Below are 72,089 nucleotides of genomic sequence, written 5' to 3' on the forward strand. Positions count from 1 at the left end.
TTTGGGCTTCTTGTCGCGGACGTTGGAGGTAGCGTTTGTTCACCAACGTTCCCTCCAACATTATCTTGGTCATGCGTATGCGTGACCCACGCGTATGCGTGAAAGGTCAATTTTGCCATTTCACGCGTGCGCGCGGCTCACGCTTACGCGTGGATTCAACAATTTTCCACTTTCCCACGTACGCGTCATTGACGCGTACGCGTTGCCCAAAAATATTTTAGCTCCAGAATTGAAAATTATCGCAACTGTTGGAGGTAACATTGGTTCAACAACATTCCCTCCAATGTTGGCACCGAAATTTTACATATAGTGTTGCCAGCAAGCCTTGGAACGTCACTTTGTCCTCTTGTCAACGTTGCCAATTTCATGCCCATTATAGACTATTATGTATGATTGGAAAGCTCTGAATGTCAGCTTTCTAACCCAAATAAAATTATCTCAATTGAACATCTGCAACTCAAGTTACGCTCCTTTGAAGGGGACAAGATCGCTAGCGTTGGTGTGCAATGTTTGAGGCAATGTTGGCACACCAACGTTGACACCAACCTTGGTAAAAACGCCAGATTCGGAAGCTCAAACGTATTGTCTACCCCATACTATTATATATTGTTGGAAACCCCTGAATGTCTACTTTTCAATGCCGTTGGAAGTGCATCATTTGGACTCTACAACTCAAGCTATACTCCATGGAAGGTGAAGAGGTCAGCTGGCCTCACTACAAGTTGATACTATGTTCATCTTTGCACTTTCAGGACAAGTTATCTCCCTCAAATTTAGTGTCCACCATGCAGTGCCATATATGCTTGGAAAGCTCTGAATTCCTACTTTTCAATGCATTTGGAATCATCTCATTTGAAACTTTATAGCTCAAGTTATTTCTGTTTGAAGAAGGCACAGTCAGGCTGTCAAGAGCAACGTTTGAGGCAATGTTGGTGGGCCAACTTTGGCCACCAACGTTGCTTGCTCTGCTTCTTCTCTGCCCTTCCTTTGCTTCTTCTTACCCATCATCAACCAAATAAAATTCATCAAAGTATTGTCATAATCACAAGATTTTGCACCATTCATATCATCAACTAAATCTTGCAAAAAATCTTATGAAAATACATAAAATTAACAATGTTTGATTGAATCAAGACAAGCATGAATTTCTCATCCAAACACTTACTTATTGCCTAATAAATGCATGAAAACTAAGTAAAAACTAATGAAAAAGACTTTTGAAACTAGCCTAAGATGACTTGTCATCAGTCACGCTTAAAATTCATTAAGTTATACATGTAATTATTTTATTATAAAGCAATAACGCAGTAGGCAATTAGTTTAAGAAGACTAATGAATAGTAGTTGTACAGTTATCTTAGTATCTCTTGGCACGTTGTGTGACTTTGGGGATCCTGTCGCCTAAGGTTCTACTACCTTATATTAAGAAGGCTGGCTTCAGACATGTAGTAGAGCTAATGGATTTCATCTTCGACAATATCCTTCCCTCTTCATTTGTGGAGCAGTGGAGACCAGAGACCCATACTTTTCACATTTTGTGGGGCGAGGACTCCATCACACTCTAAGATGTAGCATACCATATTGGGTTGTGCACAGATGGTGACTTGATAGGTGGCTGCACTAGAGATTTTTAATAGTTTCATGGGCACGTCACGTGACAGTGGGTTGTAAATTTGCTTGGTGATAGGCCTCTTCCCCAACCCGAGGACAAGAAGTAGAATTTTGGATTGAAGATGACTTGGCTCAGGAACAGGGTGTCCCACATTCTAGCAGGAGCTGATGCAACTACTTTCTGTCAGTATGCTAGATGTTATTTACTTATGTTGATCGGGAGATACTTATTTACAAGCAAGTCACGCAACCTTGTTCCCTTCTGATGGCTATCGTTGCTGGCAGACTTGATAGTTGTAGATGTTTGTCGTGGGCTCTGCGCTGTTGTCGCGCACTTATCATTCATTGTGCAGTACTACCAGGCATGATATGACAGACATTGCTGGGTACGTGCTATTGGTCATGTCATGGATTTACCATAGGTTTCTGACTTTCTGTCCTGCCGGATTCAATACTCTGAGATTTTCACTTTCTTCGAGGTAATTATTTAGTATTTTTGTTTTTGTTGTAATAATATGAATGTGCAATAATAAAAAGCTATAATGGTTTTTTGATGATTAGGTTGGCGGGACATGGACAGCAGACTCGGGACAACCATTATGACAGAGGCCTTAGATTGCGGCGCAGGCTGGATGCGCTCAGGTTTGACAAGATACGACGTCAGGTATCTTCCTATGTTATACACAAATTATCTTTCTAGTTCTAAATATAGTGTTATGCATGTTTTCAGTTTTGGTGGACACCATACGATGATCCCCAGCTATAGCAGATGACACCTGACTGGATTAGGAGCACCGAAGAGATTCGTACATGAAGATCTGCAGTTCTATTATTGTGTTTTGATTTTGTTGAGTTTCATCACATGGATAAGGTAAAGAGACAGCTCGATGATCAGCAACATCAGCCGAAGGACCTGGTCAATGTGGATGAGTTCTTGTTCAGGACGACCCGGGGTGACAACATGTGGTGGCCTAAACGACACCGTCCGTGGTATTATTTGTGGAGTGAGCATGGCCAATAGCACAGGACGGTTACCATTGAAGGTGATCTAAATCCTCGACCCATATAGGACTACTGGTTGTGGTGGTAGGGAGCGTGCAATAGGAGCTAGATATCGATTCAGAATTTCACAAGTTTTCAAACTCAAGTATGTCACACGTATTGTCTAAACCAACAACCAACTCTCAATCAAAGTTTAGAAAAATGTCACAAAAGTCAAAATTAATAACCGGTAGTAGAATCCTGATTCGTTCTCCCTAGGAATTGCAATCGAGTGCTCAATTATTGGCTATGAGAGATTGAGAGTTTGATGGCAACAAACAAGAAGTTAAATGACAAGAAATTAAAGAAAGCAAACAAGAAATTTAAATGCTAAAAGACACTCATGGCAAGAATTTAAGGTCAAGGCTTCCAAACTAAGTCATTGACCACAAATATGACAATTACCTAGAATTAATCCTACTTCGTCATCTCCTACATTAGGAGAAATTCAAGTAGGCGTAATTGATCTTAATCCATAGGTCTTACTTGTCAATAGAAGCAAGAACAACCAACAACCCTAAATCACCAATCAATATTGGATATCAAAGACTCTCGTGTCACTAACTACAACATGATAATTACAAAGAGCGAACCCAATTAGTCAACATCTAAATGGTGAGGTAAGTCAATTGGGCTTAATTAATCTCAATTTATAGGTCTTACTCATTAATAGAAACAAGATTAATTAAAATTTCTAAATTATCAATTAACTTAGACATTAACGACATCAAGGTCACCTAAATCCTCAAGTCCAAGCCAAGAGTGTAAGATTCAACTCTAAAACTAAGAAAGACATTTTAACAAACACTTGAAAGACATAAAAGAAAAATATGGTAATTTACAATAATTAATAAAAACTATAACTAACTAAAGTAAGAAATCAATAACAATAATTCAAATAAGCAACAATAAACATGAAAAATATCAATTGCCTTAAAGAAAATTGGAAATTAAACAAGAGAGTTCATATACCAAAATTGACAAAATAAAGGAACTAACAAGTAAAATTAGACAAATTAGGATGCTAGAGCATGAAAATATAAAAAAAAACTAAACTAAAACAATGATCAAAACCTAAAACCAAGAAGAAATTAAACTAAGGAACTTTAAATTCTAGAGAGAAGTTGGAGCTTCTCTATCTAGAATTCTACCCTAAAACATGATAAAACCTAAACTAACCCTATTCTAACACTACTTTCTTGATCCTCCCTTGGTCCATGCTTCAAATGCTTCAGAAATGAGTTGGATTGGGCCCAAAATTGGCCTGAAATCGTGACCTGTGTGTTTACTTAAATAAATCACATGCCACCAATCATGCGTACGCATCTACCATGAATACGCGCAACTTGAGATTCATGCGTACGCATAAGGCATGCGTACGCACAACTTGAGATCCATGCGTACGCATAAGGCATGCGTATGCATGGCCATGAAGTTCTCCAATCTTCACTTCTTCATAATTCTCCACTTTTCCATGCTTTTTTCTCCACTCCTTCAAGCCATCCTTGCCTTATTAGACCTGAGATCAATCAACAAACACATCAAGGCATTGAATAGAAGAAAAGTGAGCTAAATTTAGCAATTTAAGGGCTTAAAAAGCATATTTTTATCACTAAGCACAATTAGGAGACATTCACAAAACTATGCTATTTCAGTGAATAAATGCAAGAGTAGTTGATAAATTCCATTCTTTTTAACCTAAAATTCATCGTAAAATATAAATTTATCAACATCCCCACACTTAAATAATAGCATGTCCTCATGCTAAATATCAAGAAAGACAAGATCAAGGGATATTCAATCATTTATTGAGAGTAAACTATCTATCCATATCTATCTAACTATATACTATATCTACTTGTTCAAAACAATTTAATTTCCAAGAAAACATATAAAATAAGGGTTTAAAATAATATAACAATCAATGCAATCCCATGAATCAATTTGAGCTCTAAAAAAATGTAATAACTTGCAAGATAAGGGATAATAACAAGTGAAAACATAGAATTGAGTAATCGAACCCCTCACCGGATGTGTATACTTTTTAATCTCTCAAGTGTTTATGGTTAATTCACTCAATTCTCTTCTAATCTTGCTTTTCAAAATTTATTTTTCATCTAACAATTAACAATTATTCAATACATTGCATACAAGTATCATGAGGACTTTTCAAGGATTGTAATGGGGTTACGGTCAAGGTAGGATTGTATTTGGTCAAGTGGACTAGAATTTGAATCTTTGATTAACTTAAACTCCCACCTAACATATATAACAACCTATTCAATTCTAATGCAAAACCTAGCTACCCATTATTTACTTTTTCATACACTCATGCACTTCCTTTCAATTTTTCATCACATATGCATTTATTTCTCAAACATCACTTTGGGGTATTACTTGTTCCCTTTTTATTTTTCTTTTCTTTTTTTTTCTTTTTTTTTTGGAGATAAAATATATATAAAGATATCAATGCAAATGGTTTAAGCATTTAATACATGAGTATGTATCCAATTCTCAAAATTTCAACAAAAATACAAAATACCCTTTTTTGTCTCTACTAATATTTCCAAATTTTTCCACACTTAGATAATGCACACTCTCACTAGCCTAAGCTAATCAAAGATCTAGATGAAGGAAATTTATTTTTTCACTTAGGGATAGTGATGTGCTGAAATTATGAACAAAAAGGGTTAAAAAACCTCAAAATTGGTTAACAATCATAGATAAAAGGGTAAGGCTAAATGGGTAAGTGAGCTAAATTGAAATAAAGGCTTCAATCATATAAATGCATTCATACACTAAATATTGGACATAAAGAATTAAACAAATCACAGATTATAATTATAGAAAGAGAATAACACATACAAGAATGAAATAGTAGTTAATATGATGCTACCACAAATAAAAGCTCAAATCTCACTTGATTATGTGTTCTAACTCTAATTTTTATTCCAAAGTATTTTTCAAGCAAGTTCAATGAAAAATAAAATTTCTCTCTCTCTCTCTCTCTATATATATATTGGATGAAAATCAAAATTCTTAAGTTCACTTCCTATTCTCAAAAGGATTCAAATCATTACATGCATATAGGATGATAAACTAGGTTCAATTATCTATATTATCCAATCACAGCTAATTAAATACAATTAAAATTATGTATATACACACCAAAATCAAGAAAATGCAATAACTAAAATAAACTAGAATATGTAGCAAAGATATATACAAACAAAATAATAAAGTGTAAAAGCTAAAAAAGTACTCAAAATAACAAAAAAAAGTTGAACGTGTTTAAAATAGGAAAGATTACACCCAAAATTTTGCTTACTCGGTCGGATGAACTTCCCACACTTAAAATCCTACACGGTCCTCCGTGCAACAAAATAAGGCTAGAGCTCACTCGTCTCTACCTTCAACTGGTGGGTCCTGATCCTCCTCGTTATGCTCGGAGGGGCTATCCAACTCCTCAATCATTGGGTCCCAATCGTGGTTCTGCACCTTAATGTTCTCATAGTATCGCTTGCTCCAAGCGTGCTATCTCCTCAAATAGTCGGTAGACCAAATGATATATCAGCTGTGATGATGATGGAGGGGCTGCAGGGGCTGGTTGTGACTGTTGCTGCTCAGGTGTTGTGACTGCTGATAAAGTACCTGCCTCAGTGGTAGCTATCCTACTGCGTCCTCAACGTCTGGTGGATGGCGAAGACTTGTATTAGTCACCGTGTGGAATAATCCTCTTGCTGCCAATGACTGTCGGTCTCTTGTCTGTATCCTCCCAAACAACCTTAGCTCTAAGACCTAGCTGGGTAATCAGGCATGGGAACGCTAGGTTGCTGACGTGATGAGTCTGACCTATGTACTTTCTGATGAGCTTTGGAAGGTACAACTGCTTACCCTCCAAGACACACAAGATCAACACGGCCATATCCACAATGATCTCTGTCTCATGTGTACCAGGCATCACATAATTAGACAGAATATGATGCCACAGCTGGGCCTCGATCGTCAGATACTTGATTGCTATGGCTTTTGGGCTTGGCTTCTGTGGACCATATATCCAGTGGCTATCGAGGTGAGAATATGGGATATCACGCACAAAACTGCGTCCCAGTCAAAATCCAGAGTGTGCCTGTCCTTTTTCGCCTTTTCATATGAATCTTTCCCAGGAGGTTTAGGCGAAAAGTGAAGGATCTCTTCTATCACTTCCTCAGTAACCAGAATATGCTTATCGCAGAGCAAAACTGCGATAAGGGCCACCGTGCAATAATTTGCGTAGAACTCATGGACCCAGGGTGCATTCACTCCTACCAGTTCCCGATCTAAGAATATCCATCCTTGCTGATTGATTCGATCCTCAATAAGCTTTTGCAGTTCAGCGGGGATCTGGAGCTTCCTTTCAACATGGAGGCTCTTCCTCTGAAAATTCGGGAACTTTAGTTCTGAGTAGAGATTTGAGAACTTGGACAGATCATTGGGAAGTGTTCTCCGATTAGCTCTGTCTCTCTCACTGATCTGTCTCTCATATTGAGGCTCATCTGCTGTTCCAGTGGTTTGTTGAGTTCTCTTCCTCTTACCCAGCCTTATGGTCTTTGCTTTACCCTTTCCTTTCTATCTGTCATCCTGAAAAAGAGCAAAGGAAACAGGTATATGAAATACATTCTAAAGGCATACAAAGTAGAATTATATAAGCAAGCAAGCATAAGATAAAAACTAAGGTCAATAAATAAATAAATGGATGTGAAGTGAAAGGAGAAAACAAAATTGATTGAAGTGGAATTGAAATTACAAAGCAAAATCAAATAGAAATCACATTCCAAGCAATAAAATAATCAAAGTTAGTCACATTGCCTATTTAACCCAAAAGAAATAAGAAAACATTGTTACTATGCACTTAGAAAAAAAAAAGAAAAGTTAGTTGTCATGTGCATAGCAAGCATGTTCATTAACTTCGAAATGTTATCAAAAAGTTTTCAAAATAGACATGCTCACATTCAATTTCACAAACATTACATTATGTCGAAAATGACTGATTCAAGTTATGTGTAGTGCACATATTCAGCAAATAATGTTTAATACATCACTATGACATAAGCATAAGCAATTGATGAAGACTCAAGTAAAAGCAACTTTAAAACAAAGCCTAGTCAATTATCAAGGCTTTTGAATACTAATATTGCAAAAGTTGTTAAGAAAAAGTGTGGTTCATGCCTAATGTACCTCAAAACGGTTTAAGAATAAAAAGAATGAGTTGAATGAGGTTACATAGAGTAATTGTAACTATTTTGCAATACTAGGCAAACAACCTCAAGTATGTAAAAAGACCCAAATTTTTTTGTCACTTTTAGAAGTTTAAAACATGGACCTCAATGTAAATAAGTGAATTAGAAGGAAAACACACATTGAGATCAAAAGAAGTCTACCAAAAATTTGTTCAAACAAAAATTTTGAGGCATTGTTACAACATATGGTATGCAAGATTATATCAACACAGAATTTCGTCAATGAGACCTTGTATTACCAATTCACAACAAGCATCTTATTGAAACATAAACATTAGCAAATCTCAACGCACAGCAACAAACAATAAATCAATTGAACTTAACACAATTCGAACAGTTACACAAAAATTTAAGCAGTAAATCGGTTATACAGTAAAACAATTTACTCAGTCAACAATCATCCATATGACTTCAACACATTCCCGCAATTAAGTCACAAGAAATCAGATAGACGTATTCCACTGAATAAAGCAGTAAATTCAGAATAACAACAAGAAGATAATGAACACATCATCATTTGATCAATCATAAAGTAATCCAAACTAAACACATTCAGCAAAAATTAACCAAACCTTAAATCCACTACATACTAAGTTCATCCTACCTAACAACCTATAAGCCACAAAAAGCATATTATCTAACTAATTCTAATTAATCAAAATTAAACTAATTAAACTAAAATCAACTAACAAAAATTTAAAAGGAAATGGTAAAAACTTGCAAATGCAAAAAACTGAACAAAAGAACGGGAAAAAAGAAAGTTGGTTGGTAGAACAGCGGTGGTGGGTGGCCACTGAAGAAGACACGCCAACGACAGTTGATGCGCTGGAGGAAGAAACAGGGGGCTGCCACAGAGAAATGGAGAAGGGAAGGGCAGTGGCATTAAAGGAAAAGATGGGTGAGTTGACAGTGGCAAAGTGTTTGTTGGTTGGTGCTGGTTGATGGAAATGAGGGTGGTCAACAATGAAGGTTGATAATAGAGGTTGGGGGTTGGGGAAGACGAAAAAGGAGAAAGGGTGAAATGTTGTGAGTTGTGCGAATTAGGGATTCGCACAAAAGGGAAAAAATTGAAATTCGTACGTAATCTTGAGTGATGCATACGCGTGAATGGTTGTGCAAAAGGTGTTTGTGCGTATGCATGGTGTACGCACAAAATCATGTTGGCTTTGTTAGGACATCGTGCGTATGCATCCCCTATGCATACGCATGATTTGGGATTTTTTTTTTGGTGTGTGCGTGTGCATGGTACTCGCATAAATCGGGTTTGGTTCTGTTTTGGTATCTACGTACGCATGCTATACGCATGATGCTCGCACAATTAGCTTTTTGTTCTATAAAGGCATCATGTGTACGTATGCTTTTGCAAAACCTTGTTGGTTGTGCGTTACGTGAGGCATGCGTACACACGAATGGTGCTCTGGTTTTCAAAATTTTTCCACTAAAATTGAGCCTTTCAAACACCCAACAAGCTACCAAAACAACAACAAACATTATTAAGCAACCTAATCTATCAAGCAATCCTAATAAAACTATCTACAAAGGAGATCTAAATTACTTACTAATATATACAAAAGTGAAAATAAAAATATGTTGCTATGGTGGGGTGTTTCCCACCTAGTACTTTTAGTTAAAGTCCTTAAGTTTGACATTTTGGTGAGCTCTTTGTTATGGTGGTTTGTGCTTGAATTTATCTTGAAACTTCCACAAATTCTTGGACTTCCAATGATCTCCAGAATTTTTAGTTAAGTGCACCAAGCTTTGATGAAGTTGTGAACAAGGTAGGAGATCCCAAAAATGATGATCACTTTGTATGCCAGGATCCCAAACCTTGTTTTTACACCCTTCTTCTAGTTGATTCTCATGATTTCAGCTGGGTGTCATTACTTCTGAATTCACATTTAAGTACCAAATCATCCTCCGAGATCTATTCAATTTCGTATTGCACTATCCTTGGGACTCAAACATTGAGCTTTTAACCTTAGTGAGCCATGATTTACATTTCTAACCACTAACCATCTCTCTCTTACTTGTCAATCCACAAAGAGCTCTAAGTCGACCATCCATTTCAAACAAACCATATTCAAGTGGACAATAAAACTAAAGGATATGAGTTTTACCTACTCAATGATGTGATAGATGGTGGTGACTTAGTAAGAAAGGCTCTAAACAGCTTTGACATCTCCACTCCCTTTTGTTTTTCTTGAATGACTTCCACCTGTAGACAAGGTTCTTTAATTTTCACTTCTTGTTTGCCAACTTCTTCCATATCATCTTCATTGCTCAAAATATGTCTTGGAGGTTGTGCACGTTCCTCCTTAATATCAATTTCACATCTGATGGAAGAAGGCTCAACAAGATCACCAATGTCACTAGTTGGGGTAGAAGTGTCTTCAATCTTGAAATCCACCTCATGCTTAACTCCTCCTAACTCTTCAACCACTTTCTCTAATTTATCAATCTCGACTTCCCCCACTTGTTGCAAGTCATGCTTCAACTCCTCTTCTTTCTCTTGAGGTTCCAAGTTCTCTTCTATTTTACATCGTTCAATTAAAGTTAATTCTTCACATTCATCTATAGAAGTGCTTGGATTATTACAAAAGCGTGTTGAGATCAATCGGGTTAAAGCTTTGGCTAAGGTAGCCATGGCAGCGTTTTGACACTTGATTGATTCTTGCTTTTCCTTTCTTGCCTCTCTTTGTTCTTGAAGAAAAGAGCAAAGAGTATTATGCATCAACTCCTCTTCTTTCATTTGGGGCTCTAAGCTTTCCTTCATCTCGCAATCTTTAGCTGAAGTCAATTCCTCACAGTTATCCATAGAAATGCTTTAGTTATGGCATGAATTTTGTGAGTCTAAATGGGCTCTGATTTTGGCCATGGAAACCACGAGAGCGTTGTGCCTCCTTTGGAATTCTTCTTGCTCTTTGAGAAAACTTGGTGTTGAAAAGCTTCTTCCATAGAGGGTTGAGGTAGAAAAGAGGGCTCATTGCGTGGGAGAAAGTCTTCAGATGCGGGAGGTGGTTCAAAAGAATGAGAGTATTGATGTGGTGACTCTTTATAGAGGTAGTAACTCTTTATAGAGGTAGTAACTCTTTATAGAATGATAAAAACTTTATAGAGGTAGTAACTCTTTATAATATCCAACTCAAAAGCATTGATGAGCGGATAATTTATACGCTTTTTGGCATTGTTTTTAGTATGTTTTTAGTATGTTTTACTTAGTTTTTATTATATTTTTATTATTTTTTAGTTAAAATTCACTTTTCTGGACTTTATTATGAGTTTGTGTGTTTTTCTGTGATTTCAGGTATTTTTTGGCTGAAATTGAGGGACCTGAGCAAAAATCTGATTCAGAGGCTGAAAAGGACTGCATATGCTGTTGGATTCTGACCTCCCTGCACTCAAAGTGGATTTTCTAGAGCTACAGAAGCCTAATTGGTGCGCTCTCAACGGCGTTGGAAAGTAGACATCCTGGACTTTCCAGCAATGTATAATAGTCCATACTTTGCCCGAGATTTGATGGCCCAAACTGGCGTTTCAAATCAGCTCAAAACTGCCCGACGTTAAACGCCGGAACTGGCACAAGAATGGGAGTTAAACGCCCAAACTGGCATAAAAGCTGGCGTTTAACTTCAAGAAAAGTCTCTACACATGAAAGCTTCAATGCTCAGCCCAAGCACACACCAAGTGGGCCTGGAAGTGGATTTTTATGTCATTTGCTCATTTCTGTAAACCCTAAGCTACTAGTTCTCTACATATAGGACCTTTTACTATTGTATTCTCATCTTTTGATCATTTTCGATCTTAGGATCATCGGGGTAGCTATCTTTGATCAGTTTTATGCTATCTTAGATCATTGGGAGGCTGGCCTCACGGCCATGCCTAGACCTTGTTCTTATGTATTTTCAACGGTGGAGTTTCTACACACCATAGATTAAGGTGTGGAGCTCTGCTATACCTCGAGTATTAATGCAATTACTATTGTTCTTCTATTCAATTCAGCTTGTTCTTATTCCAAGATATTCATTCGTACCCAAAAACTTGATGAATGTGATGATTATGTGACGCTCATCATCATTCTCACTTATGAACGCGTGCCTGACAACCACTCCCGTTCTACAAGCAAACAAGGTTTGAATGTTTATCTCTTGGATCCCTTAATCGGAATCTTCGTGGTATAAGCTAGAATTGATGGTGGCATCCAAGAGAATCCGGAAGGTCTAAACCTTGTCTGTGGTATTCTGAGTAGGATTCAATGATTGAATGACTGTGACGAGCTTCAAACTCCTGAGGGCTGGGCGTTAGTGATAGACGCAAAAGAATCAATGGATTCTATTCCAACCTGATTGAGAATCGACAGATGATTAACCGTGCCGTGACAGGGTGCGTTGAATATTTTCACTAAGAGGACGGAATTGTAGCCACTGACAACGGTGATGCCCAACATACAGCTTGCCATGGAAAGGAGTAAGAAGGATTGGATGAAGACAGTAGGAAAGCAGAGAGACGGAAGGGACAAAGCATCTCCATTCGCTTATCTGAAGTTCTCACCAATGAATTACATAAGTATCTCTATCTTTACTTCATGCTTTATTCGTATATCACCCATAACCATTTGAATCTGCCTGACTAAGATTTACAAGGTGACCATAGCTTGCTTCATACCAATAATCTCCGTGGGATCGACCCTTACTCGCGTAAGGTTTATTACTTGGACGACCCAATGCACTTGCTGGTTAGTTGTGCGAAGTTGTGATAAAGAGTTGAGATTGCGATTGAGCGTACCATGTTGATGGCGCCATTGATGATCACAATTTCGTGCACCAAGCATAAAACTAGGAATCCTAAAACCTAGAGATAGGAGAGAGCCTCTCTCTAGAAAACTACATCTAAAACCTAAAATTATAAATAATGATCATTGTGTGATGTCTTAATGATTCCTCCACTCTGCAGCCTCTAATCTGTGTTTTTTGGGCCAAAAACTGGGTCAAAAATAGCTCAGAAATCGATGGGGGCGAATTCTGATACGTACAGGTCACTGAACTTTCTACAGAACGACGCGTGCGCGTCATTTAGCTGTACGGCCACTATGGCGAATTATATATCATTTTGAAACCCCGGATGTTAGCTTTCCAACGCAACTAAAACCGCCTCATTTCGACCTCTGCAGCTCAGTTATGATCAATTGAATGCGAAGAGGTCAGGGTTGACAGCATTAGCAGTTCCTTCAATTTCTTGTATTCCTTCCACTTTTGCATGCTTCCTTTCCATCCTCTAAGCCATTCCTGCCCTATAAACCCTGAAATCACTTAACACATATATCAAGGCATCAAATGGTAATAAGAGAGATTAAAATTAGTAAAATTAAGGCCAAACAAAGAAGCATGTTTCCAATCATAGCACAAAATCAGGAAGGAAAATGTAAAACATGCGATTTCTATGAATAAGTGTATGATTAGTGGATAAAATCTACTCAATTAAGCACAAGATGTACCACGAAATAGTGGTGCATCAAATCTCCCCACACTTAAACATTAGCATGTCCTCATGCTAAGCTCAAGGGAAGCTATGAAGAGTGAAGGCAAAATGGTAGAACTTATGCAATGCAACCTATCTATATAAATGTAACTACATGCAAAATATTTCTACCTATTTGGTGAAAAGTAAATAAACCTTTCAACAACAAATATGAACTGGATTTCACTAATTCAAATCATAAAAATGAAGTATAAATAGACTTGCAGAAGAAAATAGCTCATGAAAGCCGGGAACAAAGAATCGAGCATCGAACCCTCACTGGAAGTGTATACACTCTAATCGCTCAAGTGTTTAAGGTTCGATTCTCTCAATTCTCTACTAATCTTGCTTTCTAAGGCTTGCTATTATTTTACCAATCAACAAAGAATTAATGCACAGATACGCATATCAAGAGGTCTTTTAAGGGTTGTAATGGGGTTAGGGTCAAGGTAGGATTGCATTTGGTTAAGTGGACTAAAATCTGAATCTTTGATTAACCTAAACTTCCCACCTAACTTAAGACAATCCATGTAATTACAATGCAAGATCTAACTGCCCATTAACTATGTTTTGCCATATATTCATGCATCCCAAATTTAAGTATAACTCATATGCATTGATATTATTACTTAACTTGGGGCATTTTGTCCCCTTTTTATTATTTGCTTTTTTATTTTTCTTTTTTTTTCTCATATTTTTTTCTATTTTTTCTTTTCTTTTCTTTTGTTTTTTTTCTCAATACATATAATTAAAATATTGAATGCAATAATATATGCTTAACTATTGTTTTGCACATTTTCACAAGAATATACACACCCAATTCTCAAACCAAATGTTTTCAATCCCAATTTCCCCACACTTAAATCATAAGCACTCTCACTAGTCTAAGCTAACCAAGGATTCAAGTTAAGGACATTATTATTTTTCACTTAGAGTTAGTGATGAGCTAAAGTAAATAACAAATGGGATAAAATAGGCTCAAATTGGTTTGCAAAAGATAATGAAAGGGGTAAGGCCATATGGGTATGTAAGATAAATGAAACAAGGCCTCAATCATATAAGTGCATGCATACATCAATCAATGGAAATATAGAATCAAGCAAGACAAAGATCACAATTTTAGAGAGAACAACACACATCAAAAAAATAAAATGTTGGTTGATAAAATTTAACCAATCAATTAGGCTCAAAATCTCATTAGTTTTGTGTGTTCGAGCTCTAAAACCATGTTCCAAATTAAAATTCTTCAAACAAGTTTAACAAAAATTTTAATTCAAGTTAGTGAAATGCTATAAGATAATTTCTTGAAAAAGAGTTCATCACTTCAACCAAGCAGTGGTAGAATATGCACAAAATCAAACAAACATGCAATTACGCATGCAAATTCAGCAATGAACTAACAAAGAAAAATAAAAATTGGTGTTGAGAAGAAAGTGACTAACCCACAAAGATCGGTATCGACCTCCCCACACTTAAAGATTGCACCGTCCTCGGTGCATGCAGAGATGTGCAAGTGGACGGGGGTTGTGAGCTATAACTGCTACTCCTTCTCTAAAGAATGTGCAGATGGACTTGTTTATTGCCCCACTGAAAAGCTTTTCCTTTCCCCTCTCGGTGGCCATCCTGAAAGAAGATGAAAAGGAGAAAAAGTAACCCAGAAGCAAAGATAGAAAACAAATAAAATATGGGTGGGTTTATGCCGAATAATGAGGGTCTCAATTACATGGTAGCTATAATATGCAAGTGAGAAAAAAGTAGAAGCAAATGGCATATTAATAGTGTAGAAAGTGCAATAATGGGGGAGAGAGTGTTGGTAATGAAAGACAATATAGGTGCATGTCAATGCAAATGGAATACAAGTGTCATAAAAGATTAGCATTGACCTATAAATAATATTACCCAACAATGGAAACAAGTCACGAAGCACCAAAAGAAAGCAAGAGAAATGCAACAGTGGAATAAGAACATTTAACACCAACAAAAAAATAATAAATATAGAAAAGAAAATAAAAACATCCATACAGTTAAAATGCAATGAATGAAAGTATGTAAATGAAATGAGGAAAAGAAAATGAGAGGGAAAAGGGAGGAGATGAAAGTAGGAAAGGAAGAGGGAAGAATAAGAAAGGAGAGAGAAAAGTAGAAGAATGGGATCTGCGAAGCGACACGTAAGCGTCGCCCATGCGTACGCGTGGGTGTGCAAGAGAAGAGGCGATGCATAAGCGTCAGTCATGCTTACGCGTCGGTGAGCAAGAATCCAAGTGATGCGTAAGCGTCGATCACGCGTACGCGTAACCACTTGTTGTGCTAAATGCACAATACCAGCACCAAGGCAGCACAACTCTCGGCCAAATCACCCATTGACGCCAATTTTTCATCCACGCGTACGCGTCGCTGATGCTTACGCGTGGGTCGACTAAAATACAGGTGGCGCGCACGCGTCGCCCACGCGTACGCGTGGGTTGGCTCGTGCGCCAGGCACCCTTCCTGCACAGCTCCCGCGTAACCTTCTATAAGGTTTAGCGTCGCATGTGACGCGTAGACCACGCGCATGCGTGGAACGCACTTTTCTCTCTCTCTCTCTTTTTTATATGCTGAATGTAAAATGCAGATGCTGATGCAGACATTATGACTGGATACTGATAAAAATAGAATAAAATAAAATTAAGGATAAAAATGAAAGATCATACCATGGTGGGTTGTCTCCCACCTAGCACTTTTAGTTAAAGTCCTTAAATTGGACATTCGGGGAGCTTCTTGTCATGGCGGCTTGTGCTTGAACTCGTCCAAGAATCTCCACCATTTTTTGTAATTCCAATGGCCTCCGGGATCCCAAACTAGGCACATAAATCCTTCAAGCAAGTTAAAGTAAGTGATAAGGCCCCAAGAGTGTTTATTGCTGGACTGAATTTTGGGTCCCAAACCTTGCTTTTGCACCCGTCTTTGTGTTGATCATTATTGCTCCAACCGAGTGGCAAGTAATTTGAATTCTCACTGAAGCGTCCAAACAACTTCCTAGACCCATGCAATTGAGCTCTACACCAACCTTGGCATTTAAACTTTGAGCACACAACCATATTAAACCTTGCTTGACAGTTCCTCCCACTAACCATCTTCCTCTCATTCTTAATGCCACAAAGAGCTCTAAGTTGACCAACCATCTCCAGTAGACCATATTCAAGTGGAATGAGAAAGCCAAGAGATACGAATTTTTTCCACTTGAATGTTGTGAAGAATGATGGCGACTTAGAGGGAGGGGTCTCCAACAACTTTGGCAAGGTGGTTTCAAGCTTCACTCCCGTGTGTTCTTTCTTGATAACTTCCACCTCTTTGAAAGCTTCTTCAATTTCAACCTCTTCCTCTTGGTAGTTTTCTTCCAATTCAATCTCTTCTTCATTGCTTACCAAGGTCATAGGAGGTTGTGCTTCTTCTTCTTTAATCTCCATCTCTTGATCAACCTCTTCTAAGTCTTCAACCATTTCCTCTTTAACTATTGTAGCTTCGTCCAGTTGTTTCAGTATAAAATCGTACTCCTCCTTGATGATTTCCTTTCTACGACAACTCTTTTCAACTACTCCTTCATCTTCAAGGGTCTCTCCTACCTCCACATTTTAGGCCTCCTCTTGCTTCTCTGGAAATAAGGCCGCGTGTAACCGATCCATTGCGATTGTGTCTCTAAGACGATCCCTTCTCTCTTGTTTCATGTCAATAGCATCATTGGGATCATGTTGCTCTTGGATTGATGGATATGGGTATTCTTGCACGAAGGGTGGTGGTGCACTGAAGCTTGAGGGTTGAATATTGGAGGTGGAGGGTTGGTCCCTGCGGGATATAAGATATTGGAGTTTAGAGGTGAGACCAATGAGATTAGAGATAAGTGTGTTGTTATCCAATGGAGGTTGAGGTGGATAGGAGGGTTCATTTGTTGGGAAGAATGGTTCATGATAGGAAGGTGGTTCTTCTTGATAAGGATAAGGAGATGGTGTATATTGAGGTGGTGGTTCTTGGGAGTAATTGTGCTGGAATGGGGGTGGTTCTAAGTATAGTTCATAAGGTGGATAAGGGTTAGGGTCATTTGGAGGTGAATGGTGGAAAGGGGCTTGTGAGTATGGTGGTTCAAAGTTATGTTGAGGAGGGGGCTCATAGGTATAGTATGGTGGGTGATGAGCGGATATTTTATACGCTTTTTGGGGGTAATTTCATGTAGATTTTAGCATGTTTTAATTAGTTTTTAGTTAAATAATATTAGTTTTTAGGCAAAAATCATATTTCTGGACTTTACTATGAGTGTGTGTATTTTTCTGTGATTTCAGGTATTTTCTGGCTGAAATTGAGGGAGCTGAGCAAAAATCTGACTTAGGCTGAAAAAGGACTGCTGATGCTGTTGGATCCTGACCTCCCTGCACTTGAAATGGATTTTCTGGAGCTACAGTAGTCCAATTGGCGCGCTCTCAACGGCGTTGGAAAGTAGACATCGAGGGCTTTCCAGCAATATATAATAGTCCATACTTTGCGCGAGAATAGACGACGTAACTTGGCGTTGAACGCCAAGTACACGCTGCTGTCTGGAGTTAAACGCCAGAAAAACGTCATGATCCGGAGTTGAACGCCCAAAACACGTCAAAACCTGGAGTTTGACGCCAAGAAAGGCCTCCACACGTGGAAAGCATTAGTCTCAGCCCCAGCACACACCAAGTGGGCCCCAGAAGTGGATTTCTGCACCAATTATCTTAGTTTACTCATATTCTGTAAACCTAGGCTACTAGTTTACTATTTAAACAACTTTTACAGACATTCCTTAGACCTCATGACATTTTCAGATCTGAATTACATACTTTGTGACGGCATGAGTCTCTAAACTCCATTGTTGGGGGTGAGGAGCTCTGCAGCGTCTCAATGATTTAATACAATTCCTTTGTTTTCCATTCAAACACGCTTGTTCTTATCTAAGATGTTTATTCGCGCTTAACTGTGGAGAAGGTGATGATCCGTGACACTCATCACCTTCCTCAACCCATGAACGTGTGCCTGACAACCACCTCCGTTCTACATCAGATTGAATGAATGTCTCTTAACTTCCCTAATCAGTTAGTTTCGTGGTATAAGCTGGATTGATGGCGGCATTCATGAGAATCCGGAAAGTCTAAACCTTGTCTGTGGTATTCCGAGTAGGATTCCAGGATTGAATGACCGTGACGTGCTTCAAACTTTAACCTGCTGGGCGTTAGTGACAGGCGCAAAAGAGGGATTCTATTCCAGTAGGAGCGGGAACCAACCGGTGATTGGCCGTACTGTGACAGAGTGCGTGCATTAGCTTTCACTGCGAGGATGGGAAGTAGTCACTGACAACGGTGACACCCTACATAGAGCTTGCCATGGAAGGAACCTGCGTGTGAGAAGAGGATTTCAAGGAAGAGTTGAAGTTCAGAAGACAAAGCATCTCCAAAACTCCAACATATTCTCCATTACTGCACAACAAGTAACTCTTTTTATTCTCTATTATTAAAATAATAACTATTTATTCTACGCCCTTTTTGGCAACAAAAATACAAGGCTAAAGAATCCTATTGGTATCCTGACTAAGCCAAATAAAATAACATTGATTGCTTCAAACCAATAATCTCTGTGGATTCGACCCTTACTCACGTAAGGTATTACTTGGACGACCCAGTACACTTGCTGGTTAGTTGAACGGAGTTGTGCCCACAATTCTACAAATAATACATTGATGCTATATTGATGTGAACACAATTTCGTCCACCAAGTTTTTGGCGCCGTTGCCGGGGATTATTGAGTTTGAACAATTGAAGGCTTATTTTATTTCTTAGATTAGGAATAATTTGTTTTTATTTTTATTTTTATTTTTATTGTTATAGAGTCATTACATTTTGATAGGATAATTTCTTTTCAAGAACATCTGCATCAAGTGTCATATTTATTCCCAATTGGCTTATTTTCTTGATAAGGGAGCACCAGTACTTTTGAAAATCTTTTTCAAAAAATTAATTTTTCTTGATTTGATCCTGTGCCAAACTCTAAGTTTGGTGTTTTCTTGTTAATCTTTCCTTAATTTTCGAAAACTTTTCTTGATTTTCTAAAAATTTTAAGTTTGGTGTTCGTCCTTGTGTTCTTGGTGTTCTTGTGAGTCTTCAAAGTGTTCTTGTGTTTTTCTTGTGTCTTGATCTTAAAATTTTTAAGTTTGGTATTCCTTGGTGTTTTTCCCTCCAAAAATTTTCGAAAATAAGGAGCATTAGATTTAAAAATTTTAAGTCTTGTGTCTTTTGCATGTTTTTCTCTTTCATCATAAAATTCAAAATTCAAAAATATTTATTTTCTAACTAATTTTAAAACCACATTTTCGATTTTTTTTATTGCATTTTCAAATCTTTTTCGAGAAAAAAAAATATTTTATTTTTACAAAATATTTTCAAAATATTTTTATATTCCTTCTTTTTTTATTTATTTTATTTATTCCATTACTATAAAATAAATAAAAATTAACTATAAATTCTCAACTTGTATTCAATATGGAAGCAAGTGGGAATGAACAGTCCAAGAGGACTCTGGGGTCATATGCTGACCCCACTACTGCTTCATATGGGAATAGTATCTGTACACCCTCCATTGGAGTTAGTAGCTTTGAGTTGAATCCTCAGCTCATTATCATGGTGCAGCAGAACTGCCAGTATTCCGGTCTTCCACAGGAAGAATCTACAGAGTTTCTGGCACAATTTTTACAAATTGCTGACACAGTACATGATAAAGAAGTGGATCAGGATGTCTACAGATTACTACTGTTTCCATTTGCTGTAAAAGATCAAGCTAAGAGGTGGTTAAATAACCAGCCTAAAAACAGCATAAAAACATGGAAACAGCTGTCAGAAAAATTCCTGAATCACTATTTCCCTCCCAAACGGATGACACAGCTAAGGCTAAGCATCCAAGGCTTCAAACAAGGAGATAATGAATCCCTTTATGATGCTTGGGAGAGATACAGAGAGATGCTAAGAAAGTGCCCCTCTGAAATGTTTTCAGAATGGGTGCAATTAGACATCTTCTACTATGGGCTTACAGAAAAAGCTCAGATTTCTCTAGACCACTCAGCTGGTGGATCTATACACATGAGAAAAACAATTGAAGAAGCTCAAGAGCTTATTGATACAGTTGCCAGAAATCAGCATCTGTACATAAGAAATGAATCTTTCATGAAAGAAGAAGCTAAAACAGTAACTGCAGAACTCAGTCCAGTGGATCAGGCTAATGAATTCAATCAGCAATTGGACTTTCTAACTCAACAGCTAGCCGAATGCAAGGAAATATTACAGGAAACAAGAATGGCTAACAGGAACATGGAAGTACAATTAAAGCAGACAGAAAAACAACTGTCAAGACAAATAACAGAAGAATGTCAAGCAGTTCAATTAAGAAGTGGGAAAACATTAAATACATCACTTCAAAGCAGCAGGAAACCAAGAAAGGAACGAGTAGATACTCAAAATCCTCCTGAAGACAGTCCGAGCCCAGAAAGGGACAAAGCTGGCGTTCAAACGCCAGTAACAAGCAAGGAGGTGGCGTTTAACGCCCCTCCAGCCCCCAAACCTGGCATTCAAATGCCAGTGGGTGATCAGTCACATACAAATGCTGATAACAACCCTTCTAAAAAGGCTTCCCAACCCACTTCTGTAGGTAAAAAACCTACAGCAACTAAGGTTGAGGAATACAAAGCCAAAATGCCTTATCCTCAAAAACTCCGCCAAGCGGAACAGGATAAGCAATTTGCCCGCTTTGCAGACTACCTCAGGACTCTTGAAATAAAGATTCCGTTTGCAGAAGCACTTGAGCAAATACCCTCTTATGCTAAGTTCATGAAAGAGATCTTAAGTCATAAGAAGGATTGGAGGGAAACTGAAAAAGTTTACCTCACTGAAGAATGCAGTGCAGTCATTCTGAAAAGCTTACCTGAGAAGCTTAAAGATCCTGGGAGCTTTATGATACCATGCACATTAGAGGGCACTTGCACCAAGCAAGCTTTATGTGATCTTGGAGCAAGCATCAACCTAATGCCTGCATCTACTATCAGAAAGCTTGGTTTAACTGAAGAAATCAAACCAACCAGGATATGTCTTCAACTTGCTGATGGCTCCATTAAATACCCATCAGGCGTGATTGAGGACATGATAGTCAAGGTTGGGCCATTTGCCTTTCCTACTGACTTTGTGGTGCTGGAAATGGAGGAGCACAAGATTGCAACTCTCATTCTAGGAAGACCTTTCCTAGCAACTGGCCGAACCCTCATTGATGTCCAAAAAGGGGAAGTAACCTTGAGAGTCAATGAGGAAGAGTTCAAGCTGAATGTTGTTAAAGCCATGCAACATCCAGACACCCCAAATGACTGCATGAGTGTTGATATAATTGACTCTCTGGTAAGAGAGGTCAATATGGCTGAGAGCCTCGAATCAGAGCTAGAGGAAGTTAGACTCAATGCTTTCAAAAATGCAAAGATTTACAAAGAGAAAGCGAAAAGATGGCATGATAAGAAATTGTCATCCAGAGTCTTTGATCCGGGGCAGAAAGTTCTGCTATTCAATTCTAGGATCAAATTATTCCCTGGGAAATTAAAATCCCGGTGGAGAGGTCCATATGTCATCACAAACGTATCACCATATGGATACATAGCGCTTCAAGATAATGACTCTAACAAAAAGTTCATTGTTAATGGACAAAGAGTCAAACATTATCTTGAAGGCAATTTTGAGCAAGAATGCTCAAAACTGAGACTTGATTAAGACTCAGTCCAGCTAAAAGACATTAAAGAAGCGCTTGCTGGGAGGCAACCCAGCCAATCACAAAATTTAATTTTATTCGTATTAATTAATTAATTATTTCTTTACAGGTTTGAGTCCAAGTATCTTCAAAAGGTGAAATAGCAATTGGTTGAAGTCACAGAGTTACAGGGAAATTTGGAAGCTCACTGGCATGAAAAAGCCAGTAAGAAATACTTTGGGCGTTAAACGCCCAAAAGAAGCTCCCACTGAGCGTTTAACGCCAGTAAGGGTAGCCATCTGGGCGTTAAACGCCAGAAAGGAGCATCTTCTGGGCGTTAAACGCCAGAAAGATGCACCTTCTGGGCGTTTAACGCCAATCTGCTAGCATTCTGGGCGTTTAGAAAAACGCCCAGTAAAGAAGGACTTCCTGGCGTTCAACGCCAGAAAGAAGCATCACATGGGCGTTGAACGCCCAGGAGAAGCATCACATGGGCGTTAAACGCCCAAACCATGCACCATGTGGGCGTTTAATGCCAGGATGGTGGGAGGAGGTACATTTTCATTTTTTTTTTACAATTTTTCAAAATTTTTATGTTTCAATTCATGTTTTCTTGCATAAACATATTTCATATTATCATCCCTCAAATCAAATTAGTGTTCTAAAAATCCTAATTTCTAAAATCCCTTTTTCAAAAATTATCACATACATCTTAATCCATAAAAACAAATTAATTTTCAATCCAATCAAACTCTTTTAAGTTTGTTTTAAAAACTCAATTATCTTTTTAAAATCTTTTTCAAATCTTTTTCAACTCATCATATCTTTTGATTTCAAAAATGCCTTTCCGTCTACTCCTCTCCTTTCCTTTCTTTTGCTTGAGGACAAGCAAACCTCTAAGTTTGGTGTGATTTGCCATGATCACTGAGCTAAAACTCATTAAGATCATGGCACCTAAGAGAACAGGAGGAGCAAGGATGTGAACTTAAGGGAGCTGAAGTGTCAGAAATTAATTCTTGAAGGCACCCCACAGACTAGAGGAACAGCCACTTCCCAAAATACAGGTTGTTAAGTTCTAATTCTAGCTTTAACTCTGTGATAATTATTCCTTTTAGAAATTGACCTTAGAAGATATTTAGTAGTAATTAGGATGTCTATTTTGATTTTATTCCCCATTAAGTTATAATTTATTTTTCTCATCATCATTAGGCATGAATAAAGTAGTAGATTTTCTTTTAGAATAAAGAAGTAATTTATATTTTTCGAGTTCTTAATAATAAAATTTATAATTAATTATATGTGGTGGCAATACTTTTTGTTCTCTGAATGAATGCTTGAACAGTGCATAAAATGTACTTTGAATTTGATGAATATTGGCTCCTGAAAGGATGAGGAACACGAAAAATATTATTGATGATCTGAAAAATCATGAAATTGATTCTTGAAGCAAGAAAAAGCAGTTCCCAAAAAAAAAATAATAATAATAATAATAAAAAAATAATTACAATCAAAAGGAATAAAAGCCAAGCAGCCCTTAAAACCAAAAGGCAATGGTAAAAAGGATCCAAGGCTTTGAGCATCAATGGATAGGAGGGCCCAAGGAAATAAAATCCAGGCCTAAGCGGCTAAATCAAGCTGTCCCTAACCATGTGCTTGTGTCATGAAGGTCCAAGTGAAAAGCTTGAGACTGAGTGGTTAAAGTCGTGATCCAAAGCAAAAGAGTGTGCTTAAGAGCTCTGGACACCACTGACTGGGGACTCTAGCAAAGCTGAGTCACAATCTGAAAAGGTTCACCCAGTTATGTGTCTGTGGCATTTATGTATCCGGTGGTAATACTGGAAAACAAAGTGTTTAGGGCCACAGCCAAGACTCATAAAATAACTGTGTTCAAGAATCAACATACTACACTAGGAGAGTCAATAATACTATCTGAATTCTGAGTTCCTAAGGATGCCAATTATTCTGAAAATTTAAAAGATACAGGGGGATGCCAAAACTGTTCAGAGGCAAAAAGCTACAAGCCCCGCTCATCTAATAAGAATCTGAGCTTCATTTAAAACTCTAAAATATGTATTACTTCTTAATTTCTGTTAGAACCTATTTTATTCATCTAGTTGCTTGAGGACAAGCAACAGTTTAAGTTTGGTGTTGTGATGAGCGGATATTTTATACGCTTTTTGGGGGTAATTTCATGTAGATTTTAGCATGTTTTAATTAGTTTTTAGTTAAATAATATTAGTTTTTAGGCAAAAATCATATTTCTGGACTTTACTATGAGTGTGTGTATTTTTCTGTGATTTCAGGTATTTTCTGGCTGAAATTGAGGGAGCTGAGCAAAAATCTGACTTAGGCTGAAAAAGGACTGCTGATGCTGTTGGATCCTGACCTCCCTGCACTCGAAATGGATTTTCTGGAGCTACAGGAGTCCAATTGGCGCGCTCTCAACGGCGTTGGAAAGTAGACATCGAGGGCTTTCCAGCAATATATAATAGTCCATACTTTGCGCGAGAATAGACGACGTAACTTGGCGTTGAACGCCAAGTACACGCTGCTGTCTGGAGTTAAACGCCAGAAAAACGATCCGGAGTTGAACGCCCAAAACACGTCAAAACCTGGAGTTTGACGCCAAGAAAGGCCTCCACACGTGGAAAGCATTAGTCTCAGCCCCAGCACACACCAAGTGGGCCCCAGAAGTGGATTTCTGCACCAATTATCTTAGTTTACTCATATTCTGTAAACCTAGGCTACTAGTTTACTATTTAAACAACTTTTACAGACATTCCTTAGACCTCATGACATTTTCAGATCTGAATTACATACTTTGTGACGGCATGAGTCTCTAAACTCCATTGTTGGGGGTGAGGAGCTCTGCAGCGTCTCAATGATTTAATACAATTCCTTTGTTTTCCATTCAAACACGCTTGTTCTTATCTAAGATGTTTATTCGCGCTTAACTGTGGAGAAGGTGATGATCCGTGACACTCATCACCTTCCTCAACCCATGAACGTGTGCCTGACAACCACCTCCGTTCTACATCAGATTGAATGAATGTCTCTTAACTTCCCTAATCAGTTAGTTTCGTGGTATAAGCTGGATTGATGGCGGCATTCATGAGAATCCGGAAAGTCTAAACCTTGTCTGTGGTATTCCGAGTAGGATTCCAGGATTGAATGACCGTGACGTGCTTCAAACTTTAACCTGCTGGGCGTTAGTGACAGGCGCAAAAGAGGGATTCTATTCCAGTAGGAGCGGGAACCAACCGGTGATTGGCCGTACTGTGACAGAGTGCGTGCATTAGCTTTCACTGCGAGGATGGGAAGTAGCCACTGACAACGGTGACACCCTACATAGAGCTTGCCATGGAAGGAACCTGCGTGTGAGAAGAGGATTTCAAGGAAGAGTTGAAGTTCAGAAGACAAAGCATCTCCAAAACTCCAACATATTCTCCATTACTGCACAACAAGTAACTCTTTTTATTCTCTATTATTAAAATAATAACTATTTATTCTACGCCCTTTTTGGCAACAAAAATACAAGGCTAAAGAATCCTATTGGTATCCTGACTAAGCCAAATAAAATAACATTGATTGCTTCAAACCAATAATCTCTGTGGATTCGACCCTTACTCACGTAAGGTATTACTTGGACGACCCAGTACACTTGCTGGTTAGTTGAACGGAGTTGTGCCCACAATTCTACAAATAATACATTGATGCTATATTGATGTGAACACAATTTCGTCCACCAGTGGGTGTTGATCAGGGGCGCAGGTACATATAAGTAAAGGGGGCAATGCCCCCCCCCCCAAATTTTAGTTTTTATTTAAAAAAAATAGTCTAGTCCCCTATTTCTTTATTTCCCAGCCCCCCTCCCTTTTTGTTCCATAACTTTTCCAGCCCCCTTTTAATTCCTACAAAAAAACCCAGCCCAATAGCCCATTCCCCATCCCCTTTTTTTATTTTCCAGTGTACAACCAGTCTCCCCATTCCCTTTTTTTATTTCCCAGTGTACAACCAGTCTACCCCTCTCTCCCTTCTCGCCTTCACTTTTCAAAATTTCAGGTAACAACTTTTCCTATACTTCTTCTTCTTCTTTATCTCTTTAATCTTCTTATCTTTTACCTCTTTGATTCTTATTTTTTTGTTTTTTACAGATTAAAAAAACAAGATAGTAGTTCAACAAGTGATTCTTCACTCCTCTTTCACAAAAAGGTTATATTTTTATTCTTTTTTATATATTTAATTATTTACTTAATTAGTTAATTTATTATTATTTGTTAATTAAGTTTATGTTATTATATGTTAGTTTGTATATTTAGTTTTTTTATTAGTTAACTATTTAATTACAATTTTATATTATTTATAATAGGATGTTAGTATTATTGTTCTGAATTTTAATATTTTATTTTAAATTGAAATATAATTTTTATATTTTATAAAGATTTAGACTGTAATTTACACTTTTTGCTAAATATATTTTTAATTATAGGAACTTATTTGGCCATTTGAATTATGAGTAAGTTCAAAATCATTGATACATTTTTTAAAAGAAAAGATCAAAAGAATGAAGATGCTTCTACTATTACTACTCCAATACTTGAGGGGTCATCAAATTTCATTACTTCAAGTTCTCCATTGAATAGCTCAAAGCGTCCATGACTTCTTCCAAATCAACTGGATGTTTTTCATTTGGAAACAGATCCTGGAATGCGACCAATGATTTGGAAGTTTCCTCCAAATAAAAGAGATGAAATCCATCGGGCTTATATTAAAGTTGGGCCAAATCAACCCATTCTTGATAATTATCTATTTTCTGGTGATAAAAGTCATCGTCGCTTTCAAGCTTCATGGTTTAAATTGTTTCCATCTTGGTTAGAATATTCTATAGAAGATGATGCTATATATTGTTTTTTGTGCTTTCTTTTTGCTAAGGAACCTTCAATCAATACGGGTTCAAATACTTTTATTGAGAATGGTTTCAGAAATTGGAAAAAAGTAAATAGTGGAAAAGAATGTGCTCTTTTGAATCACATTGGCAAAGGTCCCAACTCATTCCATCATAAGGCACTGAAATCATGTGATGATTTGATGAAACAATCACAACATATCGACAGACTTCTTCATAAGCAAACATCAGAAGAGATTGAAAAGAATCAAATTCGACTAGGAGCATCTATAGATTGCATTAGATGGTTGACATTTCAAAGTTGTGCATACAGAGGACATGATGAAAGCCAAAGTTCAAGCAACAGAGGTAACTTTTTGGAAATGTTGAAATTTTTGAGATCTTACAATGAAAGAGTGAAAAAGAATGTTTTGGAAAATGCTCCAAAAAATGTTAAGTATACTTCAAATGATGTCCAAAAAGAAATTCTATATATTCTTGCTACTAAAGTGAGAAATTCAATTAGAGAAGACATTGGAGATGCCAAATTTTGTATTATTGTTGATGAAGCTAGAGATGAATCTAAAAAGGAGCAAATGGCCATTGTTTTGAGATTTGTTACTTTAGATGGTTTTGTTCAAGAGAGATTCTTTGATCTTGTGCATGTCACTGATACTTGTGCAACAACTTTAAAGAAAGAATTGATTTCTGTCCTTTCTCATTATAATCTCCAAGTTGAAAATATTAGGGGTCAAGGGTATGATGGTGCTAGCAACATGCGGGGTGAGTGGAATGGTTTGCAAGCTTTGTTTCTTAAAGATTCTCCACAAGCATACTATGTACATTGTTTTGCTCATAGGTTACAATTAGCATTGGTGGCAACTTCAAAAGAGGTACTTCAAATTCATGAATTTTTTACTCAATTAAACTCTATTATTAGTGCTTCTTCAAAAAGACATGATCAATTACAAGAAGCTCAAGCAATTGAAAATGCAAACTTGGTTGCTCAAAATGAATTAGAAACAGGCAAAGTTGCGAATCAAATAAGCACTTTACAAAGAGCTAGGGATACTCGATGGAGCTCTCATTTTAATTCTATTTGCAGTTTAGTAAAAATATTTACTGCTACCAATATGTTCTCAATGATATCATTAAAGATGGGACAACTTATGCACAAAGAGGTAAGGCTTATGGTGTTAGTTAGGGGTGGAAACAGGCCAGGCCAGGCCAGGCTTTGCTCTTAACAGGCCTGGCCTGTCATACAGTTGATTGGCCTGAGCCTGGCCTGCAGCCTGTTATAGGCTCTTTATAAAGTACTAGGCCTGGCCTGGCCTGAAGCCTGTTAAAAGGCCTGATAATTTTTTTTTTACAAAAATAAAAATATTATTTAAAAAAATTATTTTTTAATAAAAATAGTTATATGTAATATGTCATATATTTAATATTTATAAAAAATTTTAAACTTTTAACATATTTAAAATATACAAAAATATTTATAATAAAATATAATAAATTTAAAATATCTCATAATTTTATTAATAATAAATAATTATTTATATATTTAATTATATTTTAACAGGCCCAAGCAGGCCTGACAGGCCTATAAGGCTAATTAGTAAGCCTGGGCCTGACCTATTAATGTATTAAGGCTTTTAAAAGAGCTTGGGCCTGTACCTATTTTATAACAGGCCAGGCCAGGCCAGGCCAAACATAGGCCAGGCTGCAGGCCCTTGGCAGGCCGCCTGACCTTTTTCCACCCCTAGTGTTAGTAAAATATTATTGTCATTTGAATTTGTTTTCACTTTGCACTTGATGGAAGATATTATGGGAATCACTAATGTTCTTTGCCAAGCACTGCAACAACAATCGCAAGATATTCTTAATGCAATGCATATTGTTTCTACATCATAGTTACTTCTTCAACAATTAAGAGATGGTGGATGGTGCAATTTTCTTGCAAATGTTAAAGATTTTTGTGAAAAGCATGAAATTGAAGTCCCTAATATGAGTGCACAATATGTTTTTGTAAGAGGTCGATCTCATCAACCAAGTGTGATAGTTGAGCATCATTATCGAATAGATATATTCTTGGCAACAATTGACTCTCAAATACAAGAGTTGAATAGTAGATTTAATGAGCAAACAATAGAGCTTTTGACTTTGAGTTGTGCTTTGGATCCTAAGGACAATTTCAAATCATTTAATATTGAAGAAATTAGCAAGTTAGCAGAGAAGTTTTATCCCCTTGACTTTCCTTCTAATGAGCTAATATTTTGAAATCTCAGTTGCAACATTATCAGCATGATATACCAAATCATTTGAAAGGCATTGGTACACTTTCTGAATTGTGCAACAAGTTACAAGAAACGGGAACATTAAGAACTTATCACATAGTTGATAGATTAATATGTCTTTTTTTGACTCTACCAATGTCTACAACAACAACAGAAAGAGGTTTATATATATATATATATATATATATATATATATATATATATATATATATATATATATATATATTCAGCAATGAAAATTGTTAAGACAAGACTCCGAAGTAAGATGGCTGATGAATTTCTTGCAGACAATTTGGTCATCTATATAGAAAAAGAATTAGCAGCTATTTTCGATACAAATTCAATTATAGATGATTTTGAAAATAGAAAAAATGTCGAATAGCCTTTTCATGATACAAAACTATAAGTGGTAATTTTTATATATTATTGTCTTACTTTGATTGAGAATATATATTTATTTTTTTTAATTTTATCAATAGAAATAGTAATATAAAATATTTGTAGTAAATTATTAAACACTGCCCACCCTTAAATAGTTAGTCTAGCTCTGCCCCCTGGTGTTGATTGTCACGGAAAGGTCCACCATAACCATTGCCTTGATATGCATCATAGAATTGTTGTTGATAGTCCATTGGAGGTGGTTGTTGCCAAGAGGGTTGATCAAATCCTTGTGGCTCCTCCCATCTTTGAGTGTCCCGACCTTGATGCATGTTCACATTATAGCTTCCATTCCCTACAACATAATTTGAACTAAACTCGTAGCCAAAGGGGTGAGAATTCATAGTAGATAATAAAAACAAAAACTAATAAAAATAAGCAAATAAGTCCTAAAATTAACAAAAACTAACAAGAAAGCAAAAATCAAATATTTACAATAACCAATAATAAGGCACACGTTTGAAATTCTCCGGCAACAGCGCTATTTTGATGAACGGACTTTTGACGGTTTAGAAATTCACAAATAAAAGCTCGTTGAAAGTATAGCTTCTAAACCAAAAAGAATCCTTTCATACAAAAATTTGGTTGTCACTTAAACAAACCCAATAAAAATAATAACCGAAATATTTAAACCTCGGGTCATCTCTCAAGGAATTGCAGGGAAGTGTTCTTATTATTGGTTATGAGTTTTCTGGGAAATTTGGAGTTTGGGCAATGGGCACATAAATGATTATAAATTAAAGCAAGGAAAATTAACAAGAGGTTTTATGTAATTAAAATAAATAAAATGCCTTGACTAGGAGAAGATTAATCGGAAGTTCTATCCTTGTTGGATTTTCCAAGATTAATTAGTAATAGGTTGTTGTTCTACTTTGGTTATCCTTTACTGACTAAAGAAAAGTCAAGTTGAAAGCCTACTTCTATTCACAAGTCCTAATCCTCTCCCTTGGGAAGGATTAGCGTTTGCAACTAGAGAGCTAGCTAACAATCCCCAATTATTATTTAACTCTTGAGTCTTCCAACTCAAGGGTCTCCAAATATTAATCAAACTCCAAAGTCAAGTTGGAAGCCTACTCCATTGCATGGATGCCAAATTCGCATTCATGTGAAGGGAGAAGAAAGAAGACATGGCAATTAAACTCAATTGAAAATAATCAAGAAATAACGGAATCAAATAGGAAATAAAAGAGTAAGGAAATAGAAAACAAACTAGAATGATAAAAACTTCACGGAGGTAGTAACTCTTTGTAATATCCAACTCAAAAGCATAAAACTAGGAATCCTAAAACCTAGAGAGAGGAGAGAGCCTCTCTCTCTAGAAAACTACATCTAAAATCTAAAATTATGAATAATGATCAGTGTGTGATGTCTGAATGATTCCTCCACTCTGCAGCCTCTGATCTGTGTTTTCTAGGCCGAAAACTGGGTCAAAAACAGCCTAGAAATTACTGGGGGCAAATTCTGATACGTACAGGTCGCTGAATTTTCCGCAGAACGACGCGTGCGCGTGATGCACGCGTGCGCGTCGTTTAGCTGTACGACCACTATGGCAAATTATATATCATTTCGAAGCCCCAGATATTAGATTTCCAACACAACTGGAACCGCTTCATATGGACCTCTGTAGCTTAAGTTATGATTGATTGAATGCGAAGAGGTCGAGGCCAACAGCATTAGCAGTTCCTTCAATTTCTTGTATTCCTTCCACTTTTGCATGCTTCCTTTCCATCCTCTAAGCCATTCCTGCCCTATAAACCCTGAAATCACTTAACACACATATCAAGGCATTGAATGGTAATAATAGAGGATTAAAATTAGTAAAATTAAGGCCAAAGAAGCATGTTTCCAATCATAGCACAAAATCAGGAAGAAAAATGTAAAACATGCGATTTCTATGAATAAGTGTGAGATTAATGGATAAAATCCACTCAATTATGCACAAGATGTACCACAAAATAGTGGTGCATCAGTAGGGCTTGTGAGTTTGGTAGTTGAGGATAATGTTGAGGAGGTGGTTGATAGGAATATGATGCTTGAGGTTTATAACCATAAGGTGGGCCACCATATCTATTGGATTAGTATGAATTATGGGGCGGATCGCATTCATAACGAAGTGGAGGTTGCTGCCATGAAGATTGGCTATAAGCATGTGGCTCTTCTCTCGATTTTTCGATTCACTTTGCAGGTCGAGACTAGTATTTGTTATGTATTTTCTTTGAACTATTATATATATATTTCTTTCATTTTTTTATTCTGAAGCTTTATATCGTCGACTTTTTGAGTGTGACGCGATTGTTGGTTATGTCTTTTTATTTTGCAGGCTCCTAGATATCATTATTTTTCAAATACTATGTACGTACTTTTAAGTTTTAGATGTCCTAATGCATCGCCACCTCTGACTTACGACAGCAACGTAAGGCTCTGTGCGGTAGAGTGTTACATTATGGTGTCAGAGCAGTTTATTTCCGTAGAGCTTGGGGAATGGACTGACTATGCTTCTGAGCATTCTCTAAGTTGTGTTTACATGCTATTTAGGATGTCTGCTTGACAAATATAACATTATTGTTCATGAGCATACTTTTGGAAATTCGAAGCAGTAGACTTGAGATATTGAGACTAATCACCTTAATATCAATTGTTTGGGGTTGACAGGACCCAAATGGTGTCTCATGGACATGGACGATGTATTCAAGAAAAAATTTCCAAGGACAAACCAGTGCGAGGACATCAAGATGGGAACCATAACAGTGGTACAAGCAATGTGTGGTTTAAGACTTGGTTCATGACCCTTGCTAACAAGCCCAACGTATCCCTGAAATACATTATGTAGAGATAGTGACCCACATGTTAAAGGAAGATGCTTAACATTGGTGGCAAAAGGTGTGTTGTACCTTGCAAGTGGAAGTCACTGATGTTCCTTGGGATAAGTTCAAGATGGATTTTTATAAGAAATATTTCTTTCAAGCAATTCGCATTGCGAAGGAGTTGGAACTAATGCAATTAAAGCTGGATGATATATCTATTGCTAAATATACCCGAGAATTCAATAACTTGTGTTGCTTTTCTATGACTTGTCAAGGAGATCCAACTGATTTCAAAGAATGGACTTGTGGCCAGTATGAAAAGGGGCTTAGGAAAGAGATATTCAACTACGTAAACCCACAGAGGATAAGGAGTTTTATTGAGTTAGTTAACAAGAGTCAACTTGCAGAGCATTGTTCCATGAAGTAGGCTTTGATGCTAGAAGTTCATGGTGAGACTGCTCCAGGTAAGCCATAGAATAAAAAAAATTTTATGATGATGAGTAGTAGTGGGAATGAGTGCCAGGGGTATGTTCTTCTAATCGTTAGCTCGTTAGGAGACAAACTGAACTTATTTGTGCTACATAGCATGTTGCCGATAGAACCAGGAAAACTCAGGGAGAATTTTGGTTGACGTTGATGAATAATCAAGTTCTTAACGACAAACAATCAGAGTAGCATGACGGAAGCGCATAAGAGCATCGATATGGTAGAATCTCGATGAATGGGTTGCCTTGATAACTTTATCAAGTTTGAGTGTGAACGAAGAATTAAGATGAGAACTTAAACTTTTAAAGTGAACCTCAACTATAATTGATGGTGTTAGGAGCGAAACACTCCGTGAAAAGGAAGTTCTAGTGGTTAGGGTCATTGGTTAAAGATTACTACCACCTATTTATAGGTAATTAAATTTTGGGGATAAAATTTTTATTAAGGTGGGTAGGATGTAAAACCCTGATAAATGATAAATAATTATTAACTAATAAATAAATTAATTAACATATGTAAATTGTAGCAACCAAATTCGATTTTCTAGTTTACACACAAATCGGTTTAGGCCAAGTTGATTTATGTTCAAGTACATCAAACAAGTAATTCGGAGTAGGTCACATTGTTTTCTTGTGGAAGAGAGAGAGCGCGTTTTGATTTGAATTCTAGGATTTTTGGTAACATCCTACCACACAAAGTTTTATGCTATAGTCATAAAACAAAGGTGGTGAGGTATTACGACACCTAAAAGACATACATAATACTTGAAGGATAATAATATAACTAGGAGTCTGTGAAGGAAAGATAAACAAAATCATCAGCCATTATTCACACACGAGAGGTTAATGTAAGAAGTATCGTATACTGGAGCAAAACAGATATATATACTTATATACACAAGTTCTGAAATAGGATATATAATAGTTACTAATCTCGACCCGCGAAGAAAAGGCCGGCTAGAATATTGCAAAACCAGAAAAGGATACAAAATAGAAATTCTATTTCTCCAAATGAAAACATCTAAGAGAAAATATACAATAAAATTTTCAAAAGCGGAGAAAGCTCTAAATAAGCCAAAATAAACTTCAAAAAGTCTTCTTCACTTCGCCAAACAGAATCATGCACTCTCAGTGAGGTGCGTCATGCCTTGCATCAGAAAAATAGAAAATTCACGATGGATGAGAACCCAAAGGTTCCAAATAGGGTAATAGTTCTAAATAAAGACTATATAAAGAAACATGAACCCATTAGGCAATCCTAATCTCTGACTTCACAGAAGTTCCAGCCTATGGTTTAACTAATCCATACAGGATTTTTTGCAAAAATCTTGGCTTTGTAGCTATCTCTTGTCTCAATCATTTCCAATACATCATCATCTCTTCTCAACCATAAGATCTCTCAGTCAAGTATTCAGTTCAGTAGAATTAATCACAAGCACCATTGTTGGGAATTGAAACGAAGAGAATCCTCAACCTTCTATCCAGTTTTCCAATGCAATAAGAGAGAAAATCCTCAATCTCAACTTGCCTACCCGTGAGCGGGACAAAAGCCACCATCCTCACCATGGGCGGGACGAACCACCATCCCTACAATATCAATAACGCAAGCAGGACAAAATTCATGTTTTTGCCAATTCAGTTATTATATCACATAATCACGTAAGCAGGAAAAACCCACATCCTTGCCAATCAAATATCATTATCGACTAAACTCATTATCATATCAAATCCATCATTAATCATAATCTCTAGCATATATCTCAATCATAGTTTTCATCATCAACCTCATATAAACCCTCACTTTTTGACATAAGCCTCTGATCAAATTTTACTAAACCACCGTCCTCAACGCAGGCGGGATGAACCACCATCCCCATAACATTTTTATTCAGTTAACCAAGTGTTTATCCAGAAATTAATCAATTCAATTCAATAGATTTACCTACACTTTTTTCAAATCTTAAAATTTGGTTATCGAATGTCATATGGAAGTTACAGGGGTTACAAACTTGCCAGGAAGGCTAAACAGTTAAAAATAGCATTTTGGAGAAAATAGGACGTGGCACACACACAGAGCTGGAATTTGCCTCTGTCTTGTATGTGGGCACGATCCTGTGCGCGCACACACAGTGCAAATTTTGCAATTTTGCAAATTTTCAACAGCAACGTTCGAACTTAAAAAACTCAAAACTTTTGGTACAAAAATTATTTTCTCTCTATTTTTTGACGATTTTAAAATACACATCTTTCATTCAAAATCAATTTCACTCAATTCCAAGCTTTGAGCGCTAAGTTATGACCCGTCAAAGTCGGTAAATTTTTCAAATTACCAAATTTTTCTGCATAATTTAAATTCACCACTTATCAACTTCTTTTCTTTCCAAACCAATACCAAATGCTTATTTCAACACTAAAACTCAAATCATATCTTATTTATTCTAATTTACAACTCATCCAACAATAGATTCTCACCCAAGTCATCATTTAACCTCTCACTAAGCAAACCTAACAATTTCACACCAAACTCAACAATTAACCATTGTCAATTCAATTTCATATATTATTCTTTACACTCAATTTTAAATCCCAATTCTCAAATTATATCCTAACCATTCAAGACCTAAAATAACCAAATCCCATCAATTAACCATTTCCATATTCAAAAACCAAAACCAACCATTTCTTATCAATTAACCCCTTCTTATTTACATCAATTCCAAACTCAACATCATACCACAACAAAATCGATGCATAAGACTCCTACATTATACCACAATACAATCAATGCATATCCACATAATAACATTTCACTCAATCAATCCTTGTCAAACTTACCGACATTCATCCAATCTCAACCTCCGGCCCAATTATCATTCAAAAACCATTAATCAATCAAATTCACACACTTTCACAATTCATATGACTCAAATCAATTCCGCTATACTTACCAAGGGTGCAACTCACTCAATCACGGTCTTTGGCCCAATTTTCCTCCAACCATCAATAATCGATCAAACAACACAATCATACTACAATATATCATCATTTTAGCAATTACTTCACCTCAATTATTCAACTATACCATCATCAAACAAAAATATCAATTATTCAACAATATCATAAAGTCATTTGACCTAGATTTTTACATATAGCGTTATATAGTGTTTACTCGAAACCAAAACTTGTATCTTCGTTAACGGCGATTTCTAACCTCTTGATCCTTCCCTTTCAGTCAACTTAAGCCTCCACCAAGTTCTCCCCAATCAATCCAAGCACTCAACCTGCACTAACTCAAACCAAGCAAGCCATCACTCTCATTCAATCTAATTATATCAATTTTCAAGCATTTACACTAGGATTTTTTGCAAAAAAATTGGAAGAAATAGGGAGAAAGAGTTCCCTTCTTTGTTCTACATGCTCTTAGGTCAAAATCCCGCTAGAAATTGTGCCTGAACTTCTCTTAAAGTATCAAAATCACAAACTTCAATACCTCACACTTCTAAAACACAAATTTAGTGGGAAAAACAAAAATATGTCAGAGTTCTCTCGAGTACTCACTGCAAAAGTTAAATAGAAAGAGAATGATGAGATGAATGTGTGGCCACAAACGGGCCTTCAATTAGAGCTACAACTTGAGAGAAAAGTAAAATTTAATGTTGATGTGAATAGTGTTAGGGATTTGGGTTTTCTTCTCTTCTTTTCTTTCTCATGGCTCTCTCTCACTTTCAATGAGAATTGAATGGAAATTTGCAAGTGAGAGGGGTGAGTCACGTCTTTCTGTTAAGTGGGTGAAGGACGTTTTTATCCTTTCGCCCATTGGCCCCCTAGGGCTAAAATCTTTAAGATAAATATTTCAGTTTTTATTCTAAATATTTTTTGGTTATTTTTACAGATTTATTTTTCTCATACGCAATACTAGATATACTTAAGCTTGTACAGTTAATTATAATACCAGTATGCATTTTGTCACAAATAATTATATTTTTGTGCTCTAATTAATTTTCTAAGTTAAATCTTCACGGGTAAATTCCCAAATTATAAATTTTAAATTTTTGATCCAGTCCGAGCGGTTTAAAACCCTCTTAACTCACTCTTAATTAATAGTTAATTAATTATCTAATTAATATTTTCCAGGTCTTATATCCTACCCACCTTAAAAGAAACTTTGCCCCCAAAATTTAGTCTCCTGTAATAGAATAGGGGTAATCCTTCCACTCCGGCTCGACTCCAAGCAACCTTTACCGATGGAACTTCTTTACTAATGAATCTGGTGCTTCCTACGGGAAAACACTTGGTCGGATAAATCTCTAATCCATCAGTCCCTCCCAACTGAATCTTAAGTTCTATCATCTGTAACAGTGACATTCCATTCAATGCGATTGAAATCGATCCTACTCCCAGCACTAACTTTATTACAAATTCTACTCTCAGAGAGGGGAAAATTCAGGTATATCCTTGGAAAATACCTTGAAAAATTCTATCGCTATCGGGATTTAGTCTAAGTTCTGTTTGTCTCCTGACGAGCTAGCGGCTAAAAGAACATAGCCCTGACACTCATTTTCTCGAATACTTTCGCTTTTAACACCATCAACTCGAATGGGGTTCACCTTAAAAACTTCAAATTCTCCTTCTATCAAACTGTGTCGGGTTTGTATACATAGTGTGTGTATAAAGCGCTCTTTCAGAGTTTAGCGACATCCTTCGATTCGTGAAGTCATAACGATCCTTGATTGCATCTCCTTGATGTGAGACTTAAGAGATAAATACCCTAAGAGCGTGCAAGTTGAGGCACCCTCTGAATGTCATAATTCGCGAGCTCAATCCGCTTACGTTCGTCTATAATAATTTAATACTCACCTACGATCCTCTATTGGGCATTCAAACAATCTTTTCTAGTTTGGAAAAAATTCTTACTCAACTTACGATATGGACTTAACAATTCACAATCTGAGAAGCTAATGTATGCACATGCAAGTTATAAACTAATTCGGATCATTTCAGCCCTAATTCCTCAACTCTATCATGCGATCTGAATGAATGCGATACTCTAGTACCATACAAAGCAACTAAAGTTCTCTTGAAATCCTAGCTCTAATGTGTGAATTTCTTACCTTTTCCCTTTTCATCTAACTCCTGGCAATCATTCCTTGTCATCATAGACCTCCTCAAGTAATCTTCCGCCATTCGGCTCTTGTTGACCAACTCGAGAAAAGTCATTATCTCCATTGGCACCACGGTACTCATAATGCCATCTTCACTACCATGTCCATTACCACCTTCATTGCCATTTCTAACTTATTATCCCATCCTATCCACTATTCAGTTAGTTACAGCAGCAGTAGCATTGATGGCAACAGTCATATTCGCCATAGCAGCTGTTCATACCCTGACCGAGCTCCCCAAACTCGGTAAGTTCATAGAAGGTCCGACCTCGTCCCAAGGCCCACGCCTGAGGTCGGACCTCGGACAAATAAGCTAAGAAGGCCCATCAAAAGGAACGAAGCCCAAAAACCTAAAGGCCGAAAAGGCCTAGGAAAGGCGGTTCCACAAAGATAGGGATAAAACCCCCAAAAGATAAGATAAGATAAGAATATCTTATCCAGGGAAGATCACGGCCAACTACTATAAATACACTGGAGCACCCAGGTATAACACACATTCTATATTCTACAGATATCTGCTTGGACCCATGCTAACTTAAGCATCGGAGTGTCATTGCAGGTACAACCCCCAGCCGCTCAGCACACCAAGCTCGGATCACGGAACCCCCACCTCGGGTCTTGCCAGAGGACCGAGCTACACGTTTCAGGTAACCCTCGGAACATTGGCGCCGTTGCCGGGGAACCTGGAAGTCATCCCCTTACCATGGCGGACGACCCTCTCAACAATGACCACGCTGCTTCAGAACAAGAGGAGGAAGTTGACACCGGAGAACGACCGGACAGCCCTCTATCACCACGCACTCCAGGAGGAAACAAACAGAATCGCCCAAAGACATCTCTCCCAAACAAAGATCCACAAAATCCCGAAAGAGAAAAGAGCTCGGAAATTCTAGAAGCAGTCCAGGCACAACAAAACCGACTGAAACAACTCGAAGAGGACATAAAGAAGCAAAAAGAAACTGAACAAGATCTGAGAAGGGAGGCTCGCAAGCGCAGAGAATTAGAAGAAAAACTGCGGAAAATAGAGGCCAACCTGAAAGATCGGACAGAACGCGACACCACCCCCGAAGGCAATCATGATCCCTTCACAAAAGAGATCATGAAGAAGAAGGTACCGCGAAACTTCAAACCACCCGATATGGATCTCTACGACGGCACCACCGATCCAAGTCACCACCTCAGCAACTTCAGAAGCAGAATGTACCTAGTCGACGCCTCCGACGCGATTCGGTGCAAAGCCTTCCCCACCACTCTCACCAAGTCAGCTATGAAGTGGTTCGACAAACTGCCACCAAGATCAATCACCAGCTTCGAAGACCTAACCAAAAAATTCCTAACGAGGTTCTCCATTCAAAAGGACAAGGCAAAACATGCCCCCAGTCTACTCGGGATCAAACAAGGTAACCAAGAGACTCTCCGAGAATACATGGAGCGATTCAACAAAGCCTGCCTGGACATACAACACTTCCCCACTGAAGCGGCCATCATGGGACTAGCAAACGGCCTAAAAGAGGGACCGTTTAGCCAATCCCTATCCAAACGATACCCGACCTCCCTATACGAGGTGCAGGAGCGGGCAGAAAAATATATCAACATGGAGGAAACCTCCCAGCTAAGAGACTCTTCTAGGAAGGAATCAACCTACCCACTCCGAGATCGAGATCGGGAACAGAAGAAGAAAGAAGAACCCAGCTCGGACAAGCCACGGAAGTACCACAACTACACCCCCCTCCGAGTCTCCCTGGTAGACGTCTACAGAGAAGTATGCCACACCGAAAAAATTCCACCACCCCGACCTCTAAAACACAAGAGAGCGGGAAGAGATCGGTCCGAATACTGCGAATATCACAAGCTCTACGGTCATTCCACCAACGACTGCCACGACCTAAAGAATGTTATAGAAAAGCTAGCCAGAGAAGGAAAGCTCGACAGATACATAGCAGAGAAAGGAGAAGAGACCAGGAAGAGAAGACGAGGAGACAATGAAGGTCGGGTCGAACAAGTCCCGCGAACCCCTGAAAGACACGTTCACATGATAAATGGAGGTTTTGCAGGCGGAGGAACATCCAGATCCTCGCGAAAAAGACACCTCAAAGAAGTCTATCATGTCCGAGAAGACAGTCCCCTGCCCGAGTTACCCACTATCTCATTTACCCGAGAAGATGCTCAAGGGATAATACCCGGGCACGACGATCCAATGGTGATCACCGTTATTCTAGCAAACGCCAACTTACATCGAACCCTGATTGACCAGGGAAGCTCAGCAGATATCCTGTTCAAAGCGGCCTTCGACAAGCTCGGACTTGAAGAAAAAGAGCTAAAAGCCTATCCCACCGACCTATTTGGGCTAGGGGACACCCCAATCCATCCCTTAGGATACATCTCGCTACACACTACCTTTGGAAGAGGCGAGCAATCTACAACATTAAGCATCGACTACATTGTAGTCGACGTCACTTCAGCATACAACGCCCTCATTGGGCGACCGACCTTAAACAGACTGGCAGCTATAGTCTTGACCCCACACCTCTGTATGAAGTTCCCTACCACAAAAGGAATCGCTACCCTAAAGGGCGACCAAAAACTAGCACGGCGATGCTACAACGAAAGCCTAAGCCTAAAAGGGAAAGAGATCAACACGATAGAACTCGGACGAGTTCAAGCCCGAGAAGATCTTCGGCCACAACCAGAGGGAGAAACCGAAAAAGTCCAGATTGGGAGCACACCTGAAAAAATAACAAACATAGGGGCAAATCTCGAGGCAGGCCTAAAAGAGGAACTCATAAACCTCTTAAGGAAGAATTCCGACCTCTTCGCCTGGAAAGCCTCCGACATGCCAGGCATTAGCCCCGATCTGATGTGCCACAAGCTATCAGTATACCCGGGATCCCGACCTGTCCAACAAAGGCGCAGGAAGCTCGGGCCCGAACGCATGCAAGCAATAGAAGACCAAGTACAAGCACTACTAGATGCAGGGTTCATTAGGGAAGTAAAATACCCCCTATGGCTCGCAAACGTGGTCCTGGTAAAAAAGCCCAATGGAAAATGGAGGATGTGCGTCGACTACACGAATCTCAACAAAGCCTGCCCCAAAGATCCATATCCGCTACCAAGCATCGACGCCTTAGTAGACGCAGCCTCAGGCTATAGATATCTCTCCTTCATGGACGCATACTCGGGATACAACCAAATCCCGATGTATGGACCTGACCAAGAAAAGACCTCGTTCATAACCCCAAGGGCAAACTACTGCTACGTAGTAATGCCCTTCGGGCTAAAGAACGCAGGGGCAACCTACCAGAGGCTAATGAACAAAGTATTCTCAGAGCACATCGGACTACAACTGGAGGTGTACGTCGACGACATGCTGGTAAAGACACAAGAAGACAGAAACTTGCTGACTGACCTCACCAGTGTCTTCGGCACCTTCAGAAAACACAACATGAGACTTAACCCGACGAAGTGCACCTTCGCCGCAGAAGCCGGAAAGTTCTTAGGCTTCATGCTAACTCAAAGGGGCATCGAAGCAAACCCGGACAAATGCCAAGCAATACTCAATATGAAGAGCCCGACGTGTGTCAAAGAAGTACAACAACTGAATGGAAGGCTGGCCGCCCTATCAAGATTCTTGGCAGGATCAGCGATAAAGTCACTACCTCTCTACTCACTCCTAAAGAAAGGGAAACCCTTCTCATGGACCCCGGAGTGCGAAAAAGCCTTTCAAGAATTCAAGGAGTTCCTCGGGCAGCCACCAATCCTAACCCGACCTGTAAAAGGGGAAGAGCTCGTACTATACCTCTCGGTCGGACATCGAGCAGTCGCTTCAGCATTGATACGAGAAAATGACCAAGGACAACACCCCGTATACTTTGTAAGCAAGGCACTACAAGGGGCCGAATTAAACTATCAGAAAATAGAAAAATTCGCCTACGCCCTAGTGTTCACAGCTCGGAGGCTCCGTCCCTACTTTCAGGCCCACACCATCAAAGTCCGGACAAACCAACCCATGAGACACATCCTACAAAAAACAGACCTGGCGGGACGAATCCTACAATGGGCGGTGGAACTGTCCGAGTTCGACCTCCACTACGAAGCCCGGACTGCCATAAAATCTCAGTATCTAGCCGACTTCATCGCAGAATACACTGAGACCCCTGGAACCCCACTCTCATGGAACCTGTATGTCGACGGGTCCTCAAACAAAACAGGAAGTGGAGCAGGGGTTATACTCGAAAGCGACCAAGGAACGCGGATAGAACTATCCCTAAAATTCGAGTTCCAGGCTTCGAACAACCAAGCCGAATACGAGGCCCTACTAGCGGGGCTAAAACTAGCCGAAGAGGTCGGAGCCCAGAAAATCACAATCTTCAGCGACTCCCAGGTCGTCACATCACAAGTAAATGGAAGCTACCAGGCCAAAGACCCAACTATGAAGAAATACCTGGACCAAACACAGGCACAATTACGCCACTTTTCAGAAATACAGATCCAGCACATACCTCGGGAACAAAATGCCCGGGCAGACGCCCTCTCAAAGCTTGCCAGCACCAAGCCCGGAGGCAACAACAGAAGTCTCCTCCAGGAAACCTTACGATCTCCCTCCGTGCTAAGAGAGGAAGAAACGCTAAATATATCCGACCAACAGCAAGGATGGATGACCCCCATACTTAGCTACCTGAAGTCGGGAACTCTCCCCGCCGAAAGAAAGGAAGCTAAAAGACTCACAAAAGACGCCCAGAATTATACACTAATTCACGACGTATTATACAGAAGAGGATTCGCAAACCCCCTCCTTAGGTGCGTCCCGACCTCAGAGACAAAGAGCGTCCTCGAAGAAGTCCACGGAGGCATGTGTGGGAACCACCTCGGAGCTCGGGCATTATCCAAAAAAGTAATCCGAGCCGGGTTCTACTGGCCAACTTTGCAAAAAGACGCCACGGAGTTTGTGAAAATATGCCCCCCTACCAAAAACACGCCAATTTTCACAAGGCACCACCCGAAGACCTTATCAGCATCACCGCACCATGGCCCTTCGCAAAATGGGGACTTGACCTACTCGGCCCGTTCCCCCAAGGACCGGGGCAAGTCAAATACCTCATAGTAGGGGTCGACTACTTCACAAAGTGGATCGAAGCTGAACCTTTAGCCACCATTACGGCTCAAAGAAGCCGGAAATTCCTATACAAAAACATTGTCACAAGGTTCGGAGTCCCCTACTCCATTACAACAGACAATGGAACACAGTTCACGGACACAAGTTTTCAGAACTTGGTGGCCGAACTAAAAATCAAACAGCAATTCACCTCAGTCGAGCACCCACAAGCCAACGGACAAGCAGAAGCCGCAAATAAAGTTATCTTGGCCGGATTAAAATGAAGACTCCAAGAGGCAAAAGGGGCATGGGCCGAGGAGCTCCCCCAGGTACTATGGGCATATCGGACAACTCCACACTCTACAACGGGAGAATCGCCCTTCCGACTAGCTTATGGGATGGAGGCAATGATTCCTATCGAAATAGATGAAGAGTCACCCAGAGTCATCCTCTACAACGAAGAAGGTAACCCACAGGCTCAAAAGGAAGAACTCGACCTCCTCCCCGAGGTCCGAGAAAGAGCCCGGATCCGAGAAGAAGCCCTAAAACGACGAACGGCCCTTAGATACAATCAGAAAGTAATAAAACGGAGCTTCTCCACTCACGACCTAATTCTAATCCGAAACGACATCGGAACACAAAAGTCGGGAGAAGGAAAGCTAGCTGCAAACTGGAAAGGACCCTACAAAGTAACAGAAGTCTTAGGAACAGGCTATTACAAGATATCCGACCTAGAAGGCAATGAGCTGCCCAGGGCCTGGCACGCCTGTAATCTAAGACGGTACTACAGCTAGAAAAATTTGACCCAAGGTGTACTCTTTTTCCCTACAAAGGTTTTTTAATGAGACACCCGGTCAAGTAAGGCACCCGACCTAGTCAAGGGTAAACACTCTGTAAATATTCTTTCTTTTTTAATACTAATCAAATTTTTCTATTTTCTTTTGTTCTTCATGATAAAACAAAATCCTGGAAAAGTACCCCGCCAAGGCGCATTAATTTATGCTCGACAAAACGCAAAAAATCATTTGCCAAGAGACCACACAAGGTCGGCAAAGATAAAGCGACGAGGTTCAAATTAATGTGAGAAGTTATAAAGTAACTCTGGAAAGGCTCAAAAAGTCAAATAAAAAGAGATTACAAAAATAACTTAAAGGGCCGACCGGCAACAAGGTCCGACCCAACAAAGGAGGTACTCGAAGCATCCGAGGTCCGAGGAAAGGCCCGGACCAGAGAAAGAAGCCTTAAAACGGCGAAAAACCAAGATTTCGAAAACGCTTACTAAAAAGTTGCTTTACAAAAAACAACTAAAAAGTACAAGCGAAAGAACGAAATCGAAGGAAGTTTCGAAAACGCTAGCTAAAAAGTTGTTATCCGAAAACAACTAAAAAGCACAAAAGCGAAAACAAGAAGTCAAAACGCTAGCTAAAAAGTTGTTATCTGAAAACAACTAAAAAGCACAAAAGCGGAAACAAAAAGTCAAAACGCAAACACCGCATAAATAAAGCTAAAAAGTTACTACAAAGTAGCTAATAAGCAAAAAGGTGTCCAAAAGCGTTCACAGTAACCATCCAAAAACAAAAAAGCCCACAGGTCGGGCAAAACATCAAAGATTACAGAGGATCAAGGTCCTTTCCAGACTCCGCATCAACAGAAGGCTGCGGAGCAAACATAGAAATCGGGACTGCATCGACGGCAACGTCACCCGGGTTTGAAACCCCCATACCAGATCCATCCCCGGCCAAAGAGGAAGTCGGGTTCTCAACAGGAACTTCGGGGTCGGACGCCGGAACCTCATCCTCGTTTGGAGCAGGAACAATCTTTCCCTCCACAACGACGTTATCCGTACTGAACAAGCTCAGATCTAGGTCGGGAGCAAGAACCCGAACCTGAGCCTTCAGATTTTCAAACATAGCATCCATACCCTTGGCCACATGACCTTCCAGCTCGTAAAACTTGTCCTGCGCAGATTGCAACTCCTCCTTCGTCTCCACAAGCTCGGCATATAGCCGAGTATAATTCTCTGTGGCCGCCTTCGCCATCTCCTCAGATGTCTTCGCTGACACCACAGCCGCAGTAGCCCTAGCTTTCTCTTTCTCCAAAGAAGCCTCCAGCTCAGTAATCCTGGCAGCCTTCAGTTGACTAATCTTATCAAGCTCGGACTGAGCCTTCTCAAGTCGGGAGCTAGTCGCCCCAAGAGGAGATTTCTTGAACTCCCGGGCAATAGCGGCATGAAGACTAGCCATCCGGACACAGCTCCGCGCCATATACTGAAAATGATGCTCCATAGACACATCATCAGTAGAAATAAAAGTCTGAGGGAGGATATGCTGCTCAATCCAACCAAGAGCATCAAAGTCCTTATCATTAAAACCGGCAAGCCCTTGAGAGGTCTTCTGCTTCTTGGGAGGAGGACCCGAGAACGGAGGAGGAGAAGAAGTAACAGGCCCAGAGGTCGGAGGATCCTGACTTATAGCTCGGAACTGAGGAGTCGGAATAGTCTTCGACCGAGTCTGAACACCCACAGTAGTCTTCTGCGGAGAAGGTCGGGCAGAAGCCTCCCCGGCCTCGATATTCCGAGCAGCCACCGACTTCTTCGTCTGACGAAGGAATTTCATGGAATCCGCCTGAGAAGACATCTCTGCAAAGAAATAAAGAAAAGGATTACAACAACAGAAATTCCACCAAAAACAGGCAATACAAAAATACTAAAAAAGATGAATTCCGGAAGAGGTCGGGAACTACCTAACTCGGAACGGAGAAGGCTTGGATCTCCCAACATTTTCTTCGTGTCCAAGTGAGGTGCCCGACCCCATAAACTGCTCACCACACCCACAAAAGCCTGCTCCACCTCATCTAGACTCTCAAAGGTATACTTAACAGACACTACATTCTCCTGCCAACAAAGAGGAAAAGAAGGCTCCCCACTCTCATCTAGAAAGAAAGGTCGGACGTCTCCAATAGCCCGGACTTTGAAATAAAAGTTCTTAAAATCGTGAAAGGACTCATCATACAGGGTACAAAACTTTCTTCCCTGGTTAGCCCTAAAAGAGACCCAGGACACCTTCCCTCCACCCGACCCCGGCTTCGTCAACACAAACAAATAGGAAAAAAGAGAAATAGAGGGAGAGACACCCAAAAACTGACACAAAAGTTGGAACAGCTTTAAAAATGCCCAAGAATTTGGATGGAGCTGCGTAGGGGCAAGGTTACAAGACCACAACACCTCGGACTCCAGGTCGGTAAAAGGAAGTCGGACGCTCAGTTTAGAGAAAAAACAATCATAAGCGTAAAAGAAGAGCTTCTCGGAACTATCTAAGGGCGGGAAGCACACTCTCTCCTCGGAATCCGGGGCTACTAGCTCATAATCCCTCTCAGACTCTCTATCTTTACATATACTACATTGCCTACGAAACCTAGCTAAATACTCAGAATCTACCACAGAAGGGACTTTTAGAGGAACAGGATCTACCCAACCAAGACCACTCGGAATCTTGGTCGACATTGCTTGAAGAACCTTTCGAGACATAAAAATCTTGCCTACAAAGAAGAGTACAAACAGTAAAACAAAAATCACATAAAGGCAGACAGCAAAAACCCATTCAGCAAAAGCAAGAAACAAAGATCTTTTAGAAAAAAATACAGCAACCCGGAGCAAAATACCAGAGAACAAAAAAGAGCCCCCCCCCCATGTACAAACAACAAAGCAATGGCGGCGCCTCTTTTCGGGGCAACCCAGGCATAGAGAAAAAGAAACAGACAAAGAGCCACACAAAAGAACAGAAGCATATGTACACAAAAAGAAAAAAGAGACAAGAACGAACCTGGAAAGAAAGAGAACGACGAGTTCCAACAGCAAGGAGAAACAGGCGGCGCAGAAGAAACCCCGGAAAAACGCACAGAAAGAATCGGAGAAGAAGAACAAAGAGAAAGAAGGAGCGGTGCTCGAAAGAGAGATGGCGAAAACTCAGAAAACGGAAAAGGGAACAGAATAAACGAAGAAAATGAGGAAAGGGGCAAATAAATAAATGCCTTCACAGAGCCCGAACGGAAATCGAGGAGAAACGGTAAAAAGCAATAAATGCTGAAACGGCCATTTTCAAATTTTGAAAAAACTACTATGCCCGAGCTCGACCTCTCAAAGGACGAACTCGGGCAGGGGCACTGTTCATACCCTGACCGAGCTCCCCAAACTCGGTAAGTTCATAGAAGGTCCGACCTCGTCCCAAGGCCCACGCCTGAGGTCGGACCTCGGACAAATAAGCTAAGAAGGCCCATCAAAAGGAACGAAGCCCAAAAACCTAAAGGCCGAAAAGGCCTAGGAAAGGCGGTTCCACAAAGATAGGGATAAAACCCCCAAAAGATAAGATAAGATAAGAATATCTTATCCAGGGAAGATCACGGCCAACTACTATAAATACACTGGAGCACCCAGGTATAACACACATTCTATATTCTACAGATATCTGCTTGGACCCATGCTAACTTAAGCATCGGAGTGTCATTGCAGGTACAACCCCCAGCCGCTCAGCACACCAAGCTCGGATCACGGAACCCCCACCTCGGGTCTTGCCAGAGGACCGAGCTACACGTTTCAGGTAACCCTCGGAACAGCAGCCATGAAATCAGTCAGATGATCTAATGGAACAGTTTTCTCACTACCTTTCTGTCCTCATTTTTGACCTTGTATACGTCCATGAGACGCCATTTAAGTGTTGTCCATACTGAACAATTGATATTAAGGTGATCAGTTTCAATATCTCAAGTCTAGTATTTCGAATCCCCAAAAGTATGCTCATGAACATTTTGCTATATTTTTCAAGCAGACATCCTAAATAGCATATAAACACAACTCAGAGTATGCTCAAAAGAATAATCAATCCATCCCTCAGACTCTACAGGAATGAACTACTCTGATGCCATAAATGTAACACCCTACCAAATAAAACCTTATGCTATAGTCGTAAATCAAAAGTGGTGAGACATTATGATCCCTAAAAGAAAGATACATACATAATACTTGAAGAATAATAATATAACTCGGAGCCTGTGAAGGAAAGATTAACAAAATCGACAATCTTTATTCACACATGAGACGTTAATGAAAGAAGTGTCGTATATAGGAGTGAAACAGAAATATATATACGTATATACACAAGTTCTGGAATAGGATACATAATAGTTACTAGTCTCAACTCGCGAAGAAAAAGGCTGGCTAAAATATTACAAAACCAGAAAAGTATACAAAATAGAAATCCTACTTCTCCAAATAAAAATCTCTAAGAGAAAATATACAATTAAATCTTCAAAGGAGGAGAAAGCTTTAAATAAGCCAAAATAAACTTCAAAAAATCTTATTCTCTTCTCCAAACAGAATCTCGCACTCTCAGCATGGTGCGTCACACCCTGCATTTGAAAAATAGAAAATCAATAACGGATGAGAACCCGAAGGTTCCTAATATGGTAATAGTTCCAAATAAAGACTATATAAAGAAACATGAACTCACGAAGCAATCCTAATCTCCAACTTCATAGAAGTTCAAGACTAGTGTTTTTAACTAATCCCAACAGGGTCAATTTGCTAAAGTCTCAGCTCTATCAATTACCTCTAGCCTCAATCATTCTCAATACATTATCATCTTTACTCCTAATATTTAATTGCTCAGTTCAGTAATACCAATCACAAATAATAATCAATACAAAACAAATACAATTAGAGAGCATGTATGGCAAGTATTACAATTAGCAATTAAACAGAAATATACAGTTAGGCAAACCAAAATAATTATGCACACTCAAACAATAGCAAACAAATGTACATGATGCATGCCTATCCTACTGGCCGTGAGCTCACGTGTCAGGTTCTAGCAATTTGACCGACACGTGAGCTCATGAAAAATACAAGTAAATGCAAGCAAATAACAAACAAGTAGATTACATGTATAACAGATAACACAAGTAGCATTTAGGCATATTATACAATTAGACAGAAAGCAAATAAACAATCCAAACAATCACATAAGATATCGGTTATGAGCTCACGTGTCGGTTATATTACCAGAACCCGACACATTCGATAGCTAACCCAGATAAACAATGCCTGCCCTACTGGTCATGAGCTCACGTGTCGGTTATATTACCAAAACCCGACACATTCGATAGCTAACCCAGATATCGTCTCTCTGTTTTACTTCCACACTCTTGGGATATAGTGCCCGACGCACTACACCAACATAGAGAGAACCACGAACAAGCGAGATTTCACCACCATCCTTGATCGGGTTTTAATCACAAGTCAAACTGCAAGCGGGATAACACCACCGTCCGTTCCAATCACAAATCACTTTTCAACACGCAAGTGGGATTTAAACACCATCCTTGCCAAGTATATCACAACTTATCAACAACAATGCATCATAATCTGCTACTCATCTAAGCTATCACTATCCCTATTCAATAGGTTCACCAACCTCAATCTTTCATAATTCATCATGAGTTTTTCTTTTCTCACTTTACCATCAACTTGCCATTTCACCAATTCACTCTAATTATTCCATCCATAGTACATTACAACCTAAGTTACCGTCTCTAAACTCATAATAGAAAATACCCTTTTTTAATTCTCCCAAAGCACTCTCGCTCTTTTCAAAGCCTAAACACTAGCTAGGAGATCTTAAATAAGCATTACAAAGGTTTAGAATACGAGAGAAATGCTTAAAAATACAAAAATATAATTTCTACAAAATAGGATGGTCATGTATACGCATGCCACCCTGCATACGTATGAGTTTTCGAAATTGCCAGACTTGCCTATGCGAACCACCTTCTACATACATGAGAGTTCCAAAATCGTCATTTCGGTGTACGCAAGTCCTCCGTATACATAGGAGTATTAGACAGAGCCATAAACTCGCGTATGCATGACATCTCCCGTGTATGCACAAATGCAAATTTTCCAAAAAGCTGTTTTGCTGCAGAATTTTTATATTTTTATACCAAACTTTAAACGTAGATAACTTTTTTGTTAAAAATTATTTTTCATCTGTTATTTGAATGACATAAACTATACGGATCTAATTTTCATTCAAATTAAGTTTTACAAAATTTGGGGTTATGGAATCCAAATTATGACCCGTCAAAATTGGTTCAAAAACATGTTTTTACTAAATTTATCAAAATCCTCTAGTTCCAAAACTCTCGATCTAAAACACAATTTTACCATGCCAATATCAATATTATACACTTCTACATATTATCCACTACTCCTTAATTATTTTTTAACTATTCAAACCTAATTTACTTTGCCTCTCACACAAGTCACCATTATCCTTCATTACCAACAACTTTCACATTTCCAAACATCAATAATAATCAATTCCCATTAATCCTCATCAACACTAATATTTATCATTCACAATTCTAACAATCATCAATTTTACGTATTCAACTATATCACAACCATCCGAGCTTATCCAATCACAGCCTCTGACCCAATCTTTCTCACCAATAATCAATCTCAATATCAAACATCATTAAAACCAATAATTATCATTCACTCCATAGCATCATAGCATAGCTCATTCATTTAACTCATTTCCACACATTTAAATACATCATACTTACCATAGGGTTCATAAAATTGACAAACTACAAGGATTTAGAGAATCCTTACCTTGCCCAATGATGTTTAGGGCAAAACCCAATAACAACCCAATACTAGATTACACCTAAATAACAAAATCATGAAGAATCTCAATTTTCTAAAACTAAAACTCAAAATTATGTTAGGACAGAGAATTGCAGCATAGGTTTCAAATTTCTTACCACTTTGTTCGGTTAGAATCAAAGAGCTCAACGAGAGCTTTGCGTGGCCGCAAACAATATGTCAATCAAAACTCCAGATCAAAAGTTATGATCCAAAGAAGAAAATGATAAATAGTGGTAAGGGTTTGTGTTTTTCCTTCTACTTCTCAGCTGCTCCTTCTCCTTATGTGTATGAAATGAAGCTGAATTGCCTCTTAATGAGACATATATATGTTGGGCTTGGATCCAACTTGGGCTGGTTGAGTTTTGGTTTATTTTGGCCCAACCTCAGGGCAAAACTTTTAAAATAACTGACCGGTTTTCTATCCCAAATATTTCTCTAAGTATTTCTCTAGTTTTTATTTTCTCATATGCAGTACCAAACAGACTTAAGACGGTACTGTCGGCTAAATTACCGGTACGCGTTTTCATGCATTTTTTGCAAAAAATTACATTTTTCCTACTCGGAAAAATCTGCTGAATCTAATTCTCACCTTTAAATTTTCAAATTAATATTTCTAAATTTTTAAACCTATTTCGAATAATTAAATTATTATTTTATTCTAATTAAACGGCTAATAAATTTTTAGTTCTTATATTTGTTTTCAGTTCAAACGATTTAAAGTCACTCCTCCATACCCAACACACCTATGAAAGTTCAAAGGGGAGTAGATGGATCGTCTCTACCGAGTAGATGGAGTTGTCCATATTATCGGTAACATCAATGAGGAGGCCAGTACTCAAATTTCTTTTCTTCATGTTAGATTATAAATGTCAGTGATTCATAGTGACTTAGAATTATTGACTAGAAATGTTTGTTAGAGTGGTGATTTAAAATTGTTGGTTAGAGTTTTTAAATTAGAAATGTTAGTGATAGTAGTGATTTATAATTGTTCATCATAGTTAAATTTAGAATGCTAGTGATAGTGTTTTTGAAATTTGGTTTCTATAGATAAGGTTAGAGTAGGGTATGGTGTGGTGGAGACACTAAGATTGAATTTTGCATGTAATGACATGATTGGATTTTAACTTTTAGGAAAAAGTTTTTATCACTTGATTGGAAAGAAAAATTTACTAAATGATTATGAATTAAGTTATATAATGTTCATTTTTCCAAAAGGTTACAAATTTGTTATTAAAATTTAGTCGAGAAATTTGTTGATTATCTAATTCTGTTATAGATTCTTAATAATCTTTTTTACTATTATGTTGTTGACCTGACCTATGTATTACTAGCATTAGGAGGCCACAGGGTATGCTTCTGGATGACCATATTACTAGAAATCTCTATAACCAGACATATATAAGGTCCATTATACTTTTTGACCTTTAAAGTGTCCTTTCGCTGTCAAAGAGTGATCTGAATCAACCAATTATATTGCAACCTTTTCTAAAATCCTTATACTTTTCAAAGTACTTCATGTGATCCGACTCCAACACTCTATACTTAACCCTACGACTGATGTTATGACTCTTTGATACTAAGGAAAACTTCCTCTTGGGTGAAATTGTTATCTATCTTGGAACTCAGTTAGAGCCAAAATATCATGAGAATATCTACCCTCCAAATTCTGATTCTACGCTCGAAAAACCTTACTGCGCTATGACCTCCAAGTTTAAAGTCGAAAGTTAGGCGAATATTGCTGCACTGCGGAACTTGAGGGGCTACTTTGTCCAATTGGAATGCTCCGTAAATTCTTATCATCTTGTATTGCATCTTCCATAGGATCTGGTTCTCCATCCCCCACAGAAGCTGGTATCATCCTAGGAGAAGCAGCCATTGCAATTGCAAGCTTACCAAAGGAACGATTATCACCAACGTAATAAGCATCATTGTAAGATCCAAGACTTTTGAAAAGCCATATTTTGAACTAATCTCAAATCATATATTTATTTACAGTTTATTTTCGGGAAATTATTTTATTGAAAATAATTTAAGGCAATTTTGATTAATTGGATTTGAAATAAATTAAAATTTTTATCCAAACTCTATACTTCTGGATTATTTTTCTATTTATGATTTAAAGTTTTAGAAATCCAAAAATAATGAGGTTTAGCTATTTAAATCAGAATTTTATTTAATTTTATGATTATTGAATTATTTTCTATATTTAAGTTATAAAGTTGATAGTTATGAAATAATAAGAATTTTATATGATTTGGACTAAATAATTAATATTTTAAAATACTAATACTACTATTTTGGAAAATAAAGTAATTAATTATATTATTTCTAATTTTTGGATTTGGACATTTTATTGAATGTAATTTGTGAAATTGATGAACAAATAGTATCTTCTATATATAGTGTTAGATTTAAATTGGGTTTTAATTACTATATTATTCCCATTTTTAAATGAAATTACAAAACTACCCCTAACTTTACCCTAACCCTAATTTTTAAAATAGTGAAACCCTAATTCTCCAAACCTAGCAGCCACCACCCCAACCCCCATCAGTAACATACACATGCACATAGTGAAAAAAAAGGGGAAAGGGTTAGAAGAAAATGGAAAGAAACGGCAGAGGAAAGGGGAGGAAGGGAGATGTCCACCGGCGCCACTAGGTCTCACCACCATCGCCGATGCCTCAGAAGGAGACGCCGAGCTGCTGCACGCAGGGGACCGTTCTGCCACCGCGTCCTACCTAGTTAAGGTCACCGCCGTTGTTCGCGGGGCCGACTCCATCACAGATCAGGGCTGAGGTAAGAGAGGAAGAGACTGACGGGAAGACCTCGCAAGGAGGGTTCACGCCGTGTCGCCGCCACTGCTAGGGTTTGTCGCCGCCACCTTACCACTGCCGGCAAGCACAGAGAGAGAGAAATAAGAGTTTTGCACAACAGGGAGAGAAAGAGAGTGACCGGAGAAGTCATCGCCGCTTGTGTCACCGACGCGGGCCTCCTTGCCACTGCCACAGAAGCTGCCTTCGCCCGTGCCGTTGGAGGCGTGAACGGAAGAAGAACGCGCACGAGGAAGCTTGCAGAGAGGGTGATGCGCGATGGTGGTGGGCTGTCCTGCCACCCTTGCTGCCGCCATGGCCGCCGGCCTCCTAGCAGCAACTGTGGTTGGAGTCCGCTGTGTATGGTTGCCGAAGAAGTCGTTGTGGCTACTGAAACCACCGCCGAAGCTTTTGGCCATTTCTGTCACTGGAAAACCACTACCGATAAGGGTCTTGTCATTAGTCTCTGTCCTTTTGAATTCTGAGAATACTATAGTCACTGCATGTTGGTTTCAGTTGTCATGATCGGAATTTGTTGCCGCTGCTGCTTGAGGTGGCTGCTGATGAGCGGATATTTTATACGCTTTTTGGGGGTAATTTCATGTATATTTTAGTATGTTTTAATTGGTTTTTAGTAGAATATTATTAGTTTTTAGGCAAAAATCATATTTCTGGACTTTACTATGAGTTTGTGTGTTTTTCTGTGATTTCAGGTATTTTTTGGTTGAAATTGAGGGAGCAGAGCAAAAATCTGAGTTAGGCTGAAAAAGGACTGCTGATGTTGTTGGATCCTGACCTCCCTGCACTCGAAATGGATTTTCTGGAGCTACAATAGTCCAATTGGCGCGCTCTCAACGGCGTTGAAAAGTAGACATCCAGGGCTTTCCAGCAATATATAATAGTCCATACTTTGCGCGAAGATAGATGACGTAAACTGGCGTTCAACGCCAGTATCATGCTGCTATTTGGCGTCCAGCGCTAGAAACAGTTTACAAGTTGGAGTTCAACGCCAGAAACAGGTTACAACCTGGCGTTGAACGCCCAAAACAGCCCCAGGCACGTGAGAAGCTTAAGCCTCAGCCCCAGCACACACCAAGTGGGTCCCAGAAGTGGATTTCTGCATCATCTATCATAGTTTACTCATTTTCTGTAAACCTAGGTTACTAGTTTACTATTTAAACAACTTTTAGAGACTTATTTTGTATCTAACGACATTTTCATATTTGAATTATATACACTTTGACGGCATGAGTCTCTAAACTCTATTGTTGGGGGTGAGGAGCTCTGCAGCGTCTCGATGAATTAATGCAATTGTTTCTATTTCACTCAAACATGTGTGTGTTCCGATCTAAGATGTTTATTCGCGCTTAATTATGAAGGAGGTGATGATCCGTGACACTCATCACCTCTCTCAATCCATGAACGTGTGCCTGACAAACACCTCCGTTCTACATCAGACTGAATGAGCTTCTCTTAGATTCCTTAATCAGAATCTCCGTGGTATAAGCTAGAATTGATGGCGGCCACTCTTGAGAATCCGGAAGGTCTAAACCTTGTCTGTGGTATTCCGAGTAGGATTCAAGGATTGAATGGCTGTGATAAGCTTCAAACTCACGATTGCTGGGCGTGATGACAAACACAAAAGGATCAATGGATCCTATTCCAACATGATCGAGAACCAACAGCTGATTAGCCGTGTTGTGACAGAGCATCTGGACCGTTTTCACTGAGAGGATGGGAGGTAGCCACTGACAATGGTGACACCCTACATACAGCTTGCCGTAGACGGGCTTTACAAATAATTGAGTTGAATATTACATTGCAGAAATTCAGAGGACAAAGCATCTCCAAAACTCCAACATATTCCCCATTACTGCACAACAAGTAACGATTTTATTCTCTTTTATTTTTCCAATCTAATAATTTCCATTGATAATTTTGATTGATATCCTGACTAAGAATAATAAAATAAACATAGCTTGCTTCAAACCAATAATCTCTGTGGGATCGACCCTTACTCACGTAAGGTATTACTTGGACGACCCAGTGCACTTGCTGGTTAGTTGTGCGAAATCGTAAGAAATCTTGACTTTGATATTGAGATATTAATTTCGTGCATCAAGTTTTTGGCGCCGTTGTCGGGGATTATTCGAGTTTGAACAACTAAAGGTTTATTTTGTTGCTTAGATTAGGAAGAATTTATCCTTTCTTTTTACTAGAATTGCATCTTTTATTATCCCTTCTTAAAAAATTTTCAAAAATATTATTTTTCTTTATCAATCTTTAATTTTTTTTTTCGTGAGTTTAGTGTCTTGTTCTAAGTTTGGTGTCAATTGCATATTTTATATTTTTCTTTAAAATTTTCGAACTTGTGTTCTTTGTTCTTCATTGATCTTCAAGTTGTTCTTGTTTATTTTTCTTGTTTGATCTTAAGTTTTTCTTGTTTTGTGTCTTTCCTTGTTTTTCTTGTGCTTTTTCAAAACATTAACTTTCAAAAATTATACTTTTATCCATAAAAATAATATATCTTTAAAATACGTTACATTTTTAGCTCAGTTGGTTATAGCGTGGGTTTATGTTCTTAGCAATTGGGCACCTTCTTTTTAAAAATCCTTTTTCAAAACTAATTTTTCTTGATTTAATCTTGTGCCAAACTCTAAGTTTGGTGTTCTCTTGTTAATTTTAATATAATTTTCGAAAATTTATCTTGGTTTTCTAAAAATTTTAAGTTTGGTGTTTTTTCTTTTGTTCTTGGTGTTCTTGTGAATCTTCAAGGTGTTCTTGAGTTTTTCTTGTGTCTTGATCTTAAAATTTTTAAGTTTGGTGTTCCTTGGTGTTTTCCCTCCAAAAATTTTTGAAAATAAGGAGCATTAGATCTAAAAATTTTAAGTCTTGTGTTTTTTATGTGCTTTTCTCTTTCATCATAAAATTCAAAAGTCAAAAAAAAAATTTATATTTTCTAACTAATTTTAAACTACATTTTCGAAAATTTTATATAAAAATTCAGATTTCAATTTCAAAATTTTTCAATTCTTATCTTTTTAATATATATTTTATTATCTTTTTCAAAAATTTTATTCTAACCACTTTCTCCTTTTCCTCAAATTTTTCGAAAATCTTCAAAAAAAATATTTTCAATTTTTTTTTATTTCGTTTTTACTTGTTCTATTTTTACTTTATTTTATAAAATAAATTTTTATAAAATAAATAATATCAACATCCATACCATCTCTTTTATTCCATCATGGAACTAAGTGGAAATGAACAGTCCAGGAGGACTCTGGGGTCATATGCTAACCCCACTACTGCTTCATATGGGAGTTGTATCTGTATACCCTCCATTGGAGTTAGTAGCTTTGAGTTGAATCCTCAGCTCATTATCATGGTGCAGCAAAACTGCCAGTATTTCGGTCTTCCACAAGAAGAACCTACAGAGTTTCTGGCACAATTTTTGCAAATTGCTGACACAATACATGATAAGGAAGTAGATCAGGATGTCTACAGATTATTACTGTTTCCATTTGCTGTAAAAGATCAAGCTAAGAGGTGGTTAAATAACCAACCTAAGAACAGCATAAAGACATGGAAACAGCTGTCAGAAAAATTCCTGAATCACTATTTCCCTCCAAAACGGATGACACAGCTAAGGCTAAGCATCCAAGGCTTCAAACAAGGAGATAATGAATCCCTTTATGATGCCTGGGAGAGATACAGAGAGATGCTAAGAAAATGCCCCTCTGAAATGTTTTCAGAGTGGGTGCAATTAGACATCTTCTACTATGGGCTTACAGAAAAAGCTCAGATTTCTCTAGACCACTCAGCTGGTGGATCTATACATATGAGAAAAACAATTGAAGAAGCTCAAGAGCTTATTGATACAGTTGCCAGAAATCAGCATCTGTACCTAAGTAGTGAATCTTCTATGAAAGAAGAAGCTAAAACAGTAACTGCTGAGCTCAGTCCTGTAGATCAGGCTAATGAATTCAATCAGCAATTAGACTTTCTAACTCAGCAGCTAGCCGAATTCAAAGAAATACTACATGAAACAAGAATGGCCAACAGGAATATGGAAGTACAGTTAAAGCAAACAGAAAAGCAACTGTCAAAACAAATAGCAGAAGAATGCCAAGCAGTTCAATTAAGAAGTGGGAAGACATTAAACACTTCACTTCAAAACAGCAGGAAGCCAAGAAATGAACAAATGGCTACTCAAAATCCCTCTGAGGACAATTAGAGCCCAGAGAGGAATAATGCTGGCGCTTAACGCCCAGCCCATGCTCATTCCTGGCGTTCAACGCCAGAAACAAGCATGAATCCGGCGTTGAACGCCCAAAGGGAGCATAGTTCTGGCGTTCAGACACCAGTAACAAATAAGGAGGTGGCATCTAACGCCACTCCAGCTTCCACCCCTGGCATTCAAATGCCAGTGGGGGATCGGTCACATACAAGTGCTGATAACAACCCTTCTAAAAAGGCTTCCCAACCCACTTCTGTAGGTAATAAACCCGCAGCAACTAAGGTTGAGGAATATAAAGCCAAAATGCCTTATCCTCAAAAACTCCGCCAAGCGGAACAGGATAAGCAATTTGCCCGCTTTGCAGACTATCTCAGGACTCTTGAAATAAAGATTCCGTTTGCAGAAGCACTTGAGCAAATACCCTCTTATGCTAAGTTCATGAAAGAGATCTTAAGTCATAAGAAGGATTGGAGAGAAACTGAAAAAGTTTACCTCACTAAAGAATGCAGTGCAGTCATTCTGAAAAGCTTACCTGAGAAGCTTAAAGACCCCGGGAGCTTTATGATACCATGCACATTAGAGGGTAATTGTACCAAGCAAGCTCTATGCAATCTTGGGGCAAGTATCAACCTGATACCTGCATCTATTATCACAAAGCTCGGTTTGACTGAAGAAGTCAAACCAACCCGGATATGTCTTCAACTTGCTGATGGCTCCATTAAATACCCATCAGGCGTGATTGAAGACATGATCGTCAAGGTTGGGCCATTTGCCTTTCCTACTGACTTTGTGGTGCTGGAAATGGAGGAGCACAAGGGTGCAACTCTCATTCTAGGAAGACCTTTCCTAGCAACTGGCCGAACCCTCATTGACGTCCAAAAAGGGGAAGTAACCTTGAGAGTCAATGAGGAGGAGTTCAAGTTGAATGTTGTCAAAGCCATGCAACATCCAGACACCCCAAATGACTGCATGAGTGTTGATATTATTGACTCTCTGGTAAGAGAGGTCAATATGGCTGAGAGTCTCGAATCAGAGCTAGAGGACATCTTTAAAGATGCTCTGCCTGATCTGGAGGAATCAGAGAGAATAGTAGAACCTCTGAAAATCCCTCAGGAAGAGGAGAAACCTCCTAAACCCGAGCTCAAACCATTACCACCATCCCTAAAATATGCATTCCTGGGAGAAGGGGATACCTTTCCTGTAATCATAAGCTCTACCTTAGAGCCACAGGAAGAGGAAGCACTAATTCAAGTGCTAAGGACACACAAGACAGCTCTTGGGTGGTCCATCAATGATCTCAAGGGCATTAGCCCAGCCAAATGCATGCACAAGATCTTACTGGAGGGTGATGCCAAGCCAGTGGTTCAACCACAAAGGCGGCTGAATCCAGCCATGAAGGAGGTGGTGCAGAAAGAGGTCACTAAGTTACTAGAGGCTGGGATTATTTATCCTATTTCTGATAGCCCCTGGGTAAGCCCTGCCCAAGTCGTCCCTAAGAAAGGTGGCATGACAGTGGTTCATAATGAAAAAAATGAACTAGTTCCTACAAGAACAGTTACTGGGTGGCGTATGTGTATTGATTATAGAAGGCTCAATACAGCTACCAGAAAGGATCATTTTCCTTTACCATTTATAGACCAGATGCTAGAAAGACTGGAAGGTCATGAATACTACTGCTTCCTGGATGGATATTCAGGTTATAATCAAATTGCAGTAGATCCAAAAGATCAAGAGAAAACGGCATTCACATGTCCATCTGGAGTATTTGCATACAGAAGAATGCCATTTGGCCTGTGCAATGCACCTGCAACCTTTCAGAGGTGCATGCTCTCAATTTTCTCTGATATGATGGAAAAATTTCTGGAAGTCTTCATGGATGACTTTTCAGTATTTGGAGACTCATTCAGCTCCTGTCTTGACCATCTAGCACTTGTTCTAAAGAGATGCCAAGAGACTAACCTGGTTTTAAACTGGGAAAAATGCCACTTTATGGTGACTGAAGGAATTGTCCTTGGGCACAAAATCTCAAACAAGGGAATAGAGATGGATCAAGCTAAGGTAGAGGTAATTGAAAAATTACCACCACCTGCCAATGTTAAGGCAATCAGAAGCTTTCTGGGGCATGCAGGATTCTATAGGAGGTTTATAAAGAATTTTTCAAAAATTACCAAACCTCTGAGCAACCTGCTAGCTGCTGACACGCCATTTGTCTTTGATAAGGAGTGTCTGCAGGCATTTGAGACTCTGAAAGCTAAATTGGTCACAGCATCAATCATCTCTGCACCAAACTGGACATTGCCATTTGAACTAATGTGTGATGCCAGTGACCATGCCATTGGCGCAGTGTTGGGACAAAGGCATAATAAGCTTCTGCACGTCATTTACTATGCCAGCCGTGTTCTAAATGATACACAGAAGAATTACACAACCACAGAAAAAGAGCTACTTGTAGTGGTTTACGCCATTGACAAATTCAGATCCTATTTAGTAGGATCAAAAGTGATTGTGTACACTGATCATGCTGCTCTTAAATATCTACTCACAAAGCAGGATTCAAAACCCAGACTTATAAGATGGGTGTTGCTTCTGCAAGAGTTTGATATAGAAATAAGAGACAGAAAAGGGACAGAGAATCAGGTAGCAGATCACTTGTCCCGAATAGAACCAGTAGAAGGGGCGTCCCTCCCTCTTACTGAGATCTCTGAAAACTTTCCGGATGAGCAACTATTTGCCATCCAGGAAGTGCCATGGTTTGCAGACATTGCAAACTACAAGGCAGTGAGATTCATACCCAAAGAGTACAGTAGGCATCAATCAAAGAAATTGATCACAGATGCAAAATACTATCTTTGGGATGAACCATATCTCTTCAAGAGATGTGCAGACAGAGTAATCCGTAGATGTGTGCCTAAGGAAGAAGCGCAGAAGATCCTATGGCACTGCCATGGATCACAGTATGGAGGACATTTTGGAAGTGAGCGAACAGCCACAAGAGTCCTCCAATGTGGCTTCTACTGGCCTACTCTCTATAAAGATTCCCGAGTGTTTGTACTTAATTGTGACAGTTGCCAAAGATCTGGCAATCTGCCTCACAGTTATGCCATGCCTCAACAAGGGATCTTGGAGATTGAGTTGTTTGATGTATGGGGTATTGACTTCATGGGACCTTTCCCACCATCATACTCAAACACTTATATTTTGGTGGCAGTGGATTATGTATCCAAATGGGTGGAGGCTATTGCAACACCCACTAATGACACTAAAACAGTGTTAAAATTCCTCCAGAAACACATCTTCAGCAGATTTGGTACCCCTAGAGTATTAATCAGTGATGGGGGGACTCATTTCTGCAATAAACAGCTTTACTCTGCTTTGGTTCGTTATGGAGTTAGCCACAGGGTAGCTACTCCATATCACCCACAGACTAATGGGCAAGCTGAAGTCTCAAATAGAGAACTCAAAAGAATCCTGGAACGGACTGTAATTAACCGTAGAAGGGATTGGGCAAGAAGCTTGGATGATGCTCTGTGGGCATACAGAACAGCATTCAAGACCCCTATAGGGACCTCTCCATACCAGCTTGTGTATGGAAAGGCATGTCACTTGCCAGTGGAACTGGAACACAAGGCCTACTGGGCAACCAGATTCCTAAACCTTGATGCTAAGTTAGCTGGAGAAAAAAGATTGCTCCAGTTAAATGAGCTAGAGGAATTTAGACTCAATGCTTTCGAGAATGCAAAAATTTACAAAGAGAAAGCGAAAAGATGGCATGATAAGAAATTGTCATCCAGAGTCTTTGAACCGGGGCAGAAAGTTCTGCTATTTAATTCTAGGCTCAAATTATTCCCCGGGAAATTAAAATCCCGGTGGAGAGGTCCATATGTGATTACAAGTGTATCACTGATGAGCGGATAATTTATACGCTTTTTGGCATAGTTTTTACATAGTTTTTAATAAGTTTAAGCTACTTTTAGGGATGTTTTCATTAGTTTTTATGTTAAATTCACATTTCTGGACTTTACTATGAGTTTGTGTGTTTTTCTGTGATTTCAGGTAAATTCTGACTGAAATTGAGGGATTTGAGCAAAACTCTGAAAAAGGCTGACAAAAGGACTGCTGATGCTGATGGATTCTGACCTCCCTGCACTCGAAATGGATTTTCTGGAGCTACAGAACTCCAATTGGCGCGCTCTCAACGGCGTTGGAAAGTAGACATCCAGGGCTTTCCAGCAATATATAATAGTCCATGCTTTATTCGAAGAATGACGACGTAACTTGGCGTTAAACGCCAAGTTCATGCTGCTGTCTGGAGTTAAACGCCAGAAAAACGTCATGATCCGGAGTTGAACGCCCAAAACACGTCATAACTCAAAGTTCAACTCCAAGAGGAGCCTCAGCTCGTGAATAGATCAAGCTCAGCCCAAGCACACACCAAGTGGGCCCCGGAAGTGGATTTATGCATCAAATACTTACTCATGTAAACCCTAGGAGCTAGTTTATTATAAATAGAACATTTAACTATTGTATTAGATATCTTTTGACCACTTTAAACTCTTTATTCATTTGGTCACTTGATCATGGAGAGGGCTGGCCATTCGGCCATGCCTGAACCCTTTGCTTATGTATTTTCAACGGTGGAGTTTCTGCACACCATAGATTAAGGGTGTGGAGCTCTGCTGTACCTCAAAGATTAATGAAGTTCTATTTTCTTTTATTCAAATCTCTCTTATTCTTATTCCAAGATATTCATTCGTACCCAAGAACATGATGAATGTGATGAGTTAGATAACCCTCATCATCATTCTCACTTATGAACGCGCGTGATTGACAACCACTTCCGTTCTACATGCAACACAAGCTTGAATGTGTATCTCTTAGATTCCCCAACAGAATCTTCGTGGTATAAGCTAGATAGATGGCGGCATTTATGAGGATCCGGAAAGTCCAACCTTGTGTGTGGTGTTCCGAGTAGGATCCTGGGAATCTGGAAAGTCTACCTTGTCTGTGGTGTCCGAGTAGGATTCCGGTAATGAATGACTGTGACATGCTTCAAACTTGTAACCTGCTGGGCGTAGTGACAACGCAAAAGAATCAATGGATTCTATTCCAGTAGGGGAGGGAACCAACCGGTGATTGGCCGTACTGTGACAGAGTGCGTGAGCATTAGCTTTCACTGCGAGGATGGGATGTAGCTATCAACCATGGGTGATGCCTCCAGACTGGTTAGCTATGCGAGTGACAGCCGCATAGGATATTTCCCCGAGAGGATTGAAAGTAGCCACAGCAGATGGTGAACCCCTATACAAAGCTTGCCATGGAAAGGATTAAGAAGGATTGAGTAGAAGGAATAGGAGAGCAGGCGTCCGTGAGCTCTACAGCACCTCCATTCCGCTTATCTGAAATTCCTACCAATGAATCTACATAAGTATTTCTATCCTTTTTATTATTTATTTCTTTCTATTTTCGAAACCCATAAATCAATATTTAATCCGCCTAACTGAGATTTGCAAGGTGACCATAGCTTGCTTCATACCAACAATCTCTGTGGATTCGACCCTTACTCACGTAAGGTTATTACTTGGACGACCCAGTACACTTGCTGGTTAGTTGAACGGAGTTGTGAAAATAAACAGTGCCCTAAGAGTATATTCATTCAAAATCCAAGAAACATATAATGATGATCACAATTTCGTCCACCAAGTTTTTGGCGCCGTTGCCGGGGATTGTTCGAGTATGGACAACTGACGGTTCATCTTGTTGCTCAGATTAGGTAATTTTATTTTCAAAAATCTTTTTCAAAATTTTTCTTTTATTTTTCATTTTTCTAAACTTTATTTTCGAAAATAATTAATAAAAATCAAAAATATTTTGTGTTTCTTGTTTGAGTCTTGAGTCAATTTTTAAGTTTGGTGTCAATTGCATGTTTTAAAAATTTTTCTTGCATTTTTCGAAAATCCCATGCATTCATAGTGTTCTTCATGATCTTCAAGTTGTTCTTGATAAGTTCTCTTGTTTGATCTTGATGATTTCTTGTTTTGTGTCTTTTCTTGTTTTTCATGTGCATCTTTGCATTCATATTTTTCATGCATTAAAGATTTCTAAGTTTGGTGTCTTGCATGTTTTCTTTGCATCAAAAATTTTTCAAAAATATGTTCTTGATGTTCATCATGATCTTCAAAGTGTTCTTGGTGTTCATCTTGACATTCATAGCATTCTTGCATTCATTCATTGTTTTGATCCAAAAATTTCTTGCATAAAGTATTTTTGTTGTTTTTCTCTTTCATAATCAAAAATTCAAAAATCAAAAAAATATCTTCTCCTTATTTCTCTCAAAATTTCGAAATTTTGGGATTGACTTGGTCAAAAATTTTCAAAATTAGTTGTTTCTTACAAGTCAAGTCAAAATTTCAATTTTAAAAAAAAATTCTTATCTTTTCAAAATCTTTTTCAAAAATCATATCTTTTTCAATTTTTTTTCTATTTTTCGAAAATTTCCAAAAATCTTTTTCAAATTATTTTCAAAATCTTTTTCTTATCTTTATATGTAATTTTCGAAAATTAGCTAACAATTAATGTGATTGGTTCAAAAATTTGAAGTTTGTTACTTTCTTGTTAAGAAAGGTTCAATCTTTAAGTTCTAGAATCTTATCTTGTAGTTTCTTGTTAGCTAAGTAATTTTAAAAATTAAATCTTTTTCCAAAAAAATCTTTTTCTTAAAAATCTTTTTATCTTTTATTTGATCTTTTTCAAAAAAATTTTATCTTTTTCAAAATTTGATTTCAAAAATATCTTATCTAACTTACTATCTTCTTATCTTTTTCAAATTTGATTTCAAATCTTTTTCAATCAACTAACTAACTTCTTGTTTGTTTCTTATCTTTTTCAAAACTACCTAACTACTTTTCTCTCTTCTATTTTCGAAAATGTCTCTCCCTTTTTCAAAAATTCTTTTTAATTAATTAATTGTTTCATGTTTAATTTTAATTACATTTTATCTCTAATTTTCGAAAATCACTAACCCCTTTTTTAAAATTAATTTCGAAAATTCCCTTCTCTTTTCTTCTTCTATTTTATTATTTAATTACTAACACTTCTCTTCACCTCTCTTCATTCATATCCTAACATCTCATCTCACATCTCTGCCATCCTCACAGTTGTGTTTCTTCCATTACATTACATTCTTTGTCTCCCCCTCTTCTTTTACCCCTTTCTTCTTCTACTAACATAAAGGAATCTCTATACTGTGACATAGAGAATTCCTTTTTCTTTTCTTGTTTTCTTCTCTTTCATATGAGCAGGAACAGGGATAAGGGCACTCTTGTTGAAATTGATCCAGAACCTGAAAGGACTCTGAAGAGAAAATTAAAAGAAGCTAAATTACAACAATCCAGAAGAGACCTTCTAGAAAATTTCGAACAAGAGAAAGAGATGGCAGAAGAAAATAATAATAATAATGCAAGGAGAATGCTTGGTGACTTCACAAACCAACGTCTAAATTTGATGGAAGAAGCATCTCCATTCCTGCCATTGGAGCCAATAACTTTGAGCTTAAGCCTCAACTAGTTGCTTTAATGCAACAAAACTGCAAGTTTTATGGACTTCCATCTGAAGATCCTTATCAGTTTTTAACTGAGTTCTTGCAGATCTGTGACACTGTAAAGACAAATGGAGTTAATCCTGAAGTCTACAGACTCTTGCTTTTCCCTTTTGCTGTAAGAGACAGAGATAGAGTATGGTTGGATTCACAACCCAAGGATAGCCTGGACTCATGGGATAAGCTTGTCACTGCATTCTTAGATAAGTTCTTTCCTCCTCAAAAGCTGAGCAAGCTGAGAGTGGATGTTCAAACCTTCAAACAAAAAGATGGTGAATCCCTCTATGAAGCTTGGGAAAGATACAAGCAGCTGACCAAGAGATGTCCATCTGACATGTTTTCAGAATGGACCATATTAGATATATTCTACTATGGTCTCTCTGAATTTTCGAAAATGTCATTGGACCATTCTGCAGGTGGATCTATTCACCTGAAGAAAACGCCTGAAGAGGCTCAAGAACTTATTGACATGGTTGCAAACAACCAGTTTATGTACACCTCTGAGAGGAATTCCGTGAATAATGGGGTACCTCAGAAGAAAGGAGTTCTTGAAATTGATGCTCTGAATGCCATATTGGCTCAGAACAAAGTGTTGACTCAACAGGTCAACATGATCTCTCAAAATCTGAATGGATTGCAACATGCATCCAACAGTACTAGAGAGGCAGCTTCTGAAGAAGCTTATGATCCTGAGAACCCTGCCATGGCAGAGGTTAATTACATGGGTGAACCTTATGGAAACACCTATAACTCATCATGGAGAAATCATCCAAATTTCTCCTGGAAGGATCAACAAAAGCCTCAACAAGGCTTTAACAATGGTGGACGTACTAGGCTGGGCAATAGCAAGCCATATCCATCATCTTCTCAGCAACAGACAGAGAATTCTGAACAAAACAATTCTAATTTAGCCAATATAGTCTCTGATCTGTCAAAAGCCACTTTCAGTTTCATGAATGAAACAAGATCCTCCATTAGAAATCTGGAGGCACAAGTGGACCAGCTGAGTAAGAAAGTCATTGACACTCCTCCCAGTACTCTCCCAAGCAATACAGAAGAAAATCCAAAAGGAGAGTGCAAGGCCATTGATTTAATCAAAATGGCCGAATGCACCAAGGAGGAGGAGGACGAAAATCCCAGTGAGGAAGACCTCCTGGGACGCTCCTCAAGCAAGAAGGAGCTTCCTATTAAGGATCCTGAGGAATATGAGGCTCATCTAGAGACCATAGAGATTCCTTTAAATCTCCTTCTGCCATTCATGAGCTCTGAAGAATATTCATCCTCTGAAGAGAATGAAGATGTGACTGGAGAGCAAGCTGCTCAATACTTAGGAGCTATCATGAAACTGAATGCCAAGCTGTTTGGTAGAGAGACCTGGGAAAGTGAACCTCCCTTGCTCATTAGTGAACTAGATACTTGGATTCAGAGAACTCTACCTCAAAAGAAACAAGATCCTGGCAAGTTCTTAATACCTTGCACCATTGGCACCATGAGCTTTGAAAAAGCTCTATGTGATCTGGGGTCAGGGATAAATCTTATGCCACTCTCTGTAATGGAGAAGCTGGGAATCATTGAGGTACAACCTGCCTTGTTCTCATTACAATTGGCAGATAAGTCCATAAGACAAGCTTATGGAATAGTAGAGGACGTGCTAGTAAGGGTTGAAGGCCTTTACATCCCTACTGATTTCATATTCCTAGACACTAGGAATGAAGATGATGAATGCATCATCCTAGGAAGACCTTTCCTAGCCACAGCAGGAGCTGTGATAGATGTCAACAGAGGTGAGTTAGTCCTTCAATTGAATGGGGACTACCTTGTGTTTAAGGCACATGGCCATCCCTCTGTGACAAAAGAGAGTAAGCATGAAGAACTTCTCTCAGTTCAGAGTCAAGAAGAGCCCACACAGTCAAACTCTAAGTTTGGTGTTGTGAAGCCACAACCAAACTCTAAGTTTGGTGTCCAAACCCCATATCCAAACTCTAAGTTTGGTGTTGGGAATACCACACTTAAGTTGACCTGATCACCTTGTGGCTCCATGAGAGCCACTGTCAAGCTATTGACATTAAAGAAGCGCTTGTTGGGAGGCAACCCAATTTTATTTATCTAATTTTATTTTATTTTGTTTCTTTGTTAATTTTGTGTTTAATTAGGTACATGATCATGAGGAGTCACGAAAAAAAATCAAAAAAATTAAAAACAGAGTCAAAAACAGAAGAAAAAATTTTTCACCCTGGAGGCAGCACAGGCTGGCGTTCAACGCCAGTAAGGTGCATCTATCTGGCGTTCAACGCCAGAACAGAGCACCATTCTGGCGCTGAACGCCCAAAACAAGCAACAACCTGGCGTTAAACGCCAGGATGCGCACACAGAGGACAATCTGGCGCTGAACGCCAGAAACAAGCATGAAACTGGCGTTCAACGCCAGAAACATGCATTACATGGGCGTTGAACGCCCAGAACATGCACAAATGGGCGTTTGAACGCCAGAATGATGCATGAAGGCATTTTACATGCCTATTTGGTGCAGGGATGGAATTCCTTGACACCTCAGGATCTGTGGACCCCACAGGATCACCTCAGGATCTGTGAACCTCACAGGATCCCCACCTACCTCGCCCTCTCTCTCTCCATTCATGGTCATCCCTTCTGTTTTTCATTCACCACTCACCCTTTCCCATAAACCCCACTCACCTTCAAAATTCAAAATTCTTTCCCACCCAATCCCACCCATATAGCCGAATCCATCTCCCCTCACTCACCTCCATCTTCTTCTTCTTCTTCTCTTCTTTCTTTTCTTGCTCGAGGGCGAGCAATATTTTAAGTTTGGTGTGGTAAAAGCATAGCTTTTTTGCTTTTCCATTACCATTAATGGCACCTAAAGCCAGAGAAACCTCAAAGGGAAGACAAAAAGCTTCCACCTCTGAGTCATGGGAGATGGAAAAATTAAAAATATAAGCCGTCATAGCTCAGTGGTAGAACATGTGGCTGCAAATCAAGAGATCCCTGAGATACCTCAGGGGATAAGTTGTCCTCCACACAAATATTGGAAGCAACTAAGGGGAGGAACACAAAAAAATTACTATGAATCACTCAACAAGAAGCAAGGAAGAGACATAGAGGAGCTCAAAAAGCACCATTGGACCTTCAAGAAGGCGCCACCTTCACTCAGGTGGATTCATTCCTTGTTCTTACTTCTTTCTGTTTTTCGGTTTTTAATTATTGTGTTTATCTATGTTTTGTGTCTTTATTTCATGATCATTAGTATGTAACCATGCCTTAAAGCTATGAATAAAATCCATTACTCCTTCACCTCTCTTAAATAAAAAAATGTTTTAATTCAAAAGAACAAGAAGTACATAATTTTCGAAATTATTATTGAATTTAGTTTAATTATATTGATGTGGTGACAATGCTTTTTGTTTTCTGAATGAATGATTGAACAGTGCATATGTCTTTGGATCTTGTTGTTTATGAGTGTTAAAAATTGTTGGCTCTTGAAAGAATGAGGAACAAAGAGAAATGTTATTGATGATCTGAAAAACATCATGAAATTGATTCTTGAAGCAAGAAAAAGCAGTGAAAAAAAAAAAGAGATCTAAAAAGAGTATATAGAAAAAGAAGGAGCAGTAGAAAAAGCCAATAGCCCTTAAAACCAAAAGGCAGGGGTAAAAAGGATCCAAGGCTTTGAGCATCAATGGATAGGAGGGCCCAAGGAAATAAAATCCAGGCCTAAGCGGCTAAATTAAGCTGTCCCTAACCATGTGCTTGTGTCATGAAGGTCCAAGTAAAAAGCTTGAGACTGAGTGGTTAAAGTCGTGATCCAAGGCAAAAGAGTGTGCTTAAGAGCTCTGGACACCACTAACTGGGGACTTTAGCAAAGCTAAGTCACAATCTGAAAAGGTTCACCCAGTTATGTGTCTGTGGCATTTATGTATCCGGTGGTAATACTGGAAGACAAAATGCTTAGGGCCACGGCCAAGACTCATAAGTAGCTGTGTTCAAGAATCAACATGCTTAACTAGGAAAGTCAATAACACTATCCAAAATTCTAAGTTCCTAGAGATGCCAATCACTCTGAACTTCAAAGGAAAAAGTGAGATGCCAAAACTGTTCAGAAGCAAAAAGCTACAAGTCCCGCTCATATAATTATAATTAATATTCAGTGATATTTTGGACTTTATAGTATATTCTCTTCTTTTTATCCTATTTGATTTTCAGTTGCTTGGGGACAAGCAACAATTTAAGTTTGGTGTTGTGATGAGCGGATAATTTATACGCTTTTTGGCATAGTTTTTACATAGTTTTTAATAAGTTTAAGCTACTTTTAGGGATGTTTTCATTAGTTTTTATGTTAAATTCACATTTCTGGACTTTACTATGAGTTTGTGTATTTTTCTGTGATTTCAGATAAATTCTGACTGAAATTGAGGGATTTGAGCAAAACTCTGAAAAAGGCTGACAAAAGGACTGCTGATGCTGATGGATTCTGACCTCCCTGCACTCGAAATGGATTTTCTGGAGCTACAGAACTCCAATTGGCGCGCTCTCAACGGCGTTGGAAAGTAGACATCCAGGGCTTTCCAGCAATATATAATAGTCCATGCTTTATTCGAAGAATGACGACGTAACTTGGCGTTAAACGCCAAGTTCATGCTGCTGTCTGGAGTTAAACGCCAGAAAAACGTCATGATCCGGAGTTGAACGCCCAAAACACGTCATAACTCAAAGTTCAACTCCAAGAGGAGCCTCAGCTCGTGAATAGATCAAGCTCAGCCCAAGCACACACCAAGTGGGCCCCGGAAGTGGATTTATGCATCAAATACTTACTCATGTAAACCCTAGGAGCTAGTTTATAAATAGAACATTTAACTATTGTATTAGATATCTTTTGACCACTTTAAACTCTTTATTCATTCGGTCACTTGATCATGGAGAGGGCTGGCCATTCGGCCATGCCTGAACCCTTTGCTTATGTATTTTCAACGGTGGAGTTTCTGCACACCATAGATTAAGGGTGTGGAGCTCTGCTGTACCTCAAAGATTAATGAAGTTCTATTTTCTTTTATTCAAATCTCTCTTATTCTTATTCCAAGATATTCATTCGTACCCAAGAACATGATGAATGTGATGAGTTAGATAACCCTCATCATCATTCTCACTTATGAACGCGCGTGATTGACAACCACTTCCGTTCTACATGCAACACAAGCTTGAATGTGTATCTCTTAGATTCCCCAACAGAATCTTCGTGGTATAAGCTAGATAGATGGCGGTATTTATGAGGATCCGGAAAGTCCAACCTTGTCTGTGGTGTTCCGAGTAGGATCCTGGGAATCCGGAAAGTCTACCTTGTCTGTGGTGTCCGAGTAGGATTCCGGTAATGAATGACTGTGACGTGCTTCAAACTTGTAACCTGCTGGGCGTAGTGACAACGCAAAAGAATCAATGGATTCTATTCCAGTAGGGGAGGGAACCAACCGGTGATTGGCCGTACTGTGACAGAGTGCGTGAGCATTAGCTTTCACTGCGAGGATGGGATGTAGCTATCAACCATGGGTGATGCCTCCAGACTGGTTAGCTATGCGAGTGACAGCCGCATAGGATATTTCCCCGAGAGGATTGAAAGTAGCCACAGCTGATGGTGAACCCCTATACAAAGCTTGCCATGGAAAGGATTAAGAAGGATTGAGTAGAAGGAATAGGAGAGCAGGCGTCCGTGAGCTCTACAGCACCTCCATTCCGCTTATCTGAAATTCCTATCAATGAATCTACATAAGTATTTCTATCCTTTTTATTATTTATTTCTTTCTATTTTCGAAACCCATAAATCAATATTTAATCCGCCTAACTGAGATTTGCAAGGTGACCATAGCTTGCTTCATACCAACAATCTCTGTGGATTCGACCCTTACTCACGTAAGGTTATTACTTGGACGACCCAGTACACTTGCTGGTTAGTTGAACGGAGTTGTGAAAATAAACAGTGCCCTAAGAGTATATTCATTCAAAATCCAAGAAACATATAATGATGATCACAATTTCGTCCACCAATCACCATATGGATACGTAGAGCTTCAGGATAATGAATCTAACAAAAAGTTCATTGTTAATGGACAGAGAGTTAAACATTATCTTGAAAGCAATTTTGAGCAAGAATGCTCAAAACTGAGACTTGATTAAAAGCTCAGTAATAGTCCAGCTAACGACATTAAAGAAGCGCTTGCTGGGAGGCAACCCAGCCATTCACAAAATTTAATTTTATTTGTTTTTGCTAATTAATTGATTTTTACAAATATATGTCAGAGTATCTTCAAAAGGTGAAATAGCAATTGATTGAATTCACAGAGTTGCAGGGAAATTTGGAAGCTCA

General features: G+C 38.7%; 1 protein-coding gene across 1 annotated transcript; it reads left to right on the top strand.

Annotated features, from left to right (window-relative positions):
• Nucleotides 1–26,923: 26,923 nt before the first annotated feature.
• Nucleotides 26,924–52,991, top strand: LOC130949408 (uncharacterized). Its single transcript, XM_057878135.1, has 4 exons — nucleotides 26,924–27,985; nucleotides 52,349–52,420; nucleotides 52,654–52,795; nucleotides 52,894–52,991. The coding sequence occupies exons 1-4, from the start codon at nucleotides 26,924–26,926 to the stop codon at nucleotides 52,989–52,991; spliced, it is 1,374 nt and encodes a 457-aa protein (XP_057734118.1).
• Nucleotides 52,992–72,089: the final 19,098 nt, after the last annotated feature.

The sequence above is a fragment of the Arachis stenosperma genome, chromosome 9 (assembly GCF_014773155.1).
Source record: "Arachis stenosperma cultivar V10309 chromosome 9, arast.V10309.gnm1.PFL2, whole genome shotgun sequence".
Taxonomy (NCBI): domain Eukaryota; kingdom Viridiplantae; phylum Streptophyta; class Magnoliopsida; order Fabales; family Fabaceae; genus Arachis; species Arachis stenosperma.

Excerpts from the sequence above, each read along its gene's own strand:
- LOC130949408 (XM_057878135.1), top strand. The coding sequence starts at position 26,924 with ATGATTTGGAAGTTTCCTCCAAATAAAAGAGATGAAATCCATCGGGCT. Across the intron at positions 27,986-52,348 it reads TGGTGGCAACTTCAAAAGAG|ATTCTTAATAATCTTTTTTA; the intron begins GTACTTCAAATT and ends ATTCTGTTATAG. Across the intron at positions 52,421-52,653 it reads TAGCATTAGGAGGCCACAGG|GAAAACTTCCTCTTGGGTGA; the intron begins GTATGCTTCTGG and ends TTTGATACTAAG.